The 59667-nt window shown below is 42.1% G+C and overlaps 1 protein-coding gene across 1 annotated transcript; it reads right to left on the reverse strand.

Moving 5' to 3' along the window:
- Window positions 1–231: 231 nt before the first annotated feature.
- Window positions 232–40066, reverse strand: LOC110489431 (brevican core protein). Its single transcript, XM_036971024.2, has 14 exons — window positions 39702–40066; window positions 21177–21256; window positions 20093–20479; window positions 19702–19876; window positions 19193–19320; window positions 17920–18213; window positions 14619–16223; window positions 10995–11975; window positions 6826–6933; window positions 5490–5648; window positions 4838–4920; window positions 4555–4699; window positions 4059–4241; window positions 232–3346 (listed from the first exon to the last, which is right to left on the reverse strand). Exons 1-14 carry the CDS (start codon window positions 39719–39721, stop codon window positions 3267–3269), a joined length of 4428 nt encoding a protein of 1475 aa, XP_036826919.2. The 5' UTR covers window positions 39722–40066; the 3' UTR covers window positions 232–3266.
- Between the last annotated feature and the right edge of the window lie 19601 nt (window positions 40067–59667).

Consider the following 59667-nt stretch of genomic DNA (forward strand, 5'->3'; position numbering starts at 1 on the left):
TGTGCGTATGGGACATTTCTGGGATCTTGTATTTCAGCTCGTTTCATGGGACCAACACTTTACATGTTGCGTTTGTATTTTTGTTCAGTGTAAATACAACCTCTGGATATAGTCTTCATCATCACCTGGACTGTTAAATAAATTCCACAATGTTTATGCATCTGAACCTCTGACTACCTCTCAACAGTTGATGCTCCACGTCAACTAAACAGCCACACAAACAGTCACAGAAACGTTCTGTTATTTTATTTTGTTTATAAAGGAAGAGTGTTACTGGAAAAGATACTTATAAAATCGGAAAATAAAGAACAAACAAAAAATATGTCTGAAAATGGCTTTGTGGTTAATACTGATTAAGTCCTTGCTTTATTCTACAAAACTTTATTACAACATAAAGCTTTTCATAGGACTGTATCAGTAAAATGTAGGGCATCTATCACAGGGAAGAGTGGACAGTAATTCAACAATATTTTGAAACAAAATCTAACCAATATCATTGATACGTACAGTAAAGACATTGTCACCCTTGTAAAAACAATTGCAGGCTACCCACTCTAGCCTTTTTTCACCCAAAAATAGTTAAGAGTGAATAAATAAACCACTGTGTGAAATGTACATTTTAGTTTGATAATGGAATTGGCTTTATAAACATGCTGTGTTTGGAGTCGTTTGTTTTGTTTTCAGTTTGTTTTCTGACATCCTACTGCACAAACGTGCCATTTTGATTCTTTGCGATTTAAAAGGAGGTCAAAATGCATCAGGCAAGGGTGTGAGCACCATATTTCATATAAAGTCTGTTGATGATAAACGTCTAAGAAGGCCTATCTATGGTTGTGAGAAAGTTGAGATGGAAATAATGCTGAGTTGAAGAGTTGATATGGGTTCCTAGGAGGACAGGGATTTCGATGCTCCATTTCCAAACCAACCATTGCTTCATTTCTAAAGACCTTGTCAAGTCACCTTGTGGATCTGAAATATTTGGATTGGTATCAGCAATGTGGTAATAGCCTCACCTAGCCCTCTGGTAGGCTTGGCAGAGTTCCCACAATATTGTGTACACCTATACAGTCCTTTTTAGTTCTATGAAGGGGACTCAAAGGACCTAGAAGTTGTGACGTGGGACAGGTTTGGATATGGACCACAGAGTCTGTTGTGTGTCTTCCCTGACACTCAACCAAACATCCCAATAATGACTCACCTGTCCTGGAGTGTACTCGGTGAGACAAAAAGGTTCAAAAACATTGCAGGTAGAAATATTATTAATAGAACTACATTCGTCCCCAAGTCTACAGGCAATCCAATGTGGTCTCAGGGCAATTCATATTATTCTGTACATACATCTGTGACAGTCTAAGACTCAATTTAGTATGATACGTTGCATTAGATTCTAAATGGAATAGCAGTAGTACAATATCATTCAAATTAGAGGACGTACAGTGTCATAGGTGTTACCCGGTCATACAAAACATACGAATTGGGTGACGTAACTTATCATACGTCTTGGAGGACGTATAGTATTGCAGGTCTTTATCTGAGGCCAGGTTCCTTGTTGCTCTGTAACAACAAAGGAGAATTACAGGGAGAATTTACATGGGCGGTTAGGGGAACTAACGGCAAAGGTTAGGAGAACTAAAACGACAAAGGTTAGGAGAACTAAAACGACAAAGGTTAGGAGAACTAAAACGACAAAGGTTAGGAGAACTAAAACGACAAAGGTTAGGAGAACTAAAACGACAAAGGTTAGGTGAATTTACATAGCAGGTTAGTTGAATTGGGTAAAGTTTAGAATAAGGGTTAGCTAAAATGCTACAGATGACCCTGATGACACATGCAAAACCTTGGATTGCTAGATTGTCGCAGATTACCCTCACCCATCCTCCCTGACCAACCTCCCTACTTGGAGTTTCTGTCTCAAGTAACTAGACCATTAGTAGGTATCATACGTCTTGGAGGTGCTCAGAAATACATCAAGTATATTTAATATGGCTCTGAGGCCAGGCTGGACAATCACATCTGTTCTACACAATACATTTCTATCTGAACGTTCTGTAACATTCCCCCTCCTGAACAGACCCCAGGTAATCCCTAGCTGATGGAATATGAATGGAATTGCAAACAGACCAGCTGTTGTTTAAAATATGATGGGTGGATTTATAAAGCTGATTTGCCAATAATAGTCAATAAACAATGATTGACACCGTTAGCGTGATGACGGCTGTTTAAAACCAACAAGAGTCCTGGGCCTACAGTTGACATCGCACATTGAATGAAATGGCATCCTAGATCGCTATAATTTGGAGCCCGGGACATATTTGGTGAAAAATCCTTTGGCATCCAGGTTTCCAAAAATCCTGCTACCTAAGGCATATTTATAACCCATTACTCCTTGTCCGTCCTTCTGGATTGTACAATGTGTGGATATCGTTAAAGAAACCGTCTGAACCAAATTTTCTCAAGACGAGCTACCGTGTATCCTACCACTGTCTAACACAGTTGGAGCTTCAGCACTTGGCTGTCCCGTTCTGTGAGCTTGTGTGGCCTACCACTTTGTGGCTGATCTGTTTTTGGTCCTAGACGTTTCCACTTCACAATAATAGCACTAACAGTTGACCGGGGCAGCTCTAGCAGGGCAGAAATTTGCCGAACTGACTTGTTGGAAAGGTGGTATCCTATGACGGTGCCATGTTGGAAGTCACTGAGCTCTTCAATAAGGCCATTATACTGCCAATGTTTGTCTATGGAGATTGCATGGCGGTGTGCTCGATTTTATACACCTGTCAGCAATGGGTGTGGCTGAAAACGCCAAATGCACTAATTTGAAGCAGCGTCCATATACTTTTATATATATATAGTGTACAATCCTGATGGATGGACAAGGAGTTACTGATAATAGACACGCGTCAGTGACAGGATTTTCGGAAAGCCCAAGGACTTTTCACGGAAAATGTTCCGTGTTCCGCATTCTAGCACACCATTGCAATTCATGGCATCCTATGTAGGGCTGCAAGAGACCCTAAAGCCCAGGCTATCCCAACTACAGATTAAGATCGATGTGCTTCGATGAGGAGTAGGAATGTAAAGCCAAACTGACCCTGTGTCCCAATACTCTTTCCTTGTCTCCTTTCAAGATCACAATATTGCCTTCACATGTTCAGCCATTTCAGATCTCTGGTCAATGAAGAAAGAAAACTCTTGAAGTGTAATGGGACATGGTATGGAATTGAAAAGTTCCACTTGATGTCCCAGTATTGAGGCGTTTTCTTTGTTTATGATTCCTCTCCAGTCAGCTCCTGGTTTCCTGTTGTTGGTGATGTTACTCCTGCTACCTGTGCTGTGTTTCCTGCCCCTGAAAGAAAACCCCAACAAGTTGAAAATAAAGACTTCTGACAAATCTGTTGGATAAAAAGGCAGTTCATATGTACACCCCTTTCATACATTTATCTTGTGTCCCCCCCCCATAATGTGCAGAGTGAGAACATTGTCCGATTTAGACACTAGTTTTCTGGGTTGGCTTTGCCTGCTGTTATGGCATTGCCTTGACTTGAAAGGCACATTTCAACAAGAGCACAGCACTGTCGACAGCTGACACTGTACCTTCTACAGGCAATTCCCTGACGGTCGTGTAGATTCAATTTGCAGTAAACGCTGCGGATTTTGGCTCAAGTGTAAACTACCTTTAAAAGTGAAGTGCAGTGCGCTTGTCGACAATGCGATTGATAGAATCCCAGCCTTGAACCCAAAGATTGATGTTTTCCTCCAGAGCTAAAGCAGTTTCAGCAACTCCCCACTACAGAACAACAACTAACTTTCCAGTTTAAAAAAACATGTTTCTGCTCTTAAGCATCTCCTTAGCTCTTTAAAATAATCACTGAGACTGATGTACTAAATCACAATTCTTCAGTATTTCTTTAGTGAGGCAGATTCTTGCTGACAGTCTGTCATGAGAGATGAACTGTATCCCAATAACTGTTCTTGAGTCATATTTAGCAATATCAGAAGTGCAATGGAACATGGTCATGGATTAGAGATAGGTGGGCTGATCAGAGAACTGTTCATACCAGGAATGCAGAGGATCTGGGGCTCCTCCCACTTGCCACCTGGCAGGCACTTGACCAGAGGGTTTTGTCTCTGCTGGAAGCCCTGGGCACAGTAGTAGCGCACAATGGCGTCTGTCTCGTACCTCTGGCGGATTCTGCCAAACGCTGATGCGTTCCGGACTTTGGGGGGAGGGCCACATGAAGCTGTGGGAGGAGTTACAAAGACTGTAGGTGATAATGTCCTCTAAGTCAAAAACATATGAATGAAAAGTTGAACGATTATTTGTCCTAATGTACACATTCAGTTACGTTTTGAGCATTACACTAGTTTGGGACTGTATTGAATGTGTACATTAAACATCTACTGCTACTTCTACATACCTCTAAGTTAACTACCTCTGTGACCTATTGCCTGTATACTGTAGCAATATAATCTATTGCACAGAGGTAGTTACAGGTATGTAAAGGCACTGGTAGATAGGTGCTTGCTTGTCGTAACATCCTGTCCATTACTCACAGGTGCCTTTCTTGCAGGTGTAGGCCAGGTGGTAGTTGCAGGGCACATCACTCCAGCGCCCGGCATCATGCCACACCATCACCACACAGTCCTCTCCAGACAGGAAGTAACTGTCAGGCTGGCCCCTGTACCAGTTCTCATAGAGCTGTGAAGACAAGGTAAGAGACACAGAGCTGTAGTTGTTTATGTCTTGTGTTCCTGTGTCTTTGTAGCTGCATGCCATCCTGTGGACATGTTTCGACACAGTACTTTTTCTATGTCAACCCAATCTGTCTGGACTCACCAATGGGTTACCATCGGACCAGCGGAAATCCCCCTCGATGGTCTTGTCGTTCAGTCCAGTCCACTGATACTCCTTATAGTTATCTGCGGATAGAATAAGCCATTTTATTTGCTTTTCAAGCAGTAGGCTTGCCACGTCTCGAAGAAATTATACAGTAGACCTTTGTCTTTGTGCTTCCGCTGCGAATATCAACACCTCTGCCAGGGTTTGTGTTTCCAATTGACTGGGCATGAAGTTACTCGGAAGTCATGTGACCATGTAATTTAGAACCTGCTATAGCTGCCCCCATCACTCCCATTGTTTTTTTTGGCAATGAATGCTAATGTCAGCAGTTGGTGACAGTGACTTAGAACACAGTCTGTCACTCTGGTTAAAAGTAAGCGTGCGTCTAATTTATTTAGTCATTTTGCTGAACTACCTCTTTAATGGACCAGATTAGCATTTGCATGTAGCACTTCCGCACAGCAGGGTCATGGGCCTTCCTACGCTAATAAATAGCACACACAAACCCTTGAGAGCTGGCTGCTGCATTTCCAATGTATTAATATGCTGTAAAATGGTACGCTATGCTAACAAAGGGAGTTGCCTATCAATGAAAGAGAAAAGGTGGAGCATGAAGTTCGGTGGCTCGCTGTCACCACTCCCACCGTACTGTTAATGAAGTCCTGCTCCTCAGGGGTCATGATTGACACCAGGTGGCCCCCCACCATGCGACAGTGCTGCTCCGCCACCTCCCAGCTCAGCCGCTGGTTGAAGTGCTTGTAGCAGTTCCCGTGGAACTTCTGCCAGCCCCCCCCACACTGCTCCAGATCTAACAGACAGAACAGGAGGGAGGGAGAGATTTACTAGATGTCATTATTTTTATTTGAATGATTAAGAGGGAAAGGTAAGATCCGTTTAGATTTTCTGACCATTGAACAAGAAAGAGAGTGAAGGGGTGGTGTTGATGAAAAACAATGAGGGGATCCGAATGAAAAACTACCTTAAGACCTTGGCCGGGATTCAATCAACGATGCATTATCGACAAGTTCAATACACGTGACCTTTGAAGGAAATTGTTTAAGCTTGAGCCAACATGCCCAGTGTTGACGTGAATGTGATCGCCGCCAATGTCAGGAAAATGGCCTTTGATTGAATCCTGGCCTTACTCTGAAACTAGATGATTCTAACCCAGGGAGACAGTTTCCCTGATTCCCTGAGCAGATGGATCCATGAGGTTCATCCATCTAAAGAACACTTCTCATCTCACCTTCTTTCCATCTCTATTTTCACATCCCTAAATCTATGTGACAGGAACATGGTGGCATAGCAAGCAGGTCTCAAAGAAAAAGCTTCGCCCGACTGAACTGAAGGGGACAATTGTTCCAAAAACAAGGTTTTGTTCTTTCTTGAGTTGGGCTCAGGGATGGAACAGCCATTCTTGGATTGTCCTCTTCAAAACAAGGTGGGTCTTTGTGATTAATGGGCTCTTAAAGCCACAGTGTGTAATATTTATATTTTGATTAATTGAGTTAATAGTACTACTAGTTATTAATATACTAGTACTACTAGACTAGTACAAATGTCCTACCTTCTAAAAACAAAACAATGAAGGACCTGTTACTTTGTTAATGTTTTGGCCGTATATATCCAATTACTTCCTTATTACGAAAATAACTGGAATGTGGATCCACTCATCGGAGCCTGACAATCTGCTCCATTACATACAAACCCACAATTATTATTACTGAATGTGGTGGTGCATTGCATTATATTTGAGTCATTTAGCAGACGCTCTTATCCAGAGTGACTTACAGGAGCAATTAGAGTTAAGTGCCTTGCTCAAGGGCACATTGGCATATTTTTCAACTATTTGAACCTGCAAATCCCTGAGCTTAACCCGCTAGACTACCTGTCGCCCAGTATTCTGCCACCTGGTGCAGTAGAACAATGTTTAATAGCACTCTTACAATTACAGAGGTACGGTAACAGCTGAATGAGGAGCTCACCCATCTGACAGAGGTCACCTCCATAGCTGGGCAAACAGAGGCATTTGGTGCTCCCGCCCATCTCGACGCAGGTGCCGCCGTTGGCACAGGGGTCCTCCAGACAAGCATCTGAAACACAGCAAGAGGCCAGTCCTGCCAGCTCTGATAATCATATGCAGCCTACTTCTGTAGTAATACTGGTAAATAATAAAGTTGTACTGTAGTAAAAATAACAATACAATGATAATATCATACAATTACAGCCTAGTGTGTAGAAAGCAGGGAGGGCAGCTGCAGCAAAGAATGTGAGTATGATGATAAAAGAGTTGAAGACAAAGAGTTTCAGAGATGACGTAAAGAAAAATAAAAGTTGGTGAAGGTCTGTAAGGCTGCCCAATCAGGTGCCTCGTCTCCTGCCAGAATGATGTTCACTAGGTAGCCTAGTGGTTAGAGCGTTGGGCCCCGAGCTGGCAAGATAAAATCTGTAACTCTGCCACTGAACAAGGCAGTTAACCCACTGTTCCCCGGTAGGCATTCATTGTAAATAAGAATTTCTTCTTTACTGACTTGCCTAGTTAAATAAAGGTTAAATAATAAAAAATAAAAAAAACATAGTCCTTGTCATATCTGCTGAATATATCACCATTACCTTGACTGACTCCCTGGCTATTCACCAGGGCAAGTACTTATTAACTCTCAGGATAATTATGCCCTCTCTGGCAAGGATGACTAAGGCATTTCTATCACGTTGCCAATTACGATGATGATTTCAGTGTTGTGATGATGAAGGTGATGTGATAGAGTGCAAGGGAATTAGTATTACTGTCTTTATCTGCAATTGATTACCTACAATTAACCTCTCATGCTGTTTTGCATTTGTTATACTTTTGCAGGTATCTCTGTGTAGATGTTATATTTTGGTTTGAGAACACATTACCAAAGTACAGTGTTAAGAGTGCTGACAATTGTAAAAATGAACTATGACACATTATGGATGCCTCATACCTTAGTGGTATTTCTGCAATCTACTGTAAATGTAACCTGGGCTGGAACCAGAAGTGAGCGAGTGAGATTTAGACATTAGACGATTTGGTGTGGAAATGGGTGAAATCACCAAAATAACACCAAAAATAATCTAACTGAAAGCATCACATTGCCTCATGTGTCAGACTAGAGGACACGCAAATCGGACATTATGCAACAGGTGGTTCTAATCCGGAATGCTGATTGGTTAAAACCGCATTCCAGCTGGTGTCATTTTACCCCTACCTACATGTACAAATGACCTCGACTAACCTGTACCCCCACACATTGACTCGGTACCATTACCCCCTGTATATAGCCTCGTTATTGTTATGTAATATTCTTGTGTTACTTTTTATTCAATTATTTTTTACTTTAGGTAATTTAGTAAATATGTTTTCTTAACTCTATTTCCTGAACTGCATTGTTGGTTAAGGGCTTGTAAGTAAGCCTTTCACAGTAAGGTCTACACTTTTTGTATTTGGCGCATGTGACAAATACAATTTGGTTTGATTTGATGTGGTCTATTCCACAAGTTAACTCCCAATTCTCCTTTCCTTTAGATGAGCATGCAATTAGCCAGTAGATGGCACCAAAGCTCACATATTGAGTTGATAACAACACTCACAAAGCCTGCATCTGGCATTAACTCAGTGTCGAGAAAATTTGATGTAGAAGTTGTCCTTAACTACAGATGTACAGATGTAGGAACAGATTACCCAACCCAGTATTTTAGCCATTAGATGGCTCTACTTTCCGGCTACCCGGATAAAGCACTAAATAAACTTCAGTTAGTGCTAAATACAGCTGCTAGAACCAAAAACTTTGATCATATTACTCCAGTGATAGCCTCCCTACACTGGCTTCCTGTTAAGGCAAGGGCTGATTTCAAGGTTTTACTGCTAACCTACAAAGCATTACATGGGCTTGCTCCTACCTATCTCTCTGATTTGGTCCTGCTGTACATACCTACACGTACGCTACGGTCACAAGACGCAGGCCTCCTAATTGTTCCTAGAATTTCTAAGCAAACAGCTGGAGGCAGGGCTTTCTCCTATAGAGCTCCATTTTTATGGAACGGTCTGCCTACCCATGTAAGAGACGCAAACTCGGTGTCAACCGTTAAGTCTTTACTGAAGACTCATCTCTTCAGTGGGTCATATGATTGAGTGTAGTCTGGCCCAGGAGTGGGAAGGTGAACGGAAAGGCTCTGGAGCAACGAACCGCCCTTGCTGTCTCTGCCTGGCCGGTTCCCCTCTTTCCACTGGGATTCTCTGCCTCTAACCCTATTACAGGGGCTGAGTCACTGGCTTACTGGGGCTTTTTCATACCCCTCTGCGTCACCTGAGTGGGTTGAGTCACTGATGTGATCTTCCTGTCTGGGTTGCATTTTTTTGCTCTTTTGCACCCCATTATCTCTACTTGCACATCATCATCTGCACATCTATCACTCCAGTGTTAATGCTAAATTGTAATTATTTCGCCACTATGGCCTATTTATTGCCTTACCTCCCTAACCTTACTACATTTGCACACACTGTACATCATTTTTTAAATTGTGTTATTGACTGTACGTTTGTTTATCCCATGTGTAACTCTGTGTTGTTGTTTTTGTCGCACCGCTTTGCTTTATCTTGGCCAGGTCGCAGTTGTAAATGAGAACTTGTTCTCAACTGGCCTACCTGGTTAAATAAAGGTGAAATTAAAAATAAAAAGGGAAACATCTACCTAACCTGTCAGGAATGTAAAGCACCAGTGACAAAGTAAACCTAATATTAAAGGCCATGTCCTCTAATTTAGATTTTCACCTTTAATGGTTACGGCTCTGTGAAAAGGCACATTTACTAAAACGAGAAGGCAAATGTAACATTCTATACAATTCTGTGCAAGTTATCCAACAGGCTGGTTTATGGTCTGTTAGTTGAATGGTTTTATGGATTGGGCCGTCCTGTATGAGTTAATTCCTTAGAGGAGAAAGCACACATGTTTAAAGAATAATCCATGCTGTTAGCTGTGCTTGTGAGATGCTGCTTCTGACTCTCCATCTATAGTACAATCACAATCTGCAAAGACCCATTTTAGATGACATGGCACTAATCATGCCACACTGACTACACTTTCACGTCAAACAATAAACCAGCCTCAATAGTTTCCATTTTGCATTTAGCAACTCTTACTCATTACAAATGTTTAAAAGATTTTTGGAGAAACTATGATCAGACCGCCATCTGGGAGGTCATTGTCATTTTTCAAATGGTACGTCCTGTTACAATGGGAGATTGATGGCAGTACAGACATTTTCACCTCAAATAACATTACACATATTCTGATAGATGTCATTTACATATCTACAAGACTTGAAAACCAGATATTCCCTTATTATGGTTATGAAAGGCACATTCTTTGCCATACATTCTCCACTAGAAACTAACTCAATAGCTGCTGAGTTAGTTTAAAAAGTTGCTGATGTTCTGTAATTGGGATACTGTCCCTCTATTAAATCAATAATATCTGTGTTCGTGACCAATAAAATGTCAGCGGTGTTGCATTTGGGAGTCAGTGCTGTTACATTCAGAGTTAGTGGAGTTACAATGCAAGGACAAATGTTTGTCCGGTTGAATAACACTGTTTTTTTTCCCCCACTTGGAATTGTGCTGAAACTAATATGGGCCCCCCGGTAAGAGGAAATTGACTGTTTGAATGGAAAAACATTCAGGACGGTCATGGTGCAAGTTGGACTTCACTCTTGCAGGAAGAGTAGAGGGAGACAATCAAGCATAGCAATTCTCTTTCACAGAAATGGTGTGTCCAGGCAATACAGTACTTCACAGAAGTCAATCTTTGAGTGAAAAAAAAACATCATGCACCGCAAGACTGGTTTGTTTGACAAATGTCAAAAGGGGGTTGTCCCATATCTCTCTCAATGCTCAATTCTTGGGCATCACAAGGAGCAGGGTGCTCTTTAGGGGGAGGGAGGGGGAGGAGGGTGAGTGGGCTGCTGAGACAAACAGTGAGACAGACGAAGAGGGGGGAGCCGTTGGGAGGGTGGCAGTTTACAGAAAATGGAGCAAGGCAGCTTGGGGTGGGAGAGGCCGGGGTTTAGTGCATCGCCGTGTCGAGCAGCAAGAGGAGGGTGGTTAGGCTGGTTAGGGTGGCTCGAGTGTTACCTGAAATCTTCCTGGAACTGCCCACAGCAGCTCTCTCATTGGGCAAGATGAGCAGGGTTGGCGGCTGGGTGAGGCCAAATTCCAGATCCATCTGGCCATGATCCACAGGGCGTTTAAGAGCCGTCACCCTCTCTGGCTCTGGGGGACTTTGTGTAGTGGAGGTGACGGGGCTCCAGGTCTGTGTAGCCCACTCTGTGGATGTGTACACGGTGGATGTGGACATAGTGGCAGCGGTAGGATCTGTACTTGAGGTGGACAAGGAGTTTGACCCAAACAGTTCAGGTTCTGCTGAGGAGTCTGGAAACTCTGTCTGGGAAGAGGAGGAAGCGGGTTCCCCGCTGTATTCAAGGTCGTCCTGAGACTCTTGGGGTGCAGAGGTGGTACGGTGCAGATCCCAACTGGTTGTTTGCGACTCAAGGGGGAAGACTGTAACTTTTTCTCCGAGGGATGGTTCATCAGTGCCTGGCTCATGTCCACTTCCGTCTTCTTCAGGGTCCGTGGTTGTGGGATCCACCTCTATTCTGGACATGGCCGTTGTTTGATAGCCCATTGTGGTAAACTCGACAGGCAGCTGGGAGGTGGTGGACAGGTCTGGAGACTCAGTCGTAGCTATTTCCACTCCAGACCCCAGGTGCTCCTCTTCAGACTCCCCTGGTGCCAGCTCCACTGCTCCTGAAGGTTCCAATCTCTCTGGATTGACGATACCCTCGACATCTAGACTGGTGCTGCCTTCCGGTCTAGCGGAGGAAGTTCCCTGGGAGGTTACTGGTGGACGGAATACTGTGGAGTACACATCCAGTCCCAGCTCCTCAGAATGATCCAGTCCAGATGAGATGCTGCTTGAATGTGGAACTCCCGTCTGCTGCTCATTGGAGATGCTGGTGGCTCCAGGGGAAGCAGACATGTGAGTGGTGAAGTCAGAGGGTTCTGAGGTGGGGGATCTGTCTGTGTGCATTCCCTGCTGGACACCTAGGTCAATCTCTGTAAAGAAGGTACGATATACATTATTATTGCATGATTATCAAGTCTTAAGTTCTACACAGCCCTACAATGACAAAGTACATACTTTTGAGAAAAGGAGTTAGGAGTAACATCTGTAAGATCAAACATCTACAGTACCTTGAGAAAGTATTCGGCCCCCTTGAACTTTGCGACATTTTGCCACATTTCAGGCTTCAAACATAAAGATATAAAACTGTATTTTTTTGTGAAGAATCAACAACAAGTGGGACACAATCATGAAGTGGAATGACATTTATTGGATATTTCAAACTTTTTTAACAAATCAAAAACTGAAAAATTGGGCGTGCAAAATTATTCAGCCCCCTTAAGTTAATACTTTGTAGCGCCACCTTTTGCTGCGATTACAGCTGTAAGTCGCTTGAGGTATGCCTTTATCAGTTTTGCACATCGAGAGACTGAAATGTTTTCCCATTCCTCCTTGCAAAACAGCTCGAGCTCAGTGAGGTTGGATGGAGAGCATTTGTGAACAGCAATTTTCAGTTCTTTCCACAGATTCTCGATTGGATTCAGGTCTGGACTTTGACTTGACCATTCTAACACCTGGATATGTTTATTTTTGAACCATTCCATTGTAGATTTTGCTTTATGTTTTGGATCATTGTCTTGTTGGAAGACAAATCTCCGTCCCAGTCTCAGGTCTTTTGCAGACTCCATCAGGTTTTCTTCCAGAATGGTCCTGTATTTGGCTCCATCCATCTTCCCATCAATTTTAACCATCATCCCAGTCCCTGCTAAAGAAAAGCAGGCCCAAACCATGATGCTGCCACCACCATGTTTGACAGTGGGGATGGTGTGTTCAGGGTGATGAGCTGTGTTGCTTTTACGCCAAACATAACGTTTTGCATTGTTGCCAAAAAGTTCAATTTTGGTTTCATCTGACCAGAGCACCTTCTTCCACATGTTTGGTGTGTCTCCCAGGTGGCTTGTGGCAAACTTTAAACAACACTTTTTATGGATATCTTTAAGAAATGGCTTTCTTCTTGCCACTCTTCCATAAAGGCCAGATTTGTGCAATATACGACTGATTGTTGTCCTATGGACAGAGTCTCCCACCTCAGCTGGTAATCTCTGCAGTTCATCCAGAGTGATCATGGGCCTCTTGGCTGCATCTCTGATCAGTCTTCTCCTTGTATGAGCTGAAAGTTTAGAGGGACGGCCAGGTCTTGGTAGATTTGCAGTGGTCTGATACTCCTTCCATTTCAATATTATCGCTTGCACAGTGCTCCTTGGGATGTTTAAAGCTTGGGAAATCTTTTTGTATCCAAATCCGGCTTTAAACTTCTTCACAACAGTATCTCGGACCTGCCTGGTGTGTTCCTTGTTCTTCATGATGCTCTCTGCGCTTTTAACGGACCTCTGAGACTATCACAGTGCAGGTGCATTGATACGGAGACTTGATTACACACAGGTGGATTGTATTTATCATCATTAGTCATTTTGGTCAACTTTGGATCATTCAGAGATCCTCACTGAACTTCTGGAGAGAGTTTGCTGCACTGAAAGTAAAGGGGCTGAATAATTTTGCACGCCCAATTTTTCAGTTTTTGATTTATTAAAAAAGTTTGAAATATCCAATAAATGTTGTTCCACTTCATGATTGTGTCCCACTTGTTGTTGATTCTTCACAAAAAAATACAGTTTTATATCTTTATGTTTGAAGCCTGAAATGTGGCAAAAGGTCGCAAAGTTCAAGGGGGCCGAATACTTTCGCAAGGCACTGTATAAGATCAAAAACATCTGTAACATCTAAGATATTATTGATTTTATTTTTTACATTATACACGATTTTCAAGTATGATCAAAGTACACTTGCTTCTAAAATAACAAGCATGTTTTCATGCAATGGGCAGATGCAGTTGGTCTAGAACAGAGCAGCACGTATCACACTTAGATGTGCACAGAGGGCAAATGTCAATGACATGCATGTCAATCTCTTCTGTCTCAAAGTTGAGGAGAGATTGACTGCATCGCTAGTGGTCTATGTGTTGAAGGTACAGAACTGTCTGTTCAAGCAGTTGGCACATAGTTGGGACACTCATCGGTATCACACAAGACATGCAACCAGAGGTCTCTTCACAGTCCCCAGGTCCAGAACTTAGGCTAGGAAACACACCATATTAAATAGAGCCATGACTAAATGGAACTCTCAGCCACCCCAGGTAACTAAAGCTTGCAAATAAAACCAGATTTAAAAATGTGATAAAATAACAACTAACGGCACGACGGGGACTGTGAAGAGGCACACATACATTTTTATGCATTTTGTATCGTATTTTGCATTGAATTATGTATGTGATATGTGTTTGACTGTGATATGTGGTTGTCTCGCCTGGCTATCTTAATTTTATTTTACCTTTATTTAACTAGGCAAGTCAGTTAAGAACAAATTCTTATTTTCAATGACGGCCTATGAACAGTGGGTTAACTGCCTGTTCAGGGGCAGAACGACAGATTTGTACCTTGTCAGATTGGGGATTTGAACTTGCAACCTTTTGGTTACTAGTCCAACGCTCTAACCACTAGGCTACCCTGCCGCCCCAAGATGAATGTACTAGCTGTGGGTCGCTCTGGATGGGAGTGTCTGCTGCAAGGTATCCATACCTTGGGACATATCTCCAGATCCATCCAAGGGCAACCACACTGAGGTTGCCCTTCCGTGGGGGGAGAGTGAAGACCCGACTGGGTGAGGATCAAGCTCACCCAGGGATTCGGTCGAGATGGATGTCTCTTCAAGTTCTCCCACGATCGCCTCTTTGTGTCTTCTCTCTGCGGTGGGGTCACGTGCCTCGGTAGCATTCTCTATGGGGTCAAAGGCCATGTTGGTAGTCTCTTGTGCTATCTCCCGATGACTCTGGTTACCTGCTGTTGTGCTGTAGTTGGCTTCCAGTTGATCCAACTCCAGGTTGGTCTCTGGCATTGGCTGGAAGTGCTTGGAAGAGCCTGACTGCTGGTAGTCGGGTTCCTCCGGGTTAATCTCTGGCATCGGCTGGTAATGTATGTGTGGCTTGTAGGACGGCTCTGGGAATTCTGGGCTTGTTTCCAGTTCGAGTCGGTAGAAACTGGAGTTGCCTTCATGGAGGGAGTCTGGCATGCTGGAGGTGCTGGGTAATGAAGTAGGATGCTGGGAGTGATAATCTTCTTCGTGAAGGGAGTCTGGCTCACTGGAGGTGCTGGGTAATGAAGTAGGATGCTGGGAGTGATAGTCTCCTTCGTGAAGGGAGTCTGGCACACTGGAGGTGCTGGGTAAAAAAGTAGGATGCTGGGAGTGATAGTCTCCTTCGTGAAGGGAGTCTGGCACACTGGAGGTGTTGGGTAATGAAGTAGGATGCTGGGAGTGATAGTCTCCTTCGTGAAGGGAGTCTGGCACACTGGAGGTGCTGGGAAGTGAAGTAGAATTCCGTGAGTGATAGTCTCCTTCGTGAAGGGAGTCTGGCTCACTGGAGTTGTTGGGTAATGAAGTAAGATGCTGGGAGTGATAGTCTCCTTCGTGAAGGGAGTCTGGCTCACTGGAGGTGCTGGGAAGTGAAGTAGAATGCTGGGAGTGATAGTCTCCATCGTGAAGGGAGTCTGGCTCCCTGGATGTGCTGGGTAATGAACTAGAATGCTGGGAGTGATAGTTTTCTTCGTGAAGGGAGTCTGGCTCACTGGAGGTGCTGGGAAGGGAAGTAGAATGCTGGGAGTGATAGTCTCCATCGTGAAGGGAGTCTGACTCACTGGATGTGCTGGGTAATGAACTAGAATGCTGGGAGTGATAGTTTTCTTCGTGAAGGGAGTCTGGCACACTGGAGGTGCTGGGAAGTGAAGTAGAATTATGTGAGTGATAGTCTCCTTCGTGAAGGGAGTCTGGCTCACTGGAGGTGCTGGGAAGTGAAGTAGGATGCTGGGAGTGGTAGAGTTCTTCTACAGGAAGTGAAGTCTCATCAAAAGGCTGGAGGAGGTCCTGGGTGGAAGCTGTACGGGTGAGTGGGACCTCTGTGCTTGACATGGAAGTAGGGGGAGATCCTTGCAGGTCCTCCCGAGCAGGGGCTGACTGGAAGACGGGGAGGGATTGCAGGACACTCTGGGCCTCTCGCTCCACTTGCTCTGGATCCAGGCTCGGATGGAGCTCCTCCGCAGGCTCCATAAGAACAACAATATCTTGTCCGATGTCCTCTGGTTCAGTGGCCATGTAGTCCATGGGGGCATCCGTGTGAGGATTCCCATTACCTGAGAAGAACAGGGAGTGGACAGGAGACTCAGTGAGGTTGTTTAATGAATGAACATAAAACTAAGACATTCTCTGCATAACACAAAATAATCCATAGAAGCATGCAATCTAACAAATATCTTGCAATAAAAAAAACTATTATATATGCAACAACTATTTAGTCCAGTACAAAAACAGACCTCTGAAATAGGCACTATACTATCTCTTTTATCTACTAATTAGGCCAGTACAAAACAGACCTCTAAAATTTGTGGGGAATATGGAAATATTTTAAGATGGTCATACCATGGATCATATGGATATCTGATTAGAATTTTAGGACCCATTTAGGCATCAACTTTTTTTTACTTTTTACATTTTTTTTTTTTACATTATTTGATTAAATATTGAATTAGGACTTTACGACTATAGCCCATAGAAACGCATTGAATAACACATTCAAACATGGCAAAAAATAGTAAAACAATAAACTTCATAAGAAATAATGTTTTGAAGTGCATGTCTTATTTTTAGGAGATATAAGAAAGCTCAGGATACATTTAAAAAAAATTCTTCACATATTTAAACCCTTATTTTTGTAGGCACAAAACGACCTTCACACTTCCATTTGTTTGTATGGGTTACCTTCAGACGAGACCAGTGTCCTCGTAAAGATAAACAGAAAACGTGTTCGTGAGGGTCTCCCTTTTCCATAGAGTGGTCATAACATTTTTTTAGGCCAAACCGTTCAGATGCTACATCCGTTTTTGCGAGAAAACCGATTTTCGGGATGTCTCATGGTCTGACAAACACCACTGTAGCTTGGCCACCTTCCACCGCAGATATGGAAGGCCGACATAGACAGTTGTTATGGACTGAGACGCAGCCCATGCAAAAAAAACTGATATCTCTAGCTTAAACTGACAGATTTTGATGGGGATTTTATTATTATCTTACTAAGGTTTAACCCACGGGTGCGTCAATATACTCTTAAGAATCTTTTAACTAGTAATTAGTCCAGTACAAAACAGACCTCAAATAAGTACTTTGCTATCTCTTTTAAAATCTCTTAAGGAGCCAACACTTTTTTTCAATATTCGCCTAAAATGACATACCCAAATCGAACTGCCTCTAGCTCAGGACCTGAAGCAAGGATATGCATATTCTTGATACCATTGGAAAGGAAACACTTTGACGTTTGTGGAAATGTGAAAATAATGTAGGAGAATATAACACATTAGATCTGGTAAAAGATAATACAAATAATAAACATTCTTTTTTTTTTTTTTGTACTGTCATTTTTTAAATGCAAGAGAAAGGCCATAATATGTCATTCTAGCCCAGGCACACATTTGATTTTGGCCACTAGATGGCAGTAGTTTAAGTGCAAAGTTTTAGACTGATCCAATGAACCATTGCATATCTGTTCAAAATGTTGTATGAAGACTGCCCAAATGTGCCTAATTGGTTTATTATTACATTTTTAAGTTCATAATTGTGCACTCTTCTCAAAAAATAGCATGGTATTATTTCACTGTAATAGCAACTGTAAATTGGACAGTGCAGTTAGATTAACAAGAATTGAAGCTTTCTGCCCATATCAGATATGTCTATGTCCTGGGATTTGTTTTTGTTACTTACAACCTCATGCTAATCACATTAGCTCAACCGTCCCATAGAGGTTAACTACTAATTAGTCCAGTACAAGACTCAGACCTCTGAAACAGTAAACATCATGGCGGCTGGAGGATTCAGGGAAGCCTGTCTGGTTGCTGTAGCGATACAGGGTCTTGACCCCTGCCTGTGGACCTCCACAGCGCGCTCTAGGGGTGATGACGGGGTAGCGCACGCTGCCATCAGACAGCCAGCCAGGGTTGCAGCGGTCCAGACCCTCACTCCATGCCATGTACAGCTGCCCTGTGGTAGCCAGCTCTGCCCCTTCCTTCTCGCAGTACGCCCAAGCCTCATTCAATGACAGCTGCTTAGGGGCAGAGCCATGGAACACCTCCCCTGCACAAAAAAGGTAATGTGTTAGAGTCCTAATGGGATTTAGATTCCGAACGATTGTCCTAGATCCTTAATTTTTCTGCAGTATCTGGAAAAATACAAAAGGCTGAACACATGGGAGAATGAGATCTCGGTTGGGAAAATGACATCAGTATTTGATATGTATTGTACCTGTAAATACAAATGATCTGACTCATCTAAAGTGTGTATTCTGTCCACTAGCTAAAATCCCTACATGCCTGTAACTTAAAGGGATAGTTCGCTCAAATTAAAAAATGATATATTGGTTTCCTTGCCCTGTAAGTGGTCTATGGTAAAGTTATGACAGCAATCCATGATTTGTTTAGTTTACCTGGCACTGTTACCATGTTTTAGCATTTGTGGCACACATCCCATTCAAAGTCATGGGACCGATGTTAGCATTTTTTGCACGTCATGTCCAAATAATCAGAAAGTATCTAAAATTGTGAAGCTCAACAAAGTCACTTAAAAATGATTTGAATATGATGCGTGAAAAATGCTAATATCGGTCCCATGACTCGGATGGTGCCACAAATGCTGAATACTAAAAGGTTAGCATGTGGAAACAGTACCAGGGAAACTAAATGAAAGCATGGATTGCTGTCATACTTTGTTCAGAGAATGTTTGGAGGGTAAGAAAATTTTGCAATTTGGGTGAACTATCCCTTTAAGGAGACCCAACACAGTCATTTTATAGAGTGCCTTCAGAACACATGATGATGTACAATGACAAAACATCTGTCTTGGCAAAATGACATATTGTCCTTTATTCTTTTTAGACACAATGACACAAACATATGTTATTGCTCAGTAGAATCACATTTATTCACACTGTCACTATTTACACTGCCTTTTTACGAGGAGCTATTCACACTGTCACTATTTACACTGCCTTTTTACGGGGAGCTAATCACACTGTCACTATTTTACGGGAAGCTATTCACAAGTTGTTGTTCTTTACCATCAATATGCTCCACATAACAATACACATCAAACAGCTCCTCTGGTTCCAGTGTCCCATAGTTCCTCACTCCCGGGCGACCATCCATGTCACCATAGCAACCTTCCCGGGGAACTTGGATTGGATATCTGCGAAATAGAAAATATTAGTATTTCCTGTGCTAAGAAAATGTTGCAAAGACTAACTCTGATAGGTGAGGGGCCTCAGTCATTGTTTTTTAATCTGTTAGCGGGAATTGATGTGTGTGTTGGGAACACAGACCAAATAGAGTCCCTATCTTACACATGTAAGCCATGATAATGCTCATGAGGAAATCTAGCTTAATTAACATCAGGGCTAGAGTGAAACTGATTCAGGTCAACATACAGTCTGCCAGAAAATAGTATTACATACCACACAGTGGGCCAAATTCAAAATTCCCAGTAGCCTATAGGCGTGTGAATTAGTCAAAACAAAGTATTGCACCTTTAAGAAATGTGTCTTTGTATTATAAGACAAGTTGTGGATACCTGACAGATTGGTCAGCGAGCCAGCCGGCGTCACACTGCTCATAGCCATCGTAATAGGCTGCCAGAAGCTGGTCGGGAGTAGCGATGTGTGCCCCAATGCTCTCGCACACCGCCTGGGCCTCACTGAACGAAAATGCATAGCGACCAGAGGCATGTCTGTAGTGGAAGACCACACCTACATGCACACACGTGTGCACAAACACAAACATACACACACAGAGAAATATTGACAGGTTCAAATACACAATATGTGGTAAAAACTGAAAGAAAAAATATTAATAGTTGCATATAAGGCTAAATCTGGTTGTTTCTAAACCTGTTAGACAAGTTTTAAAAAATCCAAAATATTCACAGACTCCTATAGCCTTAAAAATCCTTCTCCTTTTGTTACCTTTGACCTTGATCTGTGTGAAGTCGCTGGCGTCGTCCAGGCCCTGCTGCACCTCGCAACGGTAGTGCCCTGTGTCTGTTGAGCGCAGCTCCCCCAGCCAGAGGGAGAGGTCCTCGGGCGAGTCAGCAAAGTTGACCAGGGAAGCTCGTTCTCCGTAGGCCTCGTTGACCTTCACCCTTTGACCCCGCGCCACCAGAATCTCCGTCTCCTCCTGCTCCCCATCATGCAACACGCTCCACTTGACCCGGGGCGGGCTGGGGGGCGAGGAGGACGAGGGGGGCCCAGGGGACAGGGACACCATACATGGGATTGTGATGGAGCCTCCTAGCTGTGCAGTGGAAATCGGGATTGCCTTGGAGATGGTGACCTGGAGTTGTCGGTTGTCATCTGAGTCAGGAAGGAGAGACACAGTGAGTAAATGATGCTGACTGAGTAAGTGGCCGGCTATTGACCTCTAGTGGTGATGGTGAATAATGCATTTCGGGGACAATCTTCAAAATTCTGCAGCAATGGTTATATTCCATGGATGAGTGTAATTTCCCCTCAAAATATTATATGATTACGGAGTGGGCAGAAAAACAAACGCTTTAATCAGCTACATGTTGAATATATAGAAATATAAATTATACATAATCCATGTTTATATTAACTATCTTCTATCCAAAGCAATTGTAATACAGCAACTATTATGCAGCAATTACTATACAGCAACTGAGTCTTTAAATTTCAGTTCATGAGGACCACAGCGCTGCTAAGGCTAAAGGGATACTTTGTGATACTATTTTATGTCTCTGCGTCCAGTATGATGGAAGTTAAGAGGTAGTTTCGTGAGCCAATGCTACCTAACGTTAGCACAATGACTAGAAGTCTACAGGAACCGCTAGCATGCTATTTGCACTAATGCTAGCAGAGACATAAAAATGGTATCCACATGTTCATCCGACTCTGGGGAAGTAGATAACGTCTAAAATCCAGAAGTATCCCTTTAAAATAATAACCTGAAATCAAAATAAAAGTTTTAATGCAATGCATTGTCATCCCAAATAATGATAATGCATCAAAATACACGTTAGAAGATCTGTACCTTCTGAGTATCCTGTTTGGGCGGGGAAAGCCAGGGTCAGATGGCAAAGTGCGCACAGGAAGAGGAGGAACCTTACTGGTCTGTGGAGGAGAGATAGTGAGAGTGAGATCAGGGAGTTTTTTTTTTTTTTTTACATATTACATATGGCATATGCACCTCATTTAACAAACAATCTCTACTTCGCCAATTGGTTACAGTATTATTTTTGTTGGCTTATTTTACTCCTACATGATATACCCTCTATGATTCGAGTGTAGATAAGGACAGAGAGGGCAAAGAGTGATGAATGATGAGAACTAAAATGTTAGACCAATGCCAGACGGTAAACAAGTAGTTTGAATGACAAACAGCGTCTAACTGATCGATGAGAGATGAGAGATGAGAGAGAGCAGGAGCTGAGAGAAGGATGTGTGGAGAAATGGAGGATGATGAGATTGAAAGTGTAGTTGATGAAAAGCACATGCAGTATGAGGAAAAAATGTGGTGGTGACAGAAAATTGACCATTTATGGGAATAAAGTAAAGACTAAACGGTCTTAATTCAATAATATAAAAAGATCAAGGACCTTGAAATATCCTAATACAGGACACAGAGACATTGGAGGAGCAGTTGCTCAGACCCCAGAAAAGGAATCCGGCGGCACATCCACATCTGACCGCAAGCGATTCATCACCTCCAAGAGAAAATTACACGTCTGCATTGCCCAGGGTTTTCTGCCAGTGCCTCTTCACCAGTCTGACCCTGTTATTAGCTCAGCCGGCATGGCAGGCGGCTCTCACTGACCTCACACAACCTCAGAGGCAGCCACGATGGAAAGGGGAGGGGCCATAAACATCTACCTCACACAAATAAGTGCAGAGGCATTTTTGACAAAAGACAGCTTATGTTTTTCAAAAATACTTTTCAGAAAGGACAAGGCAACAAACTGTACCTCATACTTTTGAGTACTTTCAGAACCTTCTCCAAAAGGGTATGCTTTTTACCTTTGACCTCATATAAATAAAAATATTTCAATTTTGTGTGTCTTGAACACCAGTTGAATCACCTATACGATTATGATTCACTCATTATATCTTTATGCCATCCCCATTTTTACTAGATGCACTTTCCCAAAATTCTGCAGACTTGAAAAATGTGCCTAAATTACCATTTAGAGCAAACATTTAAATTGTCAAAAACCCTCTAAACCTGATAAGTTGCCTAGTTTCCTGCGTTTGGCTTAGCTGGTCGTAAAAAACCCTCTTCCTCCATGAATGATGAAGGGAGAATCTCAATTGGTACTCTCAATTCCTTGCATCCTCTTCTCCTCACTTCTTTTTTTAAAAAGTCAAAAGGTAATCAAGGAGAGGAGGGGATGAAACATGGAAACAAATGCACTTCTATGAAATGAGACCTTCTTCACTAGCGCGTCATGACAGTTACAGACGTGGTATCCCAACATAAATGTGTGAAGCATTAAAAACAGATACAGATAGTATAGATAAAAGGATAAGTAGTGTATCATTTTTAAATATGTGCAACAGCCGATTCAAAGGTGGTGTGGCGGATTTCAAAACTCTTCTGCGGAGGATTTCGCGAGAAGAGGCTATCGAGGTGCAGAGGACACTCCGGCATTCGCCTACTGAAAACTGACACTCTCCTCGACCACTTGACCACTTACCGGTTTCCGGGTCACAGAGGAGAGCGGAGTTGAGGTCAGGACAGACTTTCGGCCAATTGAGAATCTCCCTGAATGTTTGTCGACTGGTAGCATTAGCAGAGTTGCCAACAAACGGAAGTTAACGAGGCGACACTCCATCTTAACTTCTCCTTCACATTTACTGGATTGGTTGAAAAGTGCAGAAGAGAACCTTCCCTGCCAGGATCTAGTTTCAGGTGTTTCTTTTACGCCTAGCTATGTTAGGTTAGCTGACTGGGTAAGTATACAGTGTGGCTGGTGCCATCTAGTAGCGCTGAAGAAAAAATGCATTTTGGGGAAATTCTGCAGCAATGGTAAATTCTGCGGATAAAGGAAAACTTGAGTGCATTTTCTGCAAAAATTGCAATGATTGCAGGAAACCAACCTCTAGTTATCTGTCTTTGTTACACATATTTGTGAATATTGTTTCTGTTTCATTTGTATTATTTTTCAGTCAGACACAGTAGACTTTTAACAGACACAGTAGGCTATTAAGTCACTTGGACTGCAGACACTGTTTCCGAGACAAGCAGAGTCTGTGAGCTGCTCGAAAAAATACAACCCTGCTCACATTAAATGAAGAATGTCTTCTTGTCAAAATATACACAAATACTCTCTGTGTGTGTGTGTGTGTGTGTGTTTGTGTGTGTTCGTCTTTGTGTTGGGGGAGTACACTCCTATCCAGCTGGCTTGATTCAGGCTTTTCTAGTCATTCTATGTGACTGAAATTAAAATAGTCAAGCACCAGTTGCACCAATCCACCACCCACAGTTTCACAAAGCTTACTACTAAACCTACTAAACGAGCCCCAGACACCCTCAAAACAGAGCCACGTTCATTCGACTGACCAAGGAAGACCCAGCACATATGTTATACCAGTACACTTCTCTGGATATCCAAGATCAGCTTCCATCGTGATACAAGTCATGGTAAGGGATATGTAAATGCAGGAGACAACACATAGTTTACTCTGAGCTGTCTGTGTTACTGTGCTACTCTGATGCGGGTTGTAGCTACAAATGTATAAGCGGTTTTCGCTTCATCTCTTAGAGGCTTGAAGTACTTAGAACTGTGCAGACCTATACTCATGTCATTCATACTTTTAATTGATGCTTGTTTTGCTTTTCAAGTGCTTTGAGATTTGTTACTTGTATATATGCTGTGTACTGCAATTCAGCTTTAGGCTGCCAAGTACGGCCTACATGTAAAATGTAATAAACTACTACTACTAATACTACGATTTGTGGATATTCACTCTGATGAGATAAGTGAAATTGAAAGTCATGTCCTTATATGACCCTTTGAATGTGAGCATTTCGGGACCACTTCAAAGCATTTGCCTAAAAATGTGTCTTTACAAAGTAATTACGTAGGCAGAGACAGTTTAACTACAGTGTAAATACATATTATTCCATAATATTTAAAGGTAGACTCAGCGCTACGACATTGGCACGAGCAGCACCACAGAAGTTGAGCTGAGAACGATGCAAGACGTTGCTCTCACACAGTCACACATATGATCTACACATGTGTGCAGGTGTGCTTCATGCTGCTACAACGTAGTAGATACAGAACCAAAACAGCGGATAAGTTTAGCCTCACGCTTCAACATTGTTGAGGAAATCAGCCCGATATTGTGTATACATCTTGCATCGCTGAGTCTACCTCCTCTACAGGATCGGTGTCCCCGCCACGGGACGGTTAAGCTAACATAGGCTAATGTGATTAGCGTGAGGTTGTAAGTAACAAAATAAAATCCCAGGACATAGACATATCTGATATGGGCAGAAAGCTTCAATTCTTGTTAATCTAACTGCACTGTGCAATTTACAGTAGCTATTACAGTGAAATAATACAATGCTATTGTTTGAGGAGAGTGCACAATTATGAACTTGAAAATGTATTTAAAAAACTATTAGGCACATTTGGGCAGTCTTGATACAACATTTTGAACAGATATGCAATGCTTCATTGGATCAGTCTAACACTTTGCGCACACACACTACTGCCATCGAGTGGCCAAAAGCTAAATTGCGCCTGGGCTGGAATAATACATAATGGCCTTTCTCTTGCATTTCAATGATTACAGTACAAATAAATAAATAAATGTGCAGTTTTGTCACACAACACAATGCCAATGATATCTCAAGTTTTGAGGGAGCGTGCAATTGGCATGCTGACTGCAGGAATGTCCACCATAACTGTTGCTCGAGAATTTAATGTTACTTTCTCTACCATAAGCCACCTCCAAGGTCGTTTTAGAGAATTTGGCAGTATGTCCAACCGGCCTCACAACTGCAGACCACATGTAACTATGCTACCCGGACAGCTGATGAAACTGAGGAGTATTTCTGTCTAATAAAGCCCTTTTGTGGTGACAAACTCATTCTGATTGGCTGGATCTGTCTCCCCAGTGGGTGGGCCTATGCCCTCCCAGGCTCACCCATGGCAGCACCCCTGTCCAGTCATGTGAAATCCATAGATTAGGGCCTAATTAATTAATTTCAATTGACTGATTTCCTTATATGAACTGTAACTCACTAAAATTGTTGAAATTGTTGCATGTTACACTTATATTTTTGTTCAGTATAAATATATATATATATATATATATATATATATATGTATTTATTTATATATACCTATAGTACCGCTCAAAAGTTTGGACACACCTACTCATTCAACTGTTTTTGTGCACTCTTTCTTGGGCCAAGAAACACGAAAAATTGACATTAGACCGGTGGAAATCTGTCCTTTGTACTAATGGACCGCAGAGTGAAGCAGCCAACAAGTGCTCAGCATATGTGGGAACTCCTTCAAGTCTGTTGGAAAAGCATTCCTCATGAAGCTGTTTGAGAGAATGCTAAGAGTGTGCATAGCTGTTGTCACGTTCTTGGTAATGATGAGACCAAGGCGCAGCTTGATAAGAATACATTCTTCTTTAATTAACGAAGAACACTTAAACAAACTAACAAAACTAACGTGAAGCTATGATAAACTGAGTGCTGACATGCACCTACACAATAACCCACAAAACCAAAATGGAAAATGGCAACCTAAATAGGATCCCCAATCAGAGACAACAATAAACAGCTGCCTCTGATTGGGAACCAATTCAGGCCACCATAGACCTACATTTACCTAGACATACCAAAACCCCATAGATGTACAAAAACCCTAGACAAGACAAAAACACACATACCACCCTCGTCACACCCTGACCTAACCAAAATAATAAAGAAAACAAAGATAACTAAGGTCAGGGCGTGAGAGCTGTCATCAAGGCAAAGGGTGGCTACTTCGAAGAATCTGAAATAAAAATATATATTTTGACACTTTTTGGTTACTACATGATTCCATATGTGTTATTTCATAGTTTTGATGTATTCACTATTATTCTACAATGTAGAAAATAGTTTAAAAAAAAATAAAGAAAAACACTTGAATGAGTAGGCGTGTCCAAACTATTGACTGGTACTGTACATAAGCACACATGCACTATAAAGTATGTGTTTCTTTCTGAGTCAAAATTTAGGCCGGAATACCATCCAACACAGATTAGTGAGCTGCGCACAACAGTATACTTTAAAAGGCAATCATGTTAGCTGAAGACTCGCAATCAAGTCAATCGCAGTGCACAGGTCATTCATCTGTGTTTTTTTAATCCTTACTCTCATCATTACTGTTACTTTATATCAAATGACAACCTATCCATGCAAAGGTCTCCAAAAACAAGGACAACAAAGAGACACAAGTGTAGTATAAAACAGCACTCTCTTGTGGTCGAATAAATGTTGTTTGTATTCATGCCAGCTGGGTTAGCTCCACAGACATGCAGCCATTAGTATTCTCCACTAGAAAATGTCTCACAAAAGACGAGTGGCGGGCAAGAGGACAGCTGCACACTGTGTTTCACTTTATATCAGTTCTCTTACAAAAGTCCATGTGGGAAGATTACAGGACAAGATGCTCTGACACACTTTATTCAATTTTTTTTATGGAAAAGGAAGCCGAAAACCACTAGGAATCCCTTTAAACAGGACTTGACCACATGAAGAGGACGCTAACCAGGGATGTCTGAAACTATATAATTGTTATATGAGTATCCATAAACACAGGTTTGTATCCATCCTAATGGCGACAGACTGATGACGGGGAATAAAATGGAGGTCATGCCTGGTTATCTTTCAGGAAGAACGTCCTTGGACTTGAAGTCATTGCGCCGCCAGCTTTTCTGCTCTTTTTAATTAAGAAAACAGTGAATAGAACTCAAGCATCACCCAGAGACACCACCAAGAGCAATTCCATATCCAGAAAAAGCTGCCTGTGCAATATCCTCAAGTACATGATACACACAGTATAAAATAGGGCTCTTTCAACCGGTTCTTAACTTTTACCAGATCTATTTTGTATATTCTCCTACATACCTTTCACATTTCCACAAACTTCAAAGTGTTCCTTTCAAATGGTACCAATAATATGCATATCCTTGCTTCAGGGCCTGAGTTACAGAAAGTTAGATTTGGTTATGTGATTTTAGGAGAAAATTGAAAATAAGGGGGCATATCCTTAAGAGGTTTTAAAGCGTAAATCATAGTCCATAGACACTAAGACTTGATAGTCCGGCGTCCCATTGTGACATACGCGGCTCTGAGACCATTGTCCCCGGGGGACGCACAGTTCCAACGCACACCTTCCCAAACTTCACAACCAACGCAGCTCCCATGTACAAGTTATTTTTTTCATCTGAACGTGTTGACAGTTAGAGAAATTGCTTGGGCCGCGCTGAGAATTTGACAAGTATGAATGCCAACGGTACAATGTTCTAGAACACTGCTGTGCAAAGGCATACAAGGTTTGGACTATGTTACCCGTTTTATGCAGACACAAAAAGACAGGTAGAATGCAAGCAAAACGTTGTTGAGAAGTAACTGTGGGGAAATAGGTTATCACAACCCATACTGCACTTTATTATGATATCAAACACTTATACTGTACTGTACTGTGTTGTGATGCACTGTGCACTATAGTCACCAACCCTGAGCCAAGGGGGCTGTGTTTTTTACATTTATTTTATTTATTTCACCTTTATTTAAAAACCTCTTGTAACTACCCATCCCGGATCCGGGAGCGTAATCATCAACTGACACTAATTAGCATAACACAACGGACATAAATATTACTAGAAAATATTCATATTCATGAAATCACAAGTGAAATATATTGAAACACAGCTTAGCCTTTTGTTTATCACTTGTTAAGCATTTGTGTACGTTTATCAATAGCCTAGCATAGCATTATGCCTAGCTAGCAGCAGGCAACCTGGTCACGAAAATCAGAAAAGCAATCAAATTAAATCGTTTACCTTTGATGAGCTTCTGATGTTTTCACTCACAAGACTCCCAGTTAGATAGCAAATGTTCCTTTTTTACAAAAATATTATTTTTGTAGCCGAAATAACTCCATTAGTTCTTCACGTTTGGCTGAGAATTCGACCGGAAATTGCGGTCACGACAACGCCAAAAAATATTCCAAATTAGCTCCATAATATCGACAGAAACATGGCAAACGTTGTTTATAATCAATCCTCAAGGTGTTATTCAAATATCTATTTGATAATATATCAACCGGGACAGATGGCTTCTTAGTAGGAAAGAGAGAAACAATGGCCCCATTTGTCCCTTACGCACAAAACACTCTGAGAGACTCCAGCTGACCACTGACGCAATGTTGACGTTCAGGCTCATTTTTCTAAATAAAAGCCTGAAACTATGTATTGTGACACTAGACACTAGACACATTAGGGAAGCCATAGAAAAAGGAATCTGGTTGATATCTCATTCACTGCTCAATAGAGACGCATAGGAACGCAGAGGTTTCTAAAGGGTCACTTCCTGATTGGATTTTTCTCAGGCTTTCGCCTGCAATGTCAGTTCTGTTATACTCAGACAATATTTTTACAGTTTTGGAAACTTTAGAGTGTTTTCTATCCTAAGCTGTCAATTATATGCATATTCTAGCATCTTGTCCTGACAAAATAGCCCGTTTACTTTGGGAACGTTATTTTTCCAAAAATGAAAATAGTGCCCCCTAGATTCAAGAGGATATTATTAACCAGGTAGGCTAGTTGAGAACAAGTTCTCATTTGCAACTGCCACCTGGCCAAGATAAAGCGTAGCAATTCGACACATACAACAACACAGAGTTACACATGGAATAAACAAAACATACAGTCAATAATACAATAGAACAAAAGGAAACAAAAAGTCTATATACAGTGAGTGCAAATGAGGTAAGTTAAGGAAATAAATAGGCCATGGTGGTGAAGTAATTGCAATATAGCAATTAAACACTGGAATGGTAGACCGGCAGAAGATAAATGTGCAGGTAGAGATACTGAGGTGCAAAGGAGCAAAATAAATACATAAATACCAGTATGGGGATGAGGTAGGTAGATAGATGGGCTGTTTACAGATGGGCGATGTACAGGTGCAGTGATCTGTAAGCTGCTCTGACAGCTGGTGCTTAAAGCTAGTGAGGGGGATGTGAGTCTCCAGCTTCAGATATTTTTTCAATTCGTTCCAATCATGGACAGCAGAGAACTGGAAGGAAAGACGACCAAAGGAGGAATTGGCTTTAGGGGTGAGCAGTGAGATATACCTGCTGGAGCGCGTGCTACGAGTGGGTGCTGCTATGGTGACCAGTGAGCTGAGATAAGGCGGGGCATTATCTAGCAGAGACTTGTAGATAACCTGTAGCCAGTGGGTTTGGCGACGAGTATGAAGCGAGGGCCAACCAACAAGAGCGTACAGGTCGCAATCGTGGGTAGTGTATGGGGCTTTGGTGACAAAATGGACGGCACTGTGATAGACTGCATCCAGTTTGTTGAGTAGAGTGTTGGAGGCTATTTTATAGATGACATCACCGAAGTCGAGAATCGGTAGGATGGTCAGTTTTACGAGGGTATGTTTGGCAGCATGAGTGAAGGATGCTTTGTTGCGATATAGGAAGCCGATTCTAGATTTAATTTTGTATTGGAGATGCTTAATTTAATGTGAGTCTGGAAGGAGAGTTTACAGTCTAACCAGACACCCAGGTATTTGTAGTTGTCCACGTATTCTAAGTCAGAGCCGTCCAGAGTAGTGATGCTGGACGGCCGAGCAGGTGCGGGCAGTGATTGATTGAAAAGCATGCATTTAGTTTTACTTGCGTTTAAGAGCAGTTGGAGGCCACGGAAGGAGAGTTGTATGGCATTGAAGCTCATCTGGAGCTTAGTTAACACAGTGTCCAAGGAGGGGCCAGAAGTACACAGAATGGTGTCGTCTGCGTAGAAGTGGATCAGAGAATCACCAGCAGGAAGAGCAACATCATTGATGTTTACAGAAAAGAGTTGGCCCGAGAATTGAACCCTGTGGCACACCCATAGAGACTGTCAGAGGTCCGGACAACAGGCCCTCCGATTTGACACACTGAAGTAGTTGGTAAACCAGGCGAGTGTGTGTGTGCAGCTTTTTGTTCCAGCCCACCACAAACACTTCTGTTCCAATCAATTAGTTGAATCAAATTAGTTCATTATGGTGCCTTTAGTGCAGGGCTGAACCAAAAGCCTGCACACCCTGTATCTCTCCTGGAACCTGGGTTGGTTGACTACAGGTGTACTGCCGCAGTACATGTCTCATACAAGAGGCATACCAAGGTCAAATCACATAAACAGCTACAAGATGGCACTGATAGAGATGGAAGCTTCGCTTCTAGTCCTTAGGAAACTGTGCACTATTTCGTTTTTTAAATGTATTATTTCTTACATTGTTAGTTCAGAAAAACTTAAGTGTTATTACATACAGCCGGAAAGAACTATTGGATATCAGAGAGACGTTGACTTACCAGCACAACCAGCACTACGACCAGGAATACGACTTTCCCAAAATGGATACTTTGTCTGCACCTCCCAGGGCATTTGAACTGATTCCAGAGGCCGACCCAAAACAACGCCGTCGGAGGAGAGGGTACCGGAGCGGTCTTCTAGTGAGGCTTCGGATGTGCGCACACCACCCACCGCTTCAGAGTATATTACTTGCTGATATCCAGTCCCTACAGTAGTTAACAAAATGTATGAAATCAGGGCAAGAGTTGCTTTCCAAAGAGATATCTGGGATTGTAACATACTCCGTTTCACAAAAACATGGCTAGCTGGGGACATGCTGTCGGAGTCCGTACAGCCAGAGGGTTTTTCAGTGCATCGAACCGACAGGAATAAACATCTCTCCGGTAACAAGAAGGGCGGTGGTGTACGTTTCATGATTAACAACTCATGGTGTAATTGTAACAACATACAAGAACTCAGGTCATTTTGTTCACCTGACCTAGAATTCCTCACAATCAAAAGCAGACCATATTATCTGCCAAGAGAACTCTCCTCGGTTATCATCACAGCCATGTATATCCCCCCGCAGCGGATACCAAGACGACCAACAAGGTACTTCACTGGACTTTATGCAAACTGGAAACCATATATCCTAAGGCTGCATTTATTGTAGCTGGAGATTTTAACAAAGCTAATTTGAGAACAAGGCTACCTAAATTCTATAAGCATATCATTTGCAGTACACAAGCGAGTAACACGCTCGACCATTAAAACCTTCCCTAACCAGAAACCGTGGATTGATGGCAGCATTCGCGCAAAACTGAAAGCACGTACCACTGCATTTAATCATGGCAAGGCGACTGGAAACATGACCGAATACATCAGATTAGTTATTCCCTCCATAAGGCAATTAAACAAGCAAACCATCAGTATAGAGACAAAGTGGAGTCGCAATTCAATGTCTCAAACACGAGACGTATCATGTCATCATGAAGTGCTTTGAGATACTAGTCAAGGATCATATCACCTCCAACCTACCTGTCACACCCAACTGCTTACCGCGCCAATAGGTCCACAGATGATGCAATCGCCATCACACTGCACACTGCCCTATCCCATCAGGACAAGAGGAATACCTATGTAAGAATGCTGCTCATCAACTACAGCTCAGCATTCAACACCATAGTACCCTCCAATCTCATTATTAAGCTTGAGACCCTGGATCTCGACCCTGCCCTGTGCAACTGGGCCCTGGACTTCCTGACGGGATGCCCCCAGGTGGTGAAGGTAGGAAACATGACCACCGCTACGCTGATCCTCAACACTGGGGCCCCACAAGGGTGCGTTCTCAGCCCCCTTCTGTACTCCCTGTTCCCCCATGACTGCAAGGACATTCACGCCTCCTGCAGATGCAACTACAGTGGTAGGCTTGAGTACCAACAACAACAAGGCAGCCTACAGGGAGGAGGTGAGGGCCCTAGGAGTGTGGTGTCAGGAAAATAACCTCTCACTTAATGTCAGCAAAACAAAAGAGATAATCGTGTACTTCAGGAAACAGCAAAGGGTGCACCTCCCTATCCACTTCGACGAGACAGCAGTGGAAAAGGTGAAATGTTTTAAGTTCCTCGGTGTACACACCACCGACAAACCGAAATGGACCACGCACATAGACCGTGTGGTGAAGAAGGCGCAACAGCGCCTCTTCAATCTCAGGAGGCTGAAAAAAAATGTGTCTTGTCACCCTCACTAACTTTTTTGTGTGTCTTGTCACCCTCACTAACTTGTCACCCTCACTAACTTTTACAGGTGCACAATTGAGAGCATCCTGTCGGGCTGTATCACCCCCTGGTATGGCAACTGACCGCCCACAATGGCAGGGCTCTCCAGAGGATGGTGAGTTCTGCACAACGCATCACCGGGGGCAAACTACCTGCCCTCCAGGACGCCTACAACACCCGATGTCACAGGAAAGCAAAAAAGATAATCAAGGCCACTGCCTGTTCACCCCGCTTCTATCCAGAAGGCGAGGTCAGTACAGGTACATCAAAGCTGGGACAGAGAGATTGAAAAACAGCTTCTATCTCAAGGCCATCACTAGCACAGAGAGGCAGCTGCCTACCTACAGACTTGATATCATTGGCCACTTTAATAAATGGTACACTAGTCACTTTAATAATGTAATGGGTGCGGGTTGGTGGCAGGGAAGTCAGGCGCAGGAGAATCGAACTTGGTGTAAACGGAGTTGTTTAATCAGTGCTTCACAAAACTCCAAAACCAAAATGACAAAATAATAAAAAGTGGGTATAAAACCCATCGCGCACCAACACATAATACACAAACATACAATCAAACAATCTCAGACAAGGACATGAGGGGAAACAGAGGGTTAAATACACAACATGTAATTGATGGGATTGGAACCAGGTGTGAAGGAAGACGAGACAAAACCAATGGAAAATGAAAAATGGTTCAGTGATGGCTAGAAGATAAGTGACGTCGACCACTGAACACCGCCCAAACAAGGAGAGGGACCGACATCGGCTGAAGTCGTGACAAATAATGCCACTTTAAGAATGTTTACATTCTCGCATCACTCATCTCATATGTATATACTGTATACTGTATCCTTCACTATCTATTCTTTACTATCTATTGCATCTTAGCCGCTCTGTTACTGCTCATCCATATATACTTATATATTCTTATCCCATTCCTTTACTCGATTGTGTGTATTAGGTTTTGTTGTGGAATTGTTAAATATTACCTGTTAGATAGTGCTGCACTGTCGGATCTAGAAGCACAAGCATTTCGCTACACTCACAATAACATGTGCTAACCATGTGTATGTGACCAATACAATTTGATTTGATTTGAAGCTATGTAGCTCTTGCACCCATTTTAGTGAGGTTGTGTTTTCTGTCACTTAATTTCAAGGTTGGGGGATGCTTAATGGAGTGTTTAGTTTAGCTCTCCATCCCTTCACTTCTGTCAGGACACCTCTCACTTCTCTGCTTATGCTCCCACTCCTCCATCTCCCCCTCTCCTCTCCACCCGCCCAGCCTATATGTTGTGTCCATTACTGAAGTGAACTAAATGAGCCCACAGTCCCAGAGGCTGAGTGGTGAAAGCCAGAGAAACAGAGTGCACTCAGAGCAGCCAGGCTCTCACCTCCTGCAGGGTGGGATGAAAGACAAGAAGGTGCATGATGTCCTGGTTTCCCTGGATGAGGAGACTGAGGAGACAGTGTCACGGGGGAAGCAGAAGATGTTAGCAGTCTCTGCACGGCCCAGCGAGGCACAACATCCGCATTTTGTTTTATAGAAAACTACAAAAGGAACGGTTCTGGCACAGACACACAAGAGAAGGTTGGCGGCTTGTTTTTAATTCTCTCAGCTCATTGTCTCTTCATCGCTGGTCTGTCCTCCGTAACCCTAGTTCATTCATCTAACTTCCCCTTTTTCAATGAATACCGGAGGCTCATTCAAGTTCCTTTATTAAGTACTACCTCTGACTCTTCCCCGCAGCCTTGTCTGTTAAAGGGATAGTTCATGCAAATTACAATGCAATTTGGGTGAACTATCCTTTTAACAACCATGTAGAACCCAGTTACTTTCTGTTTAGTAATTTAACCTGCTTCCACATATTCATAAATCACTCATGTCCCGTTACCACAAAAAAGCCCCTTAGGGAAGATTACTCTTCAACTCCCCAGTGTCTGTTTTCTCTATCACACATCCCAAGAGTTTGCTCATCTTACCTCTACAGTCATTTATGGCTGCATTGTAAGTTGAGAAATGTTTGTGTGCTGTAACTTGAACTTTCACGTAAGTCAAGTATTAATGTCAATGGGAGATTGATGTCATTGACGTGGAAATCTCTAGTAAGGATAATTACATATTATTTGGGCTGGAGATTCAATAGATTATAAATCCTAATGGATTTATCCATCCATCCTTCCTTTTCACGTAGCTAATAAAAAGTGTGTGAATCACACAACCACCCCCACTATTGCAATTTCAGATTCTTGGTTGAAAATTATTTTTGTTGTGGTTCTTTTACCTCTTTTTCTCCCCAATTTCGTAATAACCAATTGCTACAGTCTTGACCCATCGCTGCAACTCCCGTACGGACTCGGGAGAGGCGACGGTCGAGAGCCATGTGTCCTCCGAAACATGACCCTGCCAAGCCACAATGCCTCTTGAAACACTGCGATGCAGTGCCTTAACAGCTGCTCCACTTGGGAGTGAAAATTACATTTGATTGAACCCAAGAGTCTATCAGAAAGTGTCTTCAAATAAACTGAAATAGCATTAAAAAGAAATGGAAATTGAATTTTAGCCAACCCCCTGATTTGACTTCATTGAAATTGAATTGACCCCAACCCTTGTGTCAACATAGTTGTACTACCTACCAGTGGTTGAAAACTCTTCAAAAGTTCAAATTCACAACCAATGGTGGCAATAACATTTGTTTGTCAAGACTGAATCTTCAGACGTAGCTTGGGAGGGTGGATGTTCTACACTAATGTGGGCTCTGGACAACAACCTTTGTGACCACAAAGCACACAAGCCAAGGATAATAACAAGTAATATACTCCCACTCTGTCACCAGCCATTTTAAATCACGTCTGGCAAATTAGGTTGGTTAAAATTAGCCCTGAAGTTGAATATTGATAATAGTTTGGTAGTTATGAGCTAGAATCATATTGGTGCCACTAGATTAAAGTGCCAAAGCAGTGCCGCGGGGGTCAGATCATATATGTGCAATGATCTTCTTCAAGAGGGGTTGTATTGAGAGGAGAAGAATACCCATCATAAACTCTCCTCAGAAAATAGTTCATGGAATAGACAACAGTTCAATGGAATAGACAACAGGTGGAAATTATAAGCAATTAGCAAGACACCCTCAATAAAAGAGTGGTTCTGCAGGTGGTAACCACAGACCACGTCTCAGTTCCTATGCTTCCTGGCTGATGTTTTGGTCACTTTTGAATGCTGCCGTTGCTTTCACACTAGTGGTAGCATGAGACGGAGTCTACAACCCACACAAGTGGCTCAGGTAGTGCCGCTCATCCAGGATGGCACATCAATGCGAGCTGTGGCAAGAAGGTTTGCTGTGTCTGTCAGCGTAGTGTCCAGAGCATGGAGGCGCTACCAGGAGACAGGCCAGTACATCAGGAGACGTGGAGGAGGCCGTAGGAGGGCAACAACCCAGCAGCAGGACCGCTACCTCCGACTTTGTGCAAGGAGGAGCAGGAGGAGCACTGCCAGAGCCCTGCAAAATGACCTCCAGCAGGCCACAAATGTGCATGTGTCTGCTCAAACGGTCAGAAACAGACTCCATGAGGGTGGTATGAGGGCCTGACGTCCACAGGTGGGGGTTGTGCTTACAGCCCAACACCGTGCAGGACGTTTGGCATTTGCCAGAGAACACCAAGATTGGCAAATTCCCAACTGGCGCTCTGTGCTCTTCTCAGATGAAAGCAGGTTTACACTGAGCACATGTGACAGACGTGACAGTCTGGAGACACCGTGGAGAATGTTCTGCTGATTGCAACATCCTCCAGCATGACCGGTTTGGCAGTGGGTCAGTCATGGTGTGGGGTGGCATTTATTTGGGGGGCCGCACAGCCCTCCATGTGCTCGCCAGAGGTAGCCTGACTGCCATTAGGTACTGAGATGAGATCCTCAGACCCCTTGTGAGACCATATGCTGGTGCGGTTGGCCCTGGGTTCCTGCTAATGCAAGACAATGCTAGACCTCATGTGGCTGGAGTGTGTTAGCAGTTCCTGCAAGAGGAAGGCATTGATGCTATGGACTGGCCCGCCCGTTCCCCAGACCTGAATCCAATTGAGCATATCTGGGACATCATGTCTCGCTCCATCCACCAACACCACGTTGCACCACAGACTGTCCAGGAGTTGGCGGATGCTTTAGTCCAGGTCTGGGAGGAGATCCCTCAGGAGACCATCCGTCATCTCATCAGGAGCATGCCCAGGCGTTGTAGGGAGGTCATACAGGCACGTGGAGGCCGCACACACTACTGAGCCTCATTTGGACTTGTTTTAAGGACATTAGATCAAAGTTGGATCAGCCTGTAGTGTGGTTTTCCACTTTAATTTTGAGTGTGACTCCAAATCCAGACCTCCATGGGTTGATAAATTTGATTTCCATTGATCATTTTTGTGTGATTTTGTTGTCAGCACATTCAACTATGTAAAGAAAAAAGTATTTAATAAGAATATTTAATTCATTCAGATCTAGGATGTGTTATTTTAGTGTTCCCTTTATTTTTTTGAGCAGTGTATATTTACAGCAGCCATGAAGGTTTTAAATGATATCACTGAAGCCATTGACAAAAAACAGCACGGTGTTATTGATCTCTCTAAGGCTTTTGATACAGTTGATCATGCTATACTAAGGCAGAGATTGTCGAGTGTATGTCTTTCGGAGCATGCAGTTGCATGGTTTGCTAACTATCTGTCTGATGGAACTCAGTGCACTCAATTTGATGGTCTTATGTCTGTTAAATTGCCTGTCTTGAATGGTATGCCCCAAGGCTCTGTACTTGGTCCTCTCTTATTCACTATTTATATAAATGATTTAGACAAAAATGTCCAAAATGCACAACTTCATTTTATGCTGATGATACTGTTATTTACTGTTGTGCCTTGTCTCTTACAGAAGCTTTCCAGAACATGCAAACTGCTTTTTATACTGTTCAACATACCTTGTGTCAATTGAAGCTTATCCTCAATACTGACAGAACTAAACTAATGGTGTTTTCTAATGCAAGAAATAGTCCTCTGAACCTTTCACCTATTACTTACTACCTGTCAGGGCAAGGAGATTGAGGTTGTAACCTCTTCTAAATATCTTGGAATTTTCATTGATGACGGCCTCTCTTTTAAATTGCATATTCAACTATTTACAAAAAAATTGAAGCTGAAATTGGGATTTTATTTTAGGAATAATGCCTGTTTTTCTTTTGAAGCCAGAAGGAGGCTAGTATCAGCTACATTTATGCCTTTACTAGACTATGGGGATATTTTATATATGAATGCTTCCGCTCAGTGTTTGAGATCATTTGACACTCTTTACCCTGGCACTTTGAGATGTATTTTAAACTGCAAAACCCTTACGCACCACTGCACTTTGTATACCAGGGTTGGCTGGCCTTCTCTAGTCACTCGTAGGCTGTCACTGGAATACTTTTATTTACAAAGCCATTTTGGGTTTACTACCTTTCTAGTAGTGCATTTTTATTGTTCAGAAATGTTCAGAAACTTTCTTCGTTCGCTGGACTTTATCCTGCTAACTGTTCCAAATGTCCGAACTGAATTTGGTAAAAGGGCTTTTATGTACTCTGCGCCATCATCTTGGAACACCTTACAAAATACTTTTAAACTGGAAGAACTTGTCCCGATTGGTGTTTTTAAATCACTAATGAAGGATTTTGAGGCTGATTCCCTGACCTGTCAATGTTTTTAATTTGCTGTTTTATACTCTTGTGAATTCAATGGTTTACTAGATTACTTGTAGTTTTTCATGTTGTCCTGTCTGTAATTCTTTTGTAATGACTTGGTGGTGCCTATCTTGGCCAGGGCGCTCTTGAAAAATTGATTTTAACCTCAATGAGCTCTTCCTGGTTAAATAAAGGATAAATAAATAAATAAATATATTTACTATATTTACTACTTTGTTTTCAATTAAAATTGTCAAAATGAAACAAAAATAGCTTCTTAGCAAAGAGCATTTCTCAAGCAAGAATTTTGATAGGACTGTCTGGGACTGGTCTGAGTGGGGAGGGGAAAACTGAAAACTAGATGTTATTGGCAGAGAGGTTTGGAACTCTCTTATTGGTCTATTGATGATGTCACCGGGCAGGCCAAAACTCCATCCCACCAAAACAGGCTGAAAATTCAAGCAGTCTTTTCAAACAGCTCTTACACAAAAAGGGATTTGTCCTAATTTCCACAATATTATTCCAACTTCATAGTGTGGAAATAAATAGAAAACACAGGTAATCACGATTTTGACTGTACTGGACCTTTAAAGTCGAATGTCACTGACAGAGACTGAGGCTTCTAGCCTGTGATGCCAAAGGCAACATGTCCACTAAGAGACTGCATTAGAGGGGGGAGTGAGAGAGAGAGCAGGAGAGAGAGATAGAGAAATAGAGGTAGCAGGGAGGAGACAAGAGAGGGAGTGTAAGAGAGAAAGAAAGACTAAAGGCAGTGAGAGATGCTATTTATGACCCTGTCTAAACTGAGAGTTACTAGGAGGGGTACTGTACTAGTGGAGAAGAGCAAAAAAGAAAGTGGTGAAGGAAAGTATGGAGTTGAATTATGTGTAAATTTCTACATTAGAAAAAGGGTGAAGACGTCTACTGTACGCTTCTTAATGTCATTAAAGAGCTTTGCAAGATGTTCCACAAACCATATCAGAACTCTCAAATGTCCACATAAAAACCCTCGTTCATCAGCAGCATTTAATAGGCGACACCTTCGGCACATAGTTGGTTCAAACTTTAAGCTCCAAAACAAAGTTTAAAACGTATCAGCCAAAAGACACTGCATTAAGATTATGTCATGAAAAGTTATGTTACTGGGTTTATCCTCAATCTGATGCAAAGACGTTAAAATTACGCTGCCAAATGTCACAGTAGAATAAAGAAATTGTTCTTAACATATACTTTTGTCCTGACAGTGCGCGGGTGAGCTTCAAAGAAATACGACCCTAAATGGTCTAATCCTGTTTGTAGCCCTATTATAGCGCATGTAAATAAGAGTAGGCTAAATTCAGGACCACCGGGGGAGGAACGCAATGCGAGGAAAGAAAGAAAAGCTCCATGTCACACATAAGTGCAGGTTATGGGTAAATACAATAAATATACTTTGACATGGTCAACTATAACTTTCTGCCCTCATTTAAGCGGCATCGGTCCAAAGCTGTTAGGCTAAATTAAATAAAACGTCACCTACCGCATTCTTTTGACAAACATTTCGACTAATGGTTGTGAAGTACTGGACTTTATAATATTTTTGGTTGAAGTGAAGTGAATTATTTTCGGTATCGGCTCCCTCTTGGTGCAGTGCGCGCGGGATATTGCGGCGTTCGATAAGGGACGGTCCTCAATAATGCAGGGAGCTCTATGCAGGTATGGGACGCGTGCGTCCGACCGGCTGCAAAGAACAGGGAGAAAAGAGGGAGTTTGAGACAGTGAGGGCAAATATAAAATCTTGAACTGCCCACTTTTTTCATGCAACTAAGAGGATGGAGGAGAATGTGTCCGTCAAAAAGGGATGGGGTATAAAGTGGGATGGAATGACAGCCTACAGAGCAATGCAGTTGAACTGCTTGAGCAACGTCTCAATGTAGGCTTATTCGTCAGAAAACTGATGGTGAATATGACATTTAATGGAAAGGACACAGGGTTCTATTGCAGTAAAAGGGCGAGAGAAGAGAAATGCCGTGCGTAGAGAGGAGACAAATGGGGATAGTGCGTCAGTCAGTGCAGCATGCGGGCAAGTTGCTGATGCTGCAGGCACGCGCTGAAAGAGAGTATCCACTAGATTAGCAGGAAGCAGGCAAGAAAACGATGTGAAGATGGGCTGCAGCCTACGAAAAAAGTATATTGAATATAACGTATGCCTGCAGATAACCATGAATAATGCATTTACAATAGGCTTATAATGCACTTACAATAGTTTAATATTGGTCAATGAACATAATGCAAATTATTTAGAAATTCTATATATTATGTTAAATTAAGATATTATTTAGATCAAAATGAGTACATGCAATGTTTATGTCCACAAAGGTTGACAAAGACCTTTGAACTTCAAAGTTAAAGCAAGCACAGTGTGGCATCCCATCCTAAGGGTAAAACTGTGAATTTTGGGAAACAGAGTAGAGTTGAGTGGTTGGTACACAGTACATACAGTGCCATCAGAAAGTAGTCACACCCCTTGACTTTTTCCACACCTGGATTGTACAATATTTGAACAATATTCTTTTTAAGTTTCAAGCTCAGTCAAGTTGGATGTTGATCATTGCTAGACAGCCATTTTCAAGTCGTGCCACTCAGGAACATTCAATGTTGTCTAGTAAGCAACTCCAGTGTATATTTGGCCTTGTGTTTTAGGGTATTGTTCTTCTGAAATGATAATTTGTGTCCCAGTTTCTGTTGGAAAACAGACTGAACCATATTTTCCTCTAGGATTTTGCCTGTGTTTAGCTCCTTTTCTTTCACATCATAAATAACTCCTTAGTCCTTGCTGATGACAAGCACACCCATAACATGATGCAGCCACCACCATGCTTTAAACTATGAAGAGTGATGTGTTGTGTTGGAGTTTCCAGAAGATAAAGTTAATTTCTTTGCCAAATGTTTTGCAGATTTACTTTAGTGCCTTATTGCAAACAATATGCATGTTTTGGAATATTTGTATTCTGTACAGGCTTCATTCTTTTCACTTCTGACAGAAAACAAATATTGCAAGATAAAGTTAATTTCTTTGCCAAATTCTTTGCAGCTTTACTTTAGTGCCTTATTGCAAACAATATGCATGTTTTGGAATATTTGTATTCTGTACAGGCTTCCTTATTTTCACTTCTGACAGAAAACAAATATTGCAAAACGTAAAGCTGCAAAAAACGTATTCATGATTAGGTTAGTATTGTGGAGTAATTACAATGTTGTTGATCCACCTCTGTTTTCTCCTATCACAGCCATTAAACTCTGTAACTGTTTTAAAGCCACCATTAGCCTCATGTTGAAACCTGAGCAGTTTCCTTCATCTCTGGCAACTGAGTTAGGAAGGACTCCTGTATCTTTGTAATGACTGGATGTATTGATACACCATCCAAAGTGTAATTAATAACTTCACCATGCTCAAAGGAATATTTAATGCCAATAGGTGCCATTCTTTGCGAGGCATTGGAAAACCTCAAAGGTCTTTGTGGTTCAAATTCACTGCTCGACCTTACAGATGTGTGAGTTACAGAGATGAAGTAGTCATTCAAAAATCATGTTAAACATTATTATTGCACACAGAGTGAGTCCATGCAACTTTATTATGTGACTTGTGAAGCAAATTTTTACTCCTGAATATATGTAAGCTTGTCATAACAAATGATTTGATTTATTAGGCTCCCCATTAGCTGACGCCAATGGCAACAGCGAGTCTTTCTGAGGTCCGACAAATAATGAAAAAGACATTACAGACAAAAGACTTTACAATTTACATACATTAACATGTAGTCTGTGTGTGCATCTATCAGTTACACATACATGTCAGTACATACACACAACAAGTAGTTCACATGGGGGAAAGGCGTTGCTTTATTTGTTTTTTGAAACCAGGTTTGCTGTTTACTTGCACTATATAAGATGGGAGTTCCATGCACTCATGGCTCTGTATAATACTGTACGTTTCCTTAAATGTGTCTGAACCTGTGGACTGTGAAAAGACCCCTGGTGGCATGTCTGGTGGAGTAAGTGTGTGTGTTAGTGCTGTGTATACATTGACAATGCAAGCTATTTTGAATTTCCAACACGTTTCTTATATAAAGAAGAAGTGACGCAGTCAGTTTTTCCTCAACTCTTAGCCAAGAGAGACTGACATGCATAGTATTAATGTTAGCCCTTTGATTACAATGACAAATACTTATTGACTAAAATCATTTCAGCTTTTCATTTGTAATGCATTTGTAAAAATGTCCCAAAACATAATTCAATTTTGACATTATGGGGTATTGTGTTTAGGCCAGTGACAACAAATCTCAATTTAATCCATTTTAAATTCAGGCTGTAACACAACATTTGTGTCACACCCTGGTGGAAGTATTTTGTGTTTATCTTTATTTATTTGGTCAGGCCAGGGTGTGGCATGGGTTTTTGTATGTGGTGTGTATGTATGGGGATTGTAGCTAGTGGGGTGTTCTAGCTAAGTCTATGGCTGTCTGGAGTGGTTCTCAATCAGAGGCAGGTGTTTATCGTTGTCTCTGATTGGGAACCATATTTAGGCAGCCATATTCTTTGAGTTTGTCGTGGGTGATTGTCCTTAGTGTCCTGATGTCATTGTTCTGTGTGAGGTTACACAAGTATAGGCTGTTTTCGTTAAGTTTATTGTTTTGGTAGTGTTTGTGTTTAGTGTGTTACTTCATTAAACATGGATTGCAATAGACACGCCGCATTTTGGTCCGACTCTCCTTCTCATCAAGAAAACCGTTACAATTTGGAAAAAGTCAAGGGGTGTGAATACTTTTTGAAGGCACTGTATTTTAAGCAGCACCATCTTCTCCAGTTGTGTGAATCACAATTCTCTAAGCTTATTTAATTGGTCAAAAAGATATACAGTGGGGAAAACAAGTATTTGATAACCTGAAAAATCGGCAGTGTTTCCTACTTACAAAGCATGTAGAGGTCTGTAATTTTTTTTTATCATAGGTACACTTCAACTGTGACAGACGGAATCTAAAACAAAAATTCAGAAAATCACATTGTATGATTTTTAATTCATTTGCATTTTATTGCATGACATAAGTACTTGATACATCAGAAAAGCATAACTTAATATTTGGTACAGAAACCATTGTTTGCAATTACAGAGATCATACGTTTCCTGTAGTTCTTGACCAGGTTTGCACACACTGCAGCAGGGGTTTTGGCACACTCCTCCATACAGACCTTCTCCAGATCCTTCAGGTTTCGGGGTTGTCGCTGGGCAATAAGGACTTTCAGCTCCCTCCAAAGATTTTCTATTGGGTTCAGGTCTTGAGACTTGCTAGGCCCCTCCAGGACCTTGAGATGCTTCTTACGGAGCCACTCCTTAGTTGCCCTGGCTGTGAGTTTCGGGGTCCTTGTCATGCTGGAAGACCCAGCCACGACCCATCTTCAATGCTCTTACTGAGGGAAGGAGGTTGTTGGCCAAGATCTCGCGATACATGGCCCCATCCATCCTCCCCTGAATACGGTGCAGCCGTCCTGTCCCCTTTGCAGAAAAGCATCCCCAAAGAATGATGTTTCCACCTCCATGCTTCACGGTTGGGATGGTGTTCTTGGGTTTGTACTCATCCTTCTTCCTCCAAACACAGCAAGTGGAGTTTAGACCAAAAATATATATTTTTGTCTTATCAGACCACATGACCTTCTCCCATTCCTCCTCTGGATCATCCAGATGGTCATTGGCAAACTTCAGACGGGCCTGGACATGCGCTGACGGCGTAGTGTGTTACTAATGGTTTTCTTTGAGACTGTGGTCCCAGCTCTCTTCAGGTCATTGACCAGGTCCTGCCATGTAGTTCTGGGCTGATCCCTCACCTTCCTCATGATCATTGATGCCCCACGAGGTGAGATCTTGCATGTAGCCCCAGACCGAGGGTGATTGACCGTCATCTTGAACTTCTTCCATTTTCTAATAATTGCGCCAACAGTTGTTGCCTTCTCACCAAGCTGCTAGCCTATTGTCCTGTAGCCCATCCCAGCCTTGTGCAGGTTTACAATTTTATCCATGATGTCCTTACACAACTCCCTGGTCTTGGCCATTGTGGAGAGGTTGGAGTCTGTTTGAGTGTGTGGAAAGGTGTCTTTTATACAGGTAACGAGTTCAAACAGGTGCAGTTAATACAGGTAATGAGTGGAGAACAGGAGGGCTTCTTAAAGAAAAACTAACAGGTCTGTGAGAGCTGGAATTCTTACTGGTTGGTAGGTGATAAAATACTGATGTCATACAATAAAATGCAAATGAATTACTTAAATATCATACAATGTGATTTTCTGGATTTTTGTTTTAGATTCAATTTCTCACAGTTGAAGTGTGCCTATGATAACAATTACAGACCTCTACATGCTTTGTAAGTAGGAAAACCTGCAAAATCGGCAGTGTATCAAATACTTGTTCTCCCCACTGTATACGGAATAGAAAACCAGCACATACATGCTGCATATGGGCATTGAGTTGGAGTTCAACACACCTGGTGGTAGTGTGCCATGGTGGCACCTGTGTTGTTGGGCGGGCAGTGAGTGAATGGTGCTTTGTAGATGTCCTCCTCTGCCTTGGCAGAAGTGGCAGGGCCCAGAGGAATTTAACACTGATGAGACATTGCCAGGACTGTCTAGGCGGAAAACTGCAAAGCAGGAAGGGCTAGGTCATGTTCATTAGGCATCAAATAGAAGAAAACGGACTGAAATAGGGAGGGAATACCTGGACTTGTCCAATAAGAAATATACATTTTATTTTTCCATTGCAAAAACATTTTAGGCTGTTTTGCTGGCTATGTATGGGATTACTTTTAAAAGTCCAGAAAAAGGTGCAATTTCTGTGGTGAAAATCTCACCGGACTCACAGAACTCAATCTTAACAACATTACAAACCTTTAAGGCTGTTTTGTCCAGGGTTTGAGGGCCTACAAACCATGAATCTTGAGAGCAACAATCTCCAGACCTTGAGTAAGACTTTCAAGGAGGGTTTGCAAAAACTAGACATTGGATTTGACCGGAAATAATCTTAAATCAATATGAACAGAAAAGCTGATATATATATTATAGTCAATCATTTAGATTTACCTGGAAATCAAATGTTCCATTTGGAACCCGGGGTCTTAGAGCGACTGGCCAATGTTACAATACTCCATCTCTCATTAAATCCAGTTGATCAATATCATATAACAAGTGCTGTGGTCACAGGACTAAGAAGCTTACGAAACCTTGAAACATCCTGTAATGCTATCTTCTATAAAACAGATATACCAATCTCTCCACCGTTCTCTAACCTGTCATCTCTAGATTACATGATGATTGACAATCAGGATCTCTGGGAGTACCTTGTAGTTTACCGCTTAACTGTCTAGGTAGCCTAGCAGTTAAGAGCATTAGACCAGTAACCGAAAAGTCGCTGTTTTGAATCCGAGCCAATGAGGTGAAACATCTGTTGATATGCTCTTGCGCAAGGTACTGAAATCTAATTGCTGCTTGTAATTAACCTATTGGTTGTCATCCTTTTATATAATGTCTTCTCAACCAGAATAGCAGTTTACAACCAGAATATTTAGAAATTTTACCCACTGAGTATGTGATTCATCTCCAGCCAGAGTCAGGAAATTTGACAGTAGTATTTGTATTTGTATTACTTAAGGATCCCCAAAAGCCAAGGCAGCAGCTTCTCTTCCAGGGGTCCAGCAACATTAATGCAGTTAAATACAATTTAAAATATTACACAACATTACATTAACACTTTTCACAACACATTAGGTGTGTTCCCTCTGGCCACTTCTCTACTATCACGTATCCACAATACAAAATCCATGTGTACTTGTGTGTAGAGTGCGTGTCACATCATATGTATCTGGGTCTGTGCCTGTGTGTGTGTCTCAACCGTCCCTGCTGTTCCATAAGGTGTAATTGTATCTGTTTTTTTTTTATCTGATTCTACTGCTTGCATGAGTTACTTTATGTGGAATAGAGTTCCATGTAGCCATAGATCTATTTTGTCCTGTGCGTTTCCCAGACCTGCTGTTTTCCACTCTCTAGAGACAGCAGGAGCGGTAGAGATACTCTTAATGATCGGCTATGAAAAGCCAACTGACATTTACTCCTGAGGTGCGGACTTGCTGCACCCTCGACAACTACTGTGATTATTATTATTTGACCATGCTGGTCATTTATGAACATTTGAACATCTTGGCCATGTTCTGTTATAATCTCCACCCGGCACAGCCAGAATAGGGGTGGCCACCCCTCATAGCCTGGTTCCTCTCTAGGTTTCTTCCTAGGTTTTGGCCTTTCTAGGGAGTTTTTCCTAGCCACCGTGCTTCTACACCTGCATTGCTTTCTGTTTGGGGTTTTAGGCTGGGTTTCTGTACAGCACTTTGAGATATCAGCTGATGTAAGAAGGTCTATATAAATGAATTTGATTTGATTTGATTCTTGACTTGGGGATTGTGAAGAGACCTCTGGTGGCATGTCTTGTGGGGTATGCATGGGTGTCAGAGCTGTGTGCTAGTAGTTTAAACAGACCTCGGTGCATTCAGCATGTCAATACTTCTTTCAAAAACAAGTAGTGATGAAGTCTATCTCTCCTCCACCTTGAGCCATGAGACATGTACATGCATATTATTAACGTTAGCTCTCCATGTACATTTAAGGGCCAGCCGTGCTACCCTGTTCTGAGCCAATTGTACATTTCCGAGGTCCCTCTTTGTGGCAGCTGACCGCATGACTGAACAGAAGTCCAGCTGCAACAAAAATAGGGCCTGTAGGACCTGCCTTGTTGATAGTGTTGTTAAAAAGGTTGAAGAGCGCTTTATTATGGACAGACTTTTCCCCATCTTAGCTACTGTTGTTTCAACATGATTTGACCAAGACAGTTCACAATCCAAGGTTACTCCAAGCAGTTTAGTCACCTCAACTTGCTCAATTTCAAATATTTCTATTACAAACCTAGTTGAGGTTTATGGTTTAGTGAATGATTTGCCCCTAGTACAATGCTTTTAGTTTTTTTTTATATTCAGGACTAACTTATTCCTTGCAACCCATTCAGCTCTTTGTTAAGTGTTGCAGTGATTTCACTCGCTGTAGTAGCTGATGTGTATAGTGTTGAGTCATCTGCATACATAGACAAACTGGCTGTACTCAAAGCCAGTGGCATGTCATTAGTAAAGTTTTTTTTTAAAGTAAGGTTCCTAGACAGCTGCCCTGGGGAATTCCTGATTCTACCTGGATTATGTTGGAGAGGTTTCCATTAAACAACACCCTCTGTGTTCTGTTAGACAGGTAACTCTTTATCCACAATATAGTAGGGGGTGTAAAGCCATAACCTATACTTTTTTTTCCATCAGCAGACTGACCGATGTCAAAAGCCGCACTGAAGTCAAACAGCTCCCACAATCTTTTTATCATCAATTTATCTCAGCCAATCGTCATTTGTGTAAGTGCTGTGGTTGTTGAATGTCCTTCCCTATAAGCATGCTGAAAGTCTGTTGTCAATTTGTTAATAGTAAAATAGCATTGTATCTGGTCAAACACAATTTTTTAACAGACTGATTGGTCGGCTATTTGAGCCAGTAAAGGGGTCTTTACTATTCTTGGGTAGTGGAATTTCTATTGCTTCCCTCCAGGCCTGAGGGTACAAACTTTCTAGTAGGCTTAGATTGAAGACATGGCAAATAGAAGTGGCAATATCGTCCGCTATTATCCTCAGTAATTTTTCATCCAAGTTGTCAGACCCCAGTGGCTTGTCATTGTTGATAGACAATTTTTTCACCTCTTCCACACTCACTTTACGGAATTCAAAATTACAATGCTGGTCTTTCATAATTTGATCAGTTATACTTGGATGTGTAGTGTTAGCGTTTGTTGCTGGCATGTCATACCTCAATTTGCTAATCTTGCCAATGACAAATGTATTAAATGAATTGGCAATATCAGTGGGTTTTGTGATGAATGGGCCATCTGATGTAATGAATGATGGAGTTGAGTTAGCTTTTTTGGGCAAAATTTCATTTAACTTCTTATGGCTGGGGGCAGTATTGAGTAGCATGGATGAATAAGGTGCCCAGAGGTGCCCAGAATAAACTGCCTGCTACTAAGTCCCAGTTACTAATACATAGTATATGTATATTTGGATAGAAAACACTCTGAAGTTTCTAAAACTGTTTGAATGATGTCAGTGAGTATAACAGAACTCATATGGTAGGCAGAAACCTGAGAAAAATCCAACCAGGAAGTGGGAAATCTGGAGGTTGGTCGTTTTTCAACTCATTCCCTATTGAAGATACAGTGGAATATTGGTAATGTTGCACTTCCTAAGGCTTCCACTAGATGTCAAGTCTTTAGAACCTTGTTTGATGCTTCTACTGTGAAGTGGGGGCGAATGAGAGGGGAATGAGTCAGGGCTCTGCCAGAATGCCTTGAGCTCGTGACGCTCGTTCACGTGAGAGCGAGCTCTGTTCCATCGCAATTCTACAGACAAAGGTTGGAACATTATTGAAGATTTATGTTAAAAACATCCTAAAGATTGATTCTATACATCGTTTGACATGTTTCTACGGACTGTAACGGAACATTTGGACTTTGTCTGCTTGTGCGTCATGAAGTGGGATTACTGGGCTGAACGCGCTAACAACAAGGAGGAATTTGGACATACATGATTAACTTTATCTAACAAATCAAACATTTATTGTGGAACTGGGATTCCTGGGAGTGCATTCTGATGAATATCATCAAAGGTAAGTGAATATTTATAATGTTATTTCTGACTTCTGTTGACTGCACAATATGGCGGATATCTTTTTGGCTTGTTTAGTTTCTGAGCGCAGTACTCAGATTATTGCATGGTTTGCTTTTTCCGTAAAACCTTTTTGAAATCTGACACAGCGGTTGCATTAAGGAGAAGTGTATCTAAAAGTTCCATGTATAACACTTGTATTTTCATCAACATTTATAATGAGTATTTCTGTAAATTGATGTGGCTCTCTGCAAAATCACCGGATGTTTTTGGAACTACTGAACATAACGCGCCAATGCATACTGAGATTTTTTTATAGAAATATGACCTTTATCAAACAAAACATACATGTATTGTGTAACATGAAGTCCTATGAGTGTCATCTGATGAAGATCATCAAAGGTTAGTAATTCATTCTCTCTATTTCTGATTTTTTGACTCCTCTCTTTGGCAGGAAAAATGGCTGTGTTTTTCTGTGACTTGGCTCGGACCTAACATAATCGTTTGTGGTGCTTTTGCCGTAAAGCCTATTGGAAATCGGACACTGTGGTGGGATTAACAAGAAGTGTATCTTTAAAATGGTGTGAAATACTTGTATGTCTGAGGAATTTTAATTATGGGATTTCTGTTGTTTTGAATTTGGCGCCCTGCACTTTCACTGTCATATTGCTCCCGTAAGTTTGCCAATCAGACATTTGCCATTGCTTTTGCCTCATCCTTCTCAACCATACAATTTTTCAATTTTCATCAATCCACAGGGATTTAACAGTCTTCACAGTCATTGTCTTAATGGGTGCAAGCTTATTAGTAACTGGAATAAGCCATTTCATAAATGTGTCAAGTGCAGCGTCTGGTTGCTCATCATTACACACCACAGACCAACAAATATTCTCTACATCAACAACATAGGAATCACTACAAAACTCTTATACACTATATTTAGCCAAGCCTTTGGAACTTTGGTTTTCCTAGATATGGATACTATATTGTGATCACCACATCCGATACTGCTTTAAAGCAAATTTCTGCAGCATTAGTAAAGATGTGATCAATACATGATGATTTTATTAATTTGCTGTTTGTAACTATCCTGATAGGTTGACTTGATTACAGTTTGAAGCTTTTTCTTGAGTGGGCAGATTGATGAAAGCCAATATATATTTTTTACATCCCCTGAAAATATACCTCTGCGCTGATATCACATACATTATCAAGCATTTTATCCAGATACTGACTGTTAGCACTTGGTGGACTATAGCAGCTTCCCACAAGAATGGGCTTTAGGTGAGGCAGATGAACCTGTAGCCATATTACTTCAACAGTATTTAATATGAGATCCTCTCTAAGCTTTACATTGTGGTTCTGAATATAAACAGTATTTACCAAGGATTGGTTTGCAACTGTATTCCACAGGCAAAATAATCATAGACAACATCACAGACGGGAGCAGAAAGACCATTTGTGTGATCAGCCGTTTTTACCTGGGGGCGAGTGGTGCTCCATATAGTTCCAGGTCGCGGGGTGGGTCTAATGTCCTTTGAATCAGACTGGGGTGACTCGAACAGGTACCTAATACAGCAAATGCCGATTTAAACCCTGGGTTGTATGTCCTATGGGGTTACTCTCTTCTCTATGCACACACACAAACACAACTCACTTTTATTCGCGCCTCTGGTCTGTTTGATGAGCAAAATAATGTGTTGATCCTGGTGTTTCTGGAGAGACGCACCTACTTGAAATGGCTCAGAGCTGGGGAGCACACCGGAGTCTTCTGACAGAAACTTAGGGGGGCCCTGGAGACCAGGGACTGAGAACAACATCCTCACTGGGGTGAAGAGCCCATGACAGAAACAACTGAACAATGTTTCTAATAGATTGAAGGGGAACAACAGCAAAACATGACTTGGCAGCTGAAGCACAGGTCCTAGTCCAGGCACATGTCATCTCCTGTCTGGACTACTGCAACTCTGCTGGCTAGGCTCCATGCCATGAACTCATCTAGAATGCTGCAGCACCCTGCGTTTCAACCTGCCCAAGGTCTCCCATGTCACTCTGCTCCTTTGCAATCTCCATTGGTTCCCAGTAGCAGCTTGCTTCCAATTCAACACCTTGGTTTTTGTCAAGGGAAACTGCTCCTCCCTACCTCCAGTAAGAGATGGGTATTTGAATTACTTTTGAGTATTTTATCATTTGTATTTGAAAGGCCTGGGAAAGAATGTATGTGATTTGTAACAAGATACTTCAGAACATTTACAAAATACTTTCTACCATTTTTTTTATAGAGGTTCCGAATTTTGTGGCTCCCATTACCCCAAATGTAATGCATTGGTATCAGAAGTCTTATGGCAGTATCCATTGAGGCCATTAGAGGTGTTGATGGATGAGGGTAGGAGCTTGAAAGACAGTTGAAACAGGGATGCACTTCCAGAGCGAGGATCATGCAGTGAATTTGGTCCACAAGGGACTCTGCTTTTGTATTTTAAATAAAATATTTATTTTATTTGGCACCAGTATTCTGATCATTTGTTTGGGGGGTATTTTGTAACAATATACATTTTTATGTATCTTTGCCCATCTCTGCCTCGGCTCAAGCACTCTGTTCAGCAATCTGTGGACACTTGGCTTCCCCACCCTTCATCCCAACCACAGCTCTTCTCTGTCCTGGCACCTCAGTGGTGGTAGGACAACATAGTCCCTTGATATGTGCCCTCCATTGACAGAGAATTTGGTACTGAAAGGTTGATGCTCCGCTGTATACCACCGTGTGACAAGAACATGTAATAGAGTGGAACTTCTCTGCATAAAGGTTATCTGACTGAACAGCTAAAGTGAGTCAGAGAAGAACACCATCATAACATATATGAGGTCAAAGCCGTGACTGCATGCTAGCGGTGCACCCAGAGCCATCCAGTAGCTAGCCATAAGCATGCTGCAGGCATGATGGGTCTCAAATATTTTATACATTTGGTATACCGGGGAATCAAAAGGTCAACAGTGTGCCAATCTGGCACTTCGGTCAATGCATAGCTGCCATTCACATGCCCTCACAGTGGCAGCTACGTGCAAAGTTAACTTTTGCCCAGTGCATCCATCCATCCCATCCTGCTGGTGTCCAGAGGACATAATTCCATAGAGATTTGGGCTGGCTGTCATTCAACTGTGGTTAGCCAAGGCTATAAGGAGAGAGGGCTTTTCTTTTTGATGACTTGGCTGGCTTATTCAGGCATCCAGGTGGACGACTAAATACACATTGGAGGAGGTTGATTGGTGGTCCTGAAATACAAGACTATTTGCGCCATGTCTCAGAATGCAAAACCTTGGGGAATTCCTTTGGGCAGTTTCTTAGCATAAGTGAGGTCCACAAATCTGTCACTGTCTGTCAGAGATAAGAACATGCCATAAGCTTGAAATGTCTCCAATAGGGCCATCAAATTGGATCCTTTTCCATAGCTCAATTGTTGTCAAGGAGGGCAGTCGTGTATGCGATCAGAGGATCACTGGTTTGACCCGGTTTGGGGACGGTGGAGGAAGCTATACTGTTAGCAGTACACTGATGTCAGTATCATGAGCATCAATTCTGTTTCATTTCGTTTCCAATTACCCTTTGGTGAGGGAAGCTATGCAAAATGGAGTCAACCAAACATGCAAGTAACCATCATTGACACAGGTCATTTAGTGACTCATGGGCATGATTGCAAATGCGGTTCAACATTACATCAGAAGTATGCCGGAACTCTTTGAAACAAATAACCCACAATAAGAAGGTTAACAATTTAGGTAAGAAAAAAATGCATTAAATACAGGCCTATAGGTGGGATGCATTTGTTTTCCATGGACAAGTAGGGTCACAAAGTGAATCACCTAAATTACAAGGAACCGAGTTGTGTTTATTAGAAGTCTCTAATTTAGCCTGTCTGAGTCACTCTCAGCGGTATTATTTAAATGGCCTGTTATCCTTCCTGCTGTTTTACCACATAAAGGAAAATACAAGTTTACATATTTTTCAAGGTCACTTTTCCCATTACTGTGTAGGCTCAAAGATGGGTTGTTGAGAAATCTGTTTCATCTGCCAATTAAATATTGAGAATTCCAGAGGGAGATTCTTCTGTCATCATTCAGTCAATACGTCCCTATACGTTTGCTTTGGTAATGTAAGTTCCTGTACATTCTAAGCCAATATAGCTTCTTAAATTTAATTCAGAAAGTGAGACAGAGATCCCACAACACACAGGTGTAAAAATGTGAGCAAGAGTTCGGCTACAGGCCTTCTCTCCATATTCCTACTTCCATAACTTACTCACACAGCAGTGGGAAGAGAGACGAGCTGTTAAGTCATTTTCCCCATTCATTCCTTTCCTTTAAAAGAAACCACAAAACCAGACTTTTTTTTTTGCTGACTGGACGTTCTTTTTCCTTGGATGCAAAGCCTGGGCAAATAACTGTGCTTGTCTCACTTACAGTACGAAGCGGACTGCCCTGGCCAAACCTCTGGCTAGTCATACTCCCAGTTGATGATGGTATTGCATTGGCCAAGGGAGGATATGGATGACCATGAATGAGGTAATGATGTATTTATATGACACGTGACACATCATTTCTCTTGTCTCAGCGGCTGGCGGTGACGGTAGTTTTTCCAGAGGATTCACTGGGAGGAAATGGACACCAGTGGACAGAGCATGTCAGCGGTGGTGTTTGGAAGAATATATACATTGGGGTTTTACACACACACACGGTTGCGCCTCAGAGTCAAACAGACGATGATTCATGACAGACCACCCCTATGGCAGTCTGCGGCAGAACTAACAGTATCCTTTGTTCATAGTGCAAAGAGTATGGGTACAGAGAAAATGGGCTATTTATAGTGGACAGACAAGGCAAGCTAGGCACTGAATCAAAGACACACACGCCAACAGAAAACTGACAAGTTAATAGCTAAAAAGACTCACAGAAAGCCACTCGACAAAAAGCGAGGGAGCACAATACAAACCATTGAGCGAGTGGAGAACTGCTGAGCAAGCGGAAGAGATGATGAGATCTGGAGATGGGATGTCTTTAGATGAGGTGTTTGATCAAATCAAATTTTATTGGTCTCACATGTTTAGCAGATATTATTAGCTAAATGCTTGTGTTTCTAGCCGCAACAGTGCAGCAATATCTAACAAGTAATATCTACATTTCACAACAATACACACAAATCTAAAGTAAAGGAATGGAATTAAGAATATATACAGTTGAAGTCGGAATTTTCCATACACTGAGGGGGCTGAGACGTTTTCCATACACTTAGGATTGGAGTCATTAAAACTAGTTTTTCAACCACACCACAAATTTCTTGTTAACAAACTATAGTTTTAGCAAGTCAGTTAGGACATCTACTTTTTCCAACAATTGTTTACAGACAGATTATTTCACTTATAATTCACCGTATTACAATTCCAGTGGGTCAGAAGTGTACATACACTAAGTTGACTGTGCCTTTAAACAGCTTGGAATATTCCAGAATATTATGGCATGGCTTTAGAAGCTTCATATAGGCTAATTGACATAATTTGAGTCAATTGGAGGTGTACCTGTGGTGTGCCTTCAAACTCAGTGCCTCTTTGTTTGACATCAAGGGAAAAACTAAAGAAATCAGCCAAGACCTCAGAAAAAAAACTGTAGACCTCCACAAGTCTGGTTCATCCTTGGGAGCAATTTCCAAACGCCTGAAGATACCACATTCATCTGTACAAACAATAGTACGCAGGTATAAACACCATGGGACCACACAGCCGTCATACCGCTCAGGAAGGGGAAGCGTTCTGTCTCCTAGAGATGAACGTACTTTGGTGCGAAAAGTGCAAATCAATCCCAGAACAACAGCAAAGAACCTTGTGAAGATGGAGGAAACAGGTACAAAAGTATCTATATCCACAGTAAAACGAGTCCTATATCGACATAACCTGAAAGGCCGCTGAGCAAGGAAGAAGCCACTGCTCCAAAAGCGCCATAAAATAGCCAGACTACGGTTTGCAACTGCACATGGGGACAAAGATCATACATTTCGGAGAAATGTCCTCTGGCTTGATGAAACAAAAATAGAACTGTTTGGCCATAATGACCATCATTATGTTTGGAGGAAAAAAGGGGAGGTTTGCAAGCCAAAGAACACCATCCCAACTGTGAAGCACGGGGTGGCAGGATCATGTTGTGGCGGTGCTTTGCTGCAGGAGGGACTGGTGCACTTCACAAAATAGATGGCATCATAAGGGAGGAAAATTATGTGGATATATGGTAGCAACATCTCAAGGCATCAGTCAGGAAGTTAAAACTTGGTCGCAAATGGGTCTTCAAAATGGACAATGACCCCAAGCATACTTCCAAAGTTGTGGCAAAATGGCTTAAGGACAACAAAGTCAAGGTATTGGAGTGGCCATCACAAAGCCCTGACCTCAATCCTATCGAAAATTTGTGAGCAGAACTGAAAAAGCGTGTGCGAGCAAGGAGGCCAACAAACCTGACTCAGTTGCACCAGCTCTGTCAGGAGGAATGGGCCAAAATTCACCCAACTTATTGTGGGAAGCTTGTGGAAGGCTACCCAACACATTTGACCAAAGTTACACAATTTAAAGGCAATGCTACCAAATACTAATTGAGTGTATCTAAACTTCTGACCCACTGGGAATGTGATAAAGAAATAAAAGCTGAAATAAATCATTCTCTCTACTATTACTCTGACATTTCACATTCTTAAAATAAAGTGGTGATCCTAACTGACCTAAGACAGATCATTTTTACTGGGATAAAATGTCAGGAATTGTGAAAAACTGAGTTTAAATGTATTTGGCTAAGGTGTATGTAAACTTCCGACTTCAACTGTAAATATTTGGACGAGCAATGTCGGAGCAGCAAAAACTAAAATACAGTAGAATATAATAGAATACAGTATATACATCAGATGAGTAATGCAACATATGTAAACATTTTAAAAGTGACTAGTGTCCCATTATTAAAGTGGCCAGTGATTTCAAGTCTACGTATATAGAGGAGGAGCCTCTAACGTGCTATCGATGCCTATTTAACAGCCTGATGGCCTTAAGATAGAGGCTATTTTTCAGTCTCTCGGTCCCAGCTTTGATGCACCTGTACTGACATTGACTTGTGGATGATAGAAGGGGTGAACAGGCAGTGGCTCGGGTGGTTGTTGTCCTTGATCTTTTAGGCCTCCCTGTGACATCGGGTGCTGTAGGTGTCCTGGAGGGCAGGTAGTTTACCGCCGGTGATGCGTTGGGCAGACAGCACCACCTTCTGGAGAGCCCTGCGGTTGAGGGCAGTGAAGTTGCTGTACCAGGCGGTGATGCAACCCGGCAGGATGCTCTCAATTGTGCATCTGTAAAGGTTTGTGAAGGTTTTAGGTACCAAGCCAAATTTCTTCAGCCTCCTGAGGTTGAAGAGGAGCTATTTAGCCTTCTTCACCACACTGTCTGTGTAGGTGGACCATTTCAGATCGTCAGTGATGTGTAAGCCGAGGAACTTGAAGATTTCCATCTTCTCCACTGCGGTTCCGTTGATGTGGATAGGGGGGTGCTCCCTCTGCTGTTTTCTGAAGACCACGATCAGCTCATTTGTTTTGTTGACGTTGAGTGAGAGGCTATTTTCCTGGCACCACACTCCCAGAGCCCTAACCTCCTCCCTGTAGACTGTCTCATCATTGTTGGTAATCAGGCCCACTACTGTTGTGTCGTCTGCCAACTTGATGATTGAGTTGGAGGCGTGCGTGGCCACAGTCATAGGTGAACAGGAAGTACAGGAGGGGGCTGAGCCATTGAATTGCGACTCCACTTTGTCTCTGTATTGACATTTTGCCGGTTTAATTGCCTTACGGAGAGAATAACTGCACTGTTAGTATTCGGCCATATTCCCAGTCACCTTGCCATGGTTAAATGTGGTGGTCAGCGCTTTCAGTTTTGCGCTAATCCGCCATCTATCCACTGTTTCTGGTTAGGGTAGGTTAATAGCCACAGTGGGTACATCTATGTATTTCCAGATAAACTCAGTCATCGTATCCATGTATTTGTCTATATTGTTCTTAGAGGCTACCCGGTCTGCGTGATCAAAACAATCTTAAAGCATGGATTCTGATTGGTCAGACCAGTGTTGAATAGTCCGTAGCACGGGTACTTCCTGTTAGAGTTTCTGCCTATAGAAAGGGAGGAGCAAAATGGAGTAATGATCAGATTTTCCTGAAGGGAGGACGGGAGAGGGTCTTTGTGACGGAAAAGTCCGTCACTGGCCAAGGGCAGCGTTTGGTACACTAACACACACACTCAGCGCGCCTCCCTGCTCCGTTATCAGCTCCGTTAACAATGTAGGTCGACACACAAGTTAACTTCCCTATCTTAGTACATACATTTCATACTTTATTCTTACCTACAGTCAGTAACAGTTTAAAGAATATACAGACAAGCGTTCATGTTTAATTTAAGCAACACATTGTAGTTATCAATTTTATAGGCACGCGCGTTGTTTGTTTGGTTCTGTTCTGTTCCTCTCTTTCCATCTCTGTAGCTTCCAGGTATGCTGGGATAAGGACCAGAGCTACGGTAATCGGGCTGGCTTTGTCGTGCCTGACCCAAATGGCTCGTTCATGTGAATGGGCATATTGGAAGACTCCATGTCAGTAGGGATGGGATTTTGTGTTATATTGGTGTGTGTTATATTGGTGTATTGTATCATGATAAACGTGTTGCAATGTATATAATTCATTATGTTTAGCTGAGTGGAAAATGTAGGCTTTAATGAAGGTAATTGCGTAATTAATTAGTGCTGGGTATGTTCTGATGGGAGGGGCTTCCCCTACAAAATTAGCCTCACAGTTCAAGGGGGGAACTATTTTGGATTGAGCTGTTGATGGGGCAGCATTGTTTTAAAGCTGTCCCCATAATGTATACTTTGGATGGCAGTACTGTTGTTTTTCTTCCGGATTCACTATGTAAATAAACACCCTTGCATATAAGTACTTTTACGGCTCAGCCATCTTTTTATTTGATAGAGGTTAGGTTTTTCAGTTTATCCTTCTGGCCTACTCTACGTGACAGTTTTGTAGGCATTTTGTTGAGTAGCAGTGGGCCAATGTTCTCAGAGCGAGTGCTACAGTCAATGTTTTGGTAGAACTTCGGAAACGTTTTCCTCAGATTAGCTTTGTTAAAATCCCCGGCTACAATAAATGTGGCCTCGGGATACGTGGTTTCCAGTTTGCATAAAGTCCAGTGTAGTTCCTTGAGGGCCGTCATGGTATCGGCTTGAGGGGGAATATACACAGCTGTGACTATAACTGAAGAGAATTCTCTTGGGAGGTAATATGGTTGGCATTTGATTGTGAGGTATTCCAGGTCAGGGTGAACAAAAGGATGAGTTTCTGTATGTTATCACATTCACACCATGAGTAGTTGATCATGAAACATACACCCCCGTCTTCTTCCCAGAGAGATCTTTATTCCTGTCTGCGCGATGAACTGAGAACCCAACTGGCTGTACGGACTCAGACAGTATATCCCGAGAAAGCCATGTTTCCGTGAAACAAAGTATGTTACAGTCCCTGATGTTTCTCTGGAAGTAGATCCTTACACTGAGCTCGTCAATTTTATTATCTAGAGACTGAACATTTGCGAGTAATATACTCAGAAGCGGTGGGAGGTGTGCGCGCCTCCTGAGTCGGACTCCGAATACCTCTGCTCCACCGGCAGTGTTTTGGATCAGCCTCTGGAATCAGTTCAATTGCCATGGGGGGTACGAACAAAGGATCAAACTCAGGAAAGTTGTATTCCTGATTGTAATGCTGGTGAGTTACCACCGCTCTGATATCCAAAAGTTATTTCCAGTTGTATGTAATAACCCCCAAACAATTCTGGGTTAATAATGTAAGCTATAACACATAAAAAAAACAAAATACTGCAAAGTTGCTTCGGAGCTAGAAGCACGGCTGCCCTATCTGTCTGCGCCATTTTATCACCAGGGAGCATCAGCTAATCTAAGCATCAACTGGATCGACAGTATACATTGAAGAAATGGATGTATCCATATTACACTACACCTTTGCAGCTGCTATTTTAAAATTATGCAAATGAACAAGCAGGATGGCACAGTGACAAAGAAACAGACTTATGAAGATTGCTTTTCAGTTGAATAAGGGCAACTGTAGGTTTTCCACTATTGACCGACAGAATATTATTACACGTCTGTAAAATAAAATGTAAAGATTAATCAATTATAAATCATGGACTTTCAACAGTTCAGTACATCAGTATTGTTATTTTTTGGGGGTGGGCTTTTCCCTTCTTGACCATCATATAAAACCTGTATGAGTACTTTGTACACCACCCTGTGGAAAAAGTTTGAATGTCACACATCCAGCTTCCAACAGAGTCAAATGAGGTGACTGGGCATATAAGATGACGAACCCTAATCAAATGTGGCGAGTGTGGTCCTATTGAGAAGGCGGCCCGCTCCTCGCCACTCCCTTGCTAAGGATTTCCTTCTGGACTATGTCCATTACTTGGTCCTTCGCCTCTTTCCTTCAGACGGATTGAAAAGAGACCCAGACATTTGTCTTAAAGCTTAAAATGGCATTATTACACCCTGGCCCAAGTAGTATAACTCATTTGAACATATAAATGGCCAAAGTGGCGGTGAGTTTTCCCCAAGAAGAGTAATGACTTAAGGTATTTTCTACTTCATCTTC

The sequence above is a fragment of the Oncorhynchus mykiss genome, chromosome 30 (assembly GCF_057628025.1).
Source record: "Oncorhynchus mykiss isolate SJ-2025 chromosome 30, ASM5762802v1, whole genome shotgun sequence".
Classification (NCBI taxonomy): Eukaryota; Metazoa; Chordata; class Actinopteri; order Salmoniformes; family Salmonidae; genus Oncorhynchus; species Oncorhynchus mykiss.

Bases quoted from the DNA above. Each gene is read 5' to 3' on its own strand.
- LOC110489431 (XM_036971024.2), bottom strand. From the start codon at position 39,721: ATGTTTGTCAAAAGAATGCG. The intron at 21,257-39,701 runs GTAGGTGACGTT...TCTCCTCCACAG, and splicing joins ATGTTTGTCAAAAGAATGCG to ACCAGTAAGGTTCCTCCTCT. The intron at 20,480-21,176 runs GTACAGATCTTC...TTCCTGACTCAG, and splicing joins CCAAACAGGATACTCAGAAG to ATGACAACCGACAACTCCAG.